Source organism: Zea mays, chromosome 5 (genome assembly GCF_902167145.1).
Source record: "Zea mays cultivar B73 chromosome 5, Zm-B73-REFERENCE-NAM-5.0, whole genome shotgun sequence".
Taxonomy (NCBI): Eukaryota; Viridiplantae; Streptophyta; class Magnoliopsida; order Poales; family Poaceae; genus Zea; species Zea mays.
In genome coordinates, this window is record NC_050100.1 from 187,219,189 (window position 1) to 187,290,766 (window position 71,578).

The following is a 71,578-nucleotide window of genomic DNA, read 5'->3' on the forward strand; positions in this document are numbered from 1 at the left end:
GGGGGTCCCTCCGAAGGCAATCATCTCGGCATACCGGAGGACGGTGATCTCCCTAGGCCGGTGCCCCGCGTTGACATCCCACGGGAGCTAGCTGTGGTCCCCGTTCAGGCGGGGGGCCATGACCCACAGCTCGAGCAAATCCGCGGGGTGCAGGCCAGGCTCGACGAGGGAGCAGGAGCGCTTGAGCCGATCCTCCGGGACGTCGGGCAGGCATGGGCGGGCCAACCCCCGGCCGGAGAAATACGTCACCTGCCCCAGGGCTTCCAGCACCGCGTCGTCGACGACGTCAGGGTCAGGCCGCCACCCGCATCTAGTGGGGTCGGCCAGAACCTGGCTGCAGCAGCGATGCTTCTCCGTGCGATGCCGGAGCCATCCACCACCGAGGGCCGACGAATCCAGGGGGAGCTTAAGAATCTCCTGGAAGGCGCCGCGGTCCGACGGGCCGAGAGCTCTGCCTCCCGAAGGCAGGGATACCCCTCGGAACCTCATGTCGCGACTTCCCGATTCATGCGGGAAGCCTCGGTCTACACCGGGCGCACGCGCAACACCGCGCCTGCGGCCCCGGGCCGCCTCGGCAACGAGCACCATCACCGCGACCGTCGGGCCCACCTCGACGAGAGGGTGCGCCGAGGCTACCGCCCTAGGCGTGGGGGACGATACGACAGCGGGGAGGATCGGAGTCCCTCGCCCGAACCGCCCGGTCCGCAGGCCTTCAGCCGGGCCATCCGACGGGCACCGTTCCCGACCCGGTTCCGACCCCCGACTACTATCACAAAGTACTCGGGGGAGACGAGACCGGAACTGTGGCTCGCGGACTACCGTCTGGCCTACCAACTGGGTGGAACGGACGACGACAACCTCATCATCCGCAACCTCCCCCTGTTCCTCTCCGACACCGCTCGCGCCTGGTTGGAGCACCTGCCTCCGGGGCAGATCTCCAACTGGGACGACCTAGTCCAAGCCTTCGCCGGCAATTTCCAGGGGACGTACGTGCGCCCCGGGAATTCCTAGGATCTCCGAAGCTGCCGGCAGCAGCCGGGAGAGTCCCTCCGGGACTACATCCGGCGATTCTCGAAGCAGCGCACCGAGCTGCCCAACATCATCGACTCGGATGTCATCGGCGCGTTCCTCGTTGGCACCACCTGCCGCGACCTGGTGAGCAAGTTGGGTCGCAAGACCCCCACCAGGGCGAGCGAGATGATGGACATCGCCACCAAGTTCGCCTCCGGCCAGGAGGCAGTCAAGGCTATCTTCCGAAAGGACAAGCAGCCCCAGGGCTGCCCACCGGAAGATGCTCCCGAGGCGTCGACTCAGCGCGGCGCCAAGAAGAAAGGCAAGAAGAAGTCGCAAGCGAAACGCGACGCCGCCGACGCGGACCTTGTCGCCGCCGCCGAGTACAAGAACCCTCGGAAACCCCCCGGAGGTGCCAACCTCTTCGACAAGATGCTCAAGGAGCCGTGCCCCTATCACCAGGGGCCCGTCACCCTTGAGGAGTGCGTCGTGCTTCGGCGCCACTTCCACAGGGCCGGGCCACCCGCGGAGGGTGGCAGGACCCGCGACGACGACAAGAAGGAAGATCACCAAGCCGGAGAGTTCCCTGAGGTCCGCGACTGCTTCATGATCTACGGTGGGCATGCGGCGAATGCCTCGGCTCGGCATCGCAAGCAAGAGCGCCGGGAGGTCTGCTCGGTGAAGGTGGCGGCGCCGGTCTACCTAGACTGGTCCGACAAGCCCATCACCTTCGACCAAGCCGACCGCCCGGATCACGTGCCGAGCCCGGGGAAATACCCGCTCGTCGTCGACCCCGTCATCGGCGACGTCAGGCTCACCAAGGTCCTTATGGATGGAGGCAGCAGCCTCAACATCATCTACGCCAAGACCCTCGGGCTCCTGCGCGTCGATCTGTCCTCCGTCCGAGCAGGCGCTGCGCCCTTCCACGGGATCATTCCCGGGAAGCGCGTCCAGCCCCTCGGACGACTCGACCTTCCCGTCTGCTTCGGAACGCCCTCCAACTTCCGAAGGGAGACCCTGACGTTTGAGGTGGTCGGGTTCCGAGGAACCTACCACGCGGTACTGGGAAGGCCATGCTACGCGAAGTTCATGGCCGTCCCCAACTACACCTACCTGAAGCTCAAGATGTCGGGCCCCAACGGGGTCATCACCGTCGGCCCCACGTACAAACACGCGTTCGAATGCGACGTGGAGTGCGTGGAGTACGCCGAGGCCCTCGCCGAGTCCGAGGCCCTCATCGCCGACTTGGAAAACCTCTCTAAAAAGGTGCCGGACGTGAAACGTCATGCCGACAACTTCGAGCCAGTGGAGACGGTTAAGGCCGTCCCCCTCGACCCAGCGGCGACGCCTCCAAGCAGGTCCGGACCGGCTCCGGGCTCGATCCCAAATAGGAAGCAGTGCTCGTCGACTTTCTCCGCGCAAACGCCGACGTCTTCGCGTGGAGTCCCTCGGACATGCCCGGCATACCGAGGGATGTCGCCGAGCACTCGCTGGATATTCGGGCCGGAGCCCGACCCGTCAAGCAGCCTCTACGCCGATTCGACGAGGAGAAGCGCAGAGCGATAGGCGAGGAGATCCACAAGCTAATGGCGGTAGGGTTCATCAAAGAGGTATTCCATCCCGAATGGCTTACCAACCCTGTGCTTGTGAGAAAGAAAGGGGGGAATTGGCGGATGTGTGTAGACTACACTGGTCTCAACAAAGCATGTCCGAAGGTTCCCTACGCTCTGCCTCGCATCGATCAAATCGTGGATTCCACCGCTGGGTGCAAAACCCTGTCTTTCCTTGATGCCTACTCAGGGTATCATCAAATCAGGATGAAAGAGTCCGACCAGCTCGCGACTTCTTTCATCACGCCCTTTGGCATGTACTGCTATGTCACCATGCCGTTCGGCTTGAGGAATGCGGGCGCGACGTACCAGCGGTGCATGAACCATGTGTTCGGCGAACAAATCGGTCGCACGGTCGAGGCCTACGTCGATGACATCGTAGTCAAGACGAGGAAAGCTTCCGACCTCCTTTCTGACCTTGAAGTGACATTTCGATGTCTCAAGGCGAAAGGCGTCAAGCTCAATCCCGAGAAGTGTGTCTTCGGGGTGCCCCGAGGCATGCTCTTGGGGTTCATTGTCTCCGAGCGGGGCATCGAAGCCAACCCGGAGAAGATCGCAGCCATCACCAGCATGGGGCCCATCAAGGACTTGAAAGGCGTACAAAGGGTCATGGGATGTCTCGCGGCTCTGAGCCGCTTCATCTCACGCCTCAGCGAAAGAGGTCTGCCTCTGTACCGCCTCTTAAGGAAGGCCGAGTGCTTCACTTGGACCCCTGAGGCCGAGGAAGCTCTCAGGAACCTGAAGGCGCTCCTCACAAAGGCGCCTATCTTGGTGCCTCCAGCTGCCGGAGAAGCCCTCTTGGTCTACGTCGTCGCGACCACTCAGGTGGTTAGCACCGCGATTGTGGTCGAGAGGCAAGAAGAGGGGCATGCATTGCCCGTCCAGAGGCCAGTTTACTTCGTCAGTGAGGTACTGTCCGAAACCAAGATCCGCTACCCACAAGTTCAGAAGCTGCTGTATGCAGTGATCCTGACGCGGCGGAAGTTGCGACACTACTTCGAGTCTCATCCGGTAACTGTGGTGTCATCCTTCCCCCTGGGGGAGATCATCCAGTGCCGAGAGGCCTCGGGCAGGATTGCAAAGTGGGCGGTGGAAATCATGGGCGAGGCAATCTCGTTCGCCCCTCGGAAGGCCATCAAGTCCCAGGTCTTGGCGGACTTCGTAGCCGAATGGGTCGACACCCAGCTACCGACGGCTCCGATCCAACCGGAGCTCTGGACCATGTTTTTCGACGGGTCGCTGATGAAGACGGGAGCCGGCGCGGGCCTACTCTTCATCTCGCCCCTCGGGAAACACCTACGCTATGTGCTACGCCTCCATTTCCCGGCGTCCAACAATGTGGCTGAGTATGAGGCTCTGGTCAACGGGTTGCGGATCGCCATCGAGCTAGGGGTCCGGCGCCTCGACGCCCGCGGTGACTCGCAGCTCGTCATCAACCAAGTCATGAAGAACTCCCACTGCCTCGACCCGAAGATGGAGGCCTACTGCGATGAAGTTCGGCGCTTGGAAGACAAGTTCTACGGGCTCGAGCTCAACCACATCGCTCGGCGCTACAACGAGACTGCGGATGAACTAGCTAAGATAGCCTCGGGGCGAACAACGGTTCCCCCGGACGTCTTCTCCCGGGATCTGCATCAACCCTCCGTCAAGATCGACGACACGCCTGAGCCTGAGGCGCCCTCGGCCCAGTCCGAGGTACCCTCGGCCCCGCCCGAGGTACCCTCGGCACAGCCCGAGGCACCCTCAGCTCGGCCCGAGGCGCCCTCGGTTCAGCCCTCGGGCCCCCGAGGGTGAGGCGCTGCGCGTCGAGGAGGAGCGAAGCGGGGCCATGCCTGATCGAAACTGGCAGACCCCGTACCTGCAATATCTCGACCAAGGAGAGCTACCCCTCGACCGAGCTGAGGCTCGGCGGGTGGCGCGGCGCGCCAAGTCGTTCGTCTTGCTGGGCGATGAGAAGGAGCTCTACCACCGCAGCCCCTCGAGCATCCTCCAGCGATGCATCTCCGTCACCGAGGGTCAGGAACTCCTGCGGGAGATACACTCGGGGGCTTGCGGCCATCACGCAGCGCCTCGAGCCCTTGTCGGGAATGCTTTCCGACAAGGCTTCTACTGGCCAACGGCGGTGGCCGACGCCACAAGAATTGTTCGCACCTGCGAAGGGTGTCAATTCTATGCGAAGCAGACCCACCTGCCCGCTCAGGCTCTGCAGACAATACCCATCACCTGGCCCTTTGCTGTGTGGGGTCTGGACCTCGTTGGCCCCTTGCAGAAGGCGCCCGGGGGCTACACGCACCTGCTGGTCGCCATCGACAAATTCTCCAAGTGGATCGAGGTCCGACCTCTGAACAGCATCAAGTCCGAGCAGGCGGTGGCGTTCTTCACCAACATCATCCATCGCTTCGGGGTCTCGAACTCCATCATCACCGACAACGGCACCCAGTTCACCGGCAGAAAGTTCTTGGACTTCTGCGAGGATCACCACATCCGGGTGGACTGGGCCGTCGTGGCTCATCCCATGTCAAATGGGCAAGTAGAGCGTGCCAATGACATGATTCTACAAGGGCTCAAGCCTCGGATTTACAACGACCTCAACAAGTTCGGCAAGCGATGGATGAAGGAACTCCCCTCGGTGTTCTGGAGCCTGAGGACAACACCGAGCCGAGCCACGAGTTTCACGCCGTTCTTCCTAGTCTACGGGGCCGAGGCTGTCTTGCCCACAGACCTGGAATACGGCTCCCCGAGGACGAGGGCCTACAGCGATCAAAGCAACCAAGCCAGCCGAGAAGACTCGCTGGACCAGCTGGAAGAGGCTCGGGACAAGGCCTTACTACACTCGGCGCGGTACCAGCAGTCCCTGCGACGCTACCACGCCCGAGGGGTCCGGCCCCGAGACCTCCAGGTGGGCGACCTGGTGCTTCGGCTGCGACAAGAAGCCCGAGGGAGGCACAAGCTCACGCCCCCCTGGGAGGGACCATTCGTCATCGCCAAGGTTCTAAAGCCCGGAACGTACAAGCTGGCCAACAGCTAAGGCGAGGTCTACGGCAACGCTTGGAACATCTAACAGCTACGTCGCTTCTACCCTTAAGATGTTTTCAAGTTGTTCATATACCTCGCACCCACGCAAAGTTTAGTCATCAAGGAAGGGTCGGCCTCGCCTCGGCAAAGCCCGACCCTCCCTCGGGGGCTAAAAGGGGGGGAACCCCCTCTGCGTTGAAATTTTCCTCGAAAAAAGATCTCTTCTGCCAGAATATCTTTCGTGCTTTTTGACTACTTCGAAAAGTGGATCCTGAAAACGACGGAGTACACGTAAGCAGCCAAGGCTGACCGAGCCGAGGGACTCCTACGCCTCCGGGATACGGATACCTCACTCATCACCTTCTGCGATAAGTAACTCACGTTCGGATAAGTGGTTCCGCGGACCGAACAAGTCTTCACGTTCGGAAGCTCTTCTGTCGAAGCGATCCTTCGAGCCTTCTCGACTGAGTCGGTGACAGAGCCTCATGGACGGGTGAAAGTGCGCGTAAGCGACAAGGCCGACCGAGCCTAGGGACTCCCACGCCTCTGGGATACGGATACCTCACTCATCACCTTCCGCGAGAAGCAACTCTCGCTCACACAAACATCCCTGTTACCGACAAAAAAGTCCAGATACTCGAAACAAGAGGAAAAGAGACGCAACTTTACAACGCAGTGAGGGTGTGTGTTCTGGCCTCGGCGGCCGCAGAAGGCACACACTACAAGACAATCTGATCCTGCAGGCTCGGGTCTTGACGCTGGAAGGGGGCAGCAGCACCCTCGGCATCGATGACACCATCGGCGAGGTCCGACCTAGCCTCGGACGGCGACGCGGTCCGAAGATCTCCACTCCGAAGGACGACGTCATCGCCACACCCGGGCAATCGCTGCCGGGGTCTTCTCCGGGAATCCGGCCCAAGCAGGCGGCTCGGCCGGTCGCCCCGGGGCCTCGGCCAGCCGCCCTCAGAGGGCGCCAGCCCGACCCGAGGCTTCGGCTGGTCAACTCCAGCGTCGGTCCCGCCAACGGACGACCCGGCTAGGCTCCGGCCAACCAGGTTTCATTTTCGAGCCAACTCTGCCCCTGTTCATGCTGATATCGCTACCCCTGGCCTCGGCTCATCGAAGAGCGGCCAAGGGGTCCCTTTAACTAAGCTAGAGAAGCCTCAGACAACAAGGTCGACCGAGCCGAGGGACTCCTACGCCTCCGGGATACAGATACCTCATTCGTCACCTTGACACGAGGCGACTCACGCTTGGTGAAGCGGTTCAGACAACCAACAGGCGAGTCTTAGTGCTCGAAAATGAGGAAAAAACACGGCTCCGTGCCAAATTTACATACATGTTCAGGCCTCGACAGCCATAATGAACAAAAACACTGGCATTCAAAGTGTCATTACAAACGGAACTCTGGTTCCCCCTCCGCATGTACGAACAACCCCACTCGATGGGGAAGGGCCTGCGGAGCAACAGAAGACTGACGGGCGGCTCGCCGCCGCCCGCTCTGACAGCGACAACAACGACCCCCGCTCCGGGTGGCCGAACTGCAGCAGCGCAGGCCTCAGGGTGGGCGCTGCTGCAATCTTGCCCTCACCCACGCCGACGCTCGAGGGGCGAGGACAAGTACAAAGAGCCGAAGGCCTGAAGCGTGGATGGTGGCGGTGACCCCGTCGGCGACGGGGACTTCTCGAGCCGCCTCCGCCTTGGCACCGGCGGCAGGGGCCGTCAGCCCTCCGGCAGATCCCCACTCAAATCCTCCCGGACGAGTGGGGCACCGACCTCCGCGCGGAGGCGCCATACCGGTGCAAAGGCAGGACCACCCCAGAACACGAACGCCGCCCTAGCAGCGCGCGGCATCTTGGGCGGTCCTCCCGTGCACACGGCGCGGCAGCCGCCTTCCGGCGGGAGGGGCCACCGGGAGCCAAGCCGACGAGCTCGACACGCTGGGACTGACGACGCCCGCCGTCGACCAGCCCCGCGTTGTCGAAGTCCGACCCGCCTGCAGGGCCAGCGAGCGCCCTCTCCCTCGAACGCCGCAGGGGAGGGTGACCCACGAACCCGCGCGGGAGGTAGAGCTCCGGCTCAGCCCGGCCTCCACCCCAGCGAGGATAATGAACATCCTTGAAGCTGAGGGTGGGACCAAGATCGCAGCCCGGCTTGCTTCTCCCCACCCAGGGGCTGGTGGTCGCCGTCTCGGGTGACCGCCGGTGAAGGGGTGCAGTCGGGCTGGCTGATGAAAATCCTTGAAGCCGAATGATGGCTGAAAGGTACCAACTCCCGCGGAGTTGCGTTCCTCCAACGATGAGGCGGAAAGACGGCGGGTATCCCCCATCCGGGGGCTTGGAAGGTGGAAAGACACGATGCATGAGGGAGCGCGAAGACATGGCCTACTTCCAAGGGGGTCACCCTCCTTTTAAAGGCGACTATCCCTACTTGCGTCCCCAGCCGTCACGGGCTGAGTCTTCTCCAACACGCTCCAAGGCCCTCCCCTGCGGCGCGGGGGCTGGGTCCCACATGTCATGCAAGCCGGCTCAGAGCAGAAGAAGCCAAACCGCCGTGCGCGGTGCGCACAACCGCCCAGCGGTTACAAGTGACCCTCCACTTTTACCCAGACCAACGGGCGAAAGGGGCGGGCAGCCATGCAGGCGGCATGCAACCACACCAAGTGGGCGCACTTCTCCGACTCCCAACACGTCCAGCATGGAGGCCCAGGCCCACGTGCCATGCAACCGGCGCGTCGAATGCTTCGGGCATGCAACTGCACCGCCACTTGCGCCACCACCGCGCCTCCTCGGTTGCGGAACCAATACCGCGACTCGAGGCGACCCAGCGCACGACCCAGCAGCTCCAGCCTGGCGCGGCGGTCAGTGCGGCCAAAAATGGGCCGACAGTAATGACGGTGGCAGGCGGGCAGGAGCAGCAGTCACGTCGTCAGCCAAGCTCACATCCCATCCAGGGGCAGCGAGAGAACCCTCTCTCACGGCGTGAAGACAACGCGCCCGTGTTCCGTTCCTCGAACGGCTCGCGCACGCGCAACGGCCGCCCCGCCAACCACTCGCCGCATCGCATTAACTCCGCGGCGGGACAGGCGGCGCCTCTGGCAGGAGAAGCGGGCGACGCTTCGCCTTCGCCATAATGACCGCGTCAGTAAAGGTACGCCGCGTCGTTCGATTTCGTATCCTTTCCCTTTTTTCCTCTTTCTCTCTCTTGCAACAGGGACCGGGAAAGGGGGATACCCCGAAAAGGATCCATCCCCGTGAAGGAACCAGGCTCCGAGCCTCCCTACTGATCAGAGGTTCGAAGGCTGGCCCCCCGAAGGGTTCGACAGCCGCCTCAGATCGCGTGGGCCCTACACCCACTACTGGTCAGAGGTTCGAAGGCCAGCCCCCCCGAAGGGTTCCACGGCCGCCTCAGGCTACTCGGGCTCCACGCCCATTACTGATCAGGGGTTCGAAGGCTGGCCCCCGAAGGGTTCACAGCCGCCTCAGACGCCGAGCGAGGGATGACCATGGGTACGTTCGATACGTAACCAAGGCTCGGGCTACGCTCCCGAGGTACCCTAGGACATTTCCGAGACCAGCGGGAGCGATCTTGTAACGGAATCCCATCAGAGGGAGGCATCGAGCCCTCGGACCCCATCGCCAGGGGATCGGGTCCGGCAGATCACCCGCAGGTACTTTTGGGCGTGCCTCTGGGCCCCTAGCCGACCCCTAACGAACGGGGCACAGACGTCCACTCGGATTACCCGATTGCAGCTCACCGGAGACACCATGTTCGGCGCCCATCGAGGGCAACATGGTGCTTTCCCCCCTCCTCCTTGCGGAAAGGCGACGCAGGGGCGTATGTAAAAAAGCCGAGTCTGTCCCTGATCGCCCTCTCGCCCTGTGCAGAGGCTCAGGGGCTGCTCTCGCAAACCCGGCTCCGGTCGAACCGTTGACAGCATCAACGTATCAGCCCGAGAACTTGGGACCCGACCGTACACCCGGGCTACGGCCAGCTCGCATGAGGGAACAACCAGACCAGCCGAAGCATTACGCAAGGCATTAAGACCTCGAAGGAGTAAAATCACTCCTCCGAGGCCTCGGGGGCTACACCCGGCGGGTGCGCTCGCGCGCACCCACCGGAACAAAATGCAACCGAGAAAGGCTGGTCCCCTTGCAAAAAAGTGCGACGAAAGCCTCCAAGCGAGTGCTAACACTCCCTTCGAGGCTCGGGGGCTACTGTCGGGGACCATAATTAGGGGTATCCTCAAGACTCCTAATTCTCAGCTGGTAACCCCCATTAGCATAAAGCTGCTAAGGCCTGATGGGTGCGATTAAGTCAGGGATCAGTCCATTCGAGCGACTCGATGACGCCTCGCCCGAGCCTAGCCTCGGACAAGGGCAGCCGACCCCGGAGGATTTCTGTCTCGCCCGAGGCCCCCCTCCGACGGCGAACATATTTCCGGCTCGCCCGAGGCCCTGCCTTCGCTAAGAAGCAACCCTGACTAAATCGCCGCACCGACCGACCAAATCGCAGGAGCATTTAACGCAAAGGTGGTCTGACACCTTTATCCTGACGCGCGCCCCCCGACAGAGCCGAAGTGACCGCCGTCACTTCGCCGCTCCACTGACCGGCCTGATAGAAGGACAGCGCCGCCTGCGCCACTCCGACTGCAGTGCCACTTGACAGAGTGAGACTGACAGTCAGTCAGGCCCTGCCAAAGGCACCATAGGAAACTCCGCTCCGCCCGACCCAGGGCTCGGACTCGGGCTAAGTCTCGGAAGACGGCGAACTCCGCTCCGTCCGACCCAGGGCTCGGACTCGGTCTAAGTCCCGGAAGACGGCGAACTCCGCTCCGCCCGACCCAGGGCTCGGACTCGGGCTAAGTCCCGGAAGACGGCGAACTCCGCTCCGCCCGACCCAGGGCTCGGACTCGGGCTAAGTCCCGGAAGACGGCGAACTCCGCTCCGCCCGACCCAGGGCTCGGACTCGGGCTAAGTCCCGGAAGACGGCGAACTCCGCTCCGCCCGACCCAGGGCTCGGACTCGGGCTCAGCCCCAGAAGACGACGAACTCCGCTTCGCCCGACCCCAGGGCTCGGACTCCGCCCTGGCCTCTGCCGACGACCTCCGCCTCGCCCGACCCAGGGGCTCGGACTCGGCCTCGGCCATGGAATACAGACTCGACCTCGGCTTCGGAGGAGCCTCCACATCGCCCAACCTAGGGCGCATGCCAGCCACGTCAACAGGAGGCGCCATCATCACCCTACCCCGAGCTGACTCGGGCCGCAGGGAACAAGACCGGTGTCCCATCTGGCTAGCTCCGCCAGATAGGCAATGATGGCGCCCCACATACTCTGTGACGACGGCGGCTCTCAGCCCCCTTACGGAAGCAAGAGGACGTCAGCAAGGACCCAACCGCTCCGACAGTTGTCCCTCCACCAGGCTCCATCGCTCCTCCGACGACCACGACATCACACCAGCTGGGTGCCAAAATCTCTCCGGCTGCCACATCGGCATGTACTTAGGGCGCTAGCTCTCCCCCGCTAGACACGTAGCACTCTGCCACACCCCCATTGTACACCTGGATCCTCTCCTTATGCCTATAAAAGGAAGGACCAGGGCCCATTAGAGAGGGTTGGCCACGCGGGGACAAGGACGAGACAGGCGCTCGCTCGGAGCCACTCGCTTCCCTCTCCCGCGTGGACGCTTGTAACCCCCTACTGCAAGCGCACCCGACCTGGGCGCGGGACGAACACGAAGGCCGCGGGATTCCCACCTCTCTCACGCCGGTCTCCGGCCGCCTCGCTCTCCCCCCTTCGCGCTCGCCCTCGCGCTCGACCCATCTGGGCTGGGGCACGCGACGACACTCACTCGTCGGCCCAGGGACCCGCCGGTCTCGAAACGCCGACAACAGGTGCCAAAGGTTCACAACAAACCAATAAAAAGACCGAAAAAGGATTAAATACAAGCGAGCAAAGCCAGCCGAAGTGTGCTCTGGTCTGGCGCACCGGACTGTCCGGTGCACCAGGGACTTCAACTCCAAACTGCTCACCTTCGGGAATTCTGGAGGCCGCTCCGCTATAATTCACCGGACTGTCCGGTGTGCCAGCGGAGCAACGGCTACTTCGTGCCAACGGTCGTCTGCAGAACGCATTGAATGCGCTACAGTGTGCGCCAGAGTCAGAGCAGAAACTGATGGCGCACCGGACAGTGAACAGTGCTCCATCGGACTGTCCGGTGCCCCAGAAGACAGAAGCTCCAACGGTCGGAATCCAATGGCCAGGTGACGTGGCAGGCACACCGGACAGTGTCCGGTGGCGCACCGGACTGTCCGGTGCGCCATGCGACAGCAGCCTTCACCAAACGACTAGTTTGGTGGTTGGGGCTATAAATACCCCCAACCACCCACCATTCATTGCATCCAAGTTTTCCAACTTCCCACACCTTACAAGAGCTATAGCATTCAATACAAGACACACCAAAGAGATCAAATCCTCTCCCAAGTCCTTAGTTCATTCCAAATCAAATAGTGACTAGTGAGAGAGTGACTTGTGTTCATTTGAGCTCTTGCGCTTGGATTGCTTCTTTTTCTCATTCTTTCTTGTGATCAACTCAATTGTAACCGAGGCAAGAGACACCAATTGTGTGGTGTTCCTTGCGAGGACTTTGTGCCCCGTTTGATTGAGAAGAGAAGCTCACTCGGTCTAAGTGACCGTTTGAGAGAGGGAAAGGGTTGAAAGAGACCCGGTCTTTGTGACCACCTCAACGAGGAGTAGGTTTGCAAGAACCGAACCTCGGTAAAACACATCCTTGTGTCTCACTCTTTATTTGCTTGCGATTTGTTTTTCGTCCTCTCTCTCTCTCTCTCGGACTCGTTTATATTTCTAACGCTAACTCGGCTTGTAGTTGTGCTTAAGTTTATAAAATTCAGATTCGCCCTATTCACCCCCCCTCTAGGCGACTTTCACAAGGTGAGCAACTGGTTAGTCTAACATTGTTATGTCTCTGTCTAACATCTCTACTCCTCTCTGGTCTCAGTCTATCTATAGAGCTAGTTGGCGAGCTTCCTCTACTGTTCTGAAGCTAAGCTCTGATGCTTTGTTGCAGGCTATTGATATTGTTCTATCACACGCTCTAGCAAGGTTGTCATCATATCTTTCATAGTGGTTGACATAGGAAGTGGAGATGTTGCACTAGATTCACCGATCTCAGAGTCATGTGGTCTAGGTGGCGGTGTTGGAGATATTAGTGGTGACGCATGACAATCTATTTATCCATCAACTCCATCGTCACTTAGAGCTAGTCGATCTTTGACCTTCTCGACTATCATTTGAAAACCAAAACTGAATTTCATCGATAGGTCACAAAATCCATATACTCTCAATCAATTATCATTATCATGACCTAACTTATGTTATCTCTGCAAATTATATGTTAATCATATAATCTAGCGCCATAATTAATCTCTAGAATCCAACCAGGACTCTAGATTCTTTCATTAGAGAAATATAGGCACTCCAACAAACCTCCAAAAACTAACCCAAGTGCCATTGTTGGAGCACCTGATAGAGTTGGACCTAGGGATGGCAACGTGGTACATACCCGTCTGGTAATACCATTCCATACCTGTACCCATCAAAAAAATTTACCCGTCGGGTTACCCATATATGCTCGCGGGTATAAAATATTACCCATACCCGTACCCGCGCGGATATTTTTTTTACCCGTCGGGTAACCCGTACCCGCTAGAAAAGTCTTAAATTTCAATATGCCAATCACTCAAAATATTAAATAAACATACAAACACAACTTCAACTTCACATATAACAAATCACATGATTACATAACTTGGTATACAGACAAATGATAGCTAGAGAAGGGTTTTATTTTAGCTAAGATGGGCTCTATTAGATGGTTATAGTGGTATTGATGTGAGTATATTTTACCCATGGGTAGAGGTTTTTACCATTAATATACTTGTGGGTAGAGAAATCATCCCGTACCTGCCTTCATATCGGGTAAAATCTGTCGGTTATTCGGGTTTCGGGTACCCATTGTCATCTCTAGTTGGACCCGCTGGTTTGTGAAAACTCAACTTGGGTATAAAGTCAACACACTCAAGTTGTGAGGTGTATGTTTCTCGAGTCATATCATTTATTTTCTGTTTAGCACCGAGACTTTTCAAATGCTTCAATGTTGCATCCCTCTTCATAGATCAACATACATATACTAAAGATAAAAACATAAAAACCATAATAACTACCTAGGCTTGAATAAATTTTCAAACTTGCCAAAACTTCATATTTCACTCCATGAGCATTGAAAACACTTTCTCTCGTTGAAGAGTCCGTGACCTGAACTATTCATTCATGTAAGAGTTCAACTCCTTATCCTCAGGTTATTTTCATATAGATTTTTTTTTAAAAATGATTGACACATAGAGTTGTGAGTTGTCACTACTCACAACTTTGGTCGATTGCTTGCTCTTCTCCATCACACAGGTCCCCCGATGTCAATCATTTCAGTTGCCTTTTCTCCATCGCATGGTCCTTAATAGCCAAGCAGTTAGCAGTCGCTAAACGTTCACCATCTTAACTAACTTGAGTTGTACACTAGCATTGCATCGCAATAGGTCTACGTTGAATTCCATTTTCTTCATATTATTTGGATTTTTGCTTCACTTGTTTATTTTTAAAAAGATTGCCATTGAAACCATTTCATGTGCATTCTTTTATTTTCTTGTTTTGGCATTTTGATCTTTGTTGTTATTTCTTCATGTGCGCATTCTTTTATATATGGGATTGCACATTGACGAGGTCCATCACTCCTCCACAATTTGCACTTGTTAATCACATTAATTAGTCCCTTCATCATGCTGCCACTTTAATCAACAAAATGGAGGTGAGGCTAAATGCGCTTCAATAGGTTAGAGGGTCTTCGTCCCCTTATCTGAGTGTGTTGATCTAGGTTGTCAGAGGTCTAGTCGGCGATACCAGTCTCTAATTTTGGCTGTTGTCTGGATGGTTGCAAACAACTATGCATTTTATTTGCCTTTCACAACGGTGGAGACAGACAGTTGCATGATGCGCTCACATACTCCTGTGCGGGCCCAAACGATTGTCTGTTGGCGGCGGCGGCGCTAGCGGCTAGTATGCCCACACCTCTTGTGCCGAGCTAATAAGCTGACGCCAGATTGCTGCCTTGTTGATTAGCATGTCCGCCTGGAGGCTGGAGCCTTCTACGACCTAGTGGTTCTAGCAACATTGATCCGAGACAAGGCAAAGGAAACCAAGAAAAAGGTCCTGCTACCTTCGATTCTTTTTTCCTTTGTGTCAAGTGGTCTATCTTTTATTTTTTTTCTCCTAGATGGATATCAGATATGTATGGTGTACTCTTTTGAGTGTCTTTATTCGAAAAAGAAAACTATATAAAGGACTGCAGCCCCCTTAGCTCAAAACAAGTCTCACAAGGACTCGCTTATGGTTGGATATGAACTCAGCTAGGCTTGTCTGAGTTTGAGTTGGCTCGTTAAGCTAACGAGCCATATAGTTAGATCGGCTCGACTTGTTTACGAGTTTAAGTTGGCTCGTTTAGCTCGTGAGCCAGAAAAAAACAATATGTATATAATAATTAATTTTAAAATAATTTAACAATATAAAATAATAATTATACTCATAGTTTCATATACCACGTCAATGTAACACTAAATTAACACAACTTATCACCCGTCAATTCACAATTCACACACATATTCATCAGTTTCACTCACAGTTATATTCACATAGATCAATTTAACACATAGACATAGTTCACCAATCATTAGTTTAACTCATAGGCCATATATACCACACATATATATAATATGTGTATAACATATTCATCAATTATTACGTAAATGATATACATTTGATTTCGTTTTGCTAAAATGTGTTAACTCGTTTAGCTCACGAGCTAACTCGTTAACAAACCAAGCTGGCTCGTCAACGAACCAAGCTAGAAGGTCACTCGTGAAAAAACTCAAACAAGCTGATTCGAGCCAAGCCGAGCTAACAACGAACCGAGTAAGACACGAGTATTTCGTCCAAGCCTAAACTCGCTGGATCCCTGGATGATTCATGGAATTTGACAATTTGTGGATGTGAATGGTTGAGGTTGCTAGCGCTCTCAAAATCCAAAAAATCATGTGGACGATGTTTCGCAACGAGCTTCAAATCAGAGTTGCGATTTGTTTTTTTAGATGACAGGAAAAAAGAGGGGGGGGGGGGCAAAATAGAATAAAAATAAATAAAATGAGATTATTTGTTCTAACTGGAGTCGGTTGGATGGTACATTATCGTTTTTTTCCCTGAGAAGCTGGAAAGTTTTGCTAATGATGACAAATCGCATATCTCATTAACATGCACGGACCCTAAACCGATCCACGCTACTTACATATAGCACATGCTCAACAGATTGTTTTTTAGCTTGCAGTTACAAACACAACTACTACAAATGACAAATTTAAATATTCCATAGTATGTCTTGTATTCAATTAAAACAGTAGCAAGCAGAACAAAGATAAAATGTATCAGTACATATGGAAGTTGTGATTATATATTATAAAAGTACCTGTCTACACTCTACAGGCGACATACTGGCTTATAATAAGTTCAAGATATATGTAATCACACGTTAAATCGAAGCAATAGACTCATCATTCCATTGCAGGTGTCATCAGCTCCTGCATATACAAACAACCAGTCAGAGACTTCTGAGTCCAATCGACATGTTACAGGCTCAATGGTTTGGGCAAAAAGGAGAGTTCTCAAAGACTTAACATTTCACATTTAAGTATGATGAAGAACTGCTCTTTAGCAGGTTCTATCATCAGAAATGGTTGGGCTACATAGAACGACCCCGTTACATGTATAATTAATGTTCAGCCCATGCGTGCTTGATAAACATACAAGTCTGGGCTCGGATTAACTCCCCCACAAAAATTGGGTGGATGCAACAGATAAGAGCTCTCCTGGCCAAGGAACGTGAAAAAATAAATCTCCAAAGATGGCCCACTATTATTGTCCAAATAAACTAGAAATAGCCGTCAGATATCCAGCTAGCTGCACAAATGCATAAGCACGCGAGCACATATTAGTAGCACAAAAACTGTAATTAACATTCTGGTTTCTAAGTAAATAATTGTCTAGCATCCGACGCCACTGTTGCCCATTATTAACATTTCCCAAGTCATGTTATTGGTTATGATAAAAGTTTGTATATAAACCGAATTTCTCCTACATTCAGTTTAAGTACCTGCCCTAAGATGCCTTTTCCTGTCTGAGCTTCCACTATCAATCCAGCAGTCAGTCCTATCATTGCCAATGGCCCATTGATAGCTTCTGCTTGACTGCGCCTCTGCAAAACAGAGCAGTGATTTGGGTCAAATTTGACGTATCCTGTGCTCATGGAGCTCTTGTGCTCATATGCACTTTAAATCTGGTGCCTTCATTTCTCATCCAAGTGTGAATAGACATTTTCTAGTGTGTGCCACTCTTGACCACCCTTGTTGCGCCGCGCCGTCTGTCTCTGTGTGCCACTGCTGCCCTCACCTTCTGGATGAGAAATGAACGCACCAGATTTAAAGTGCTCATATGAGCACAAGAGCTCCATGAACACAGGATATGTTCCCTATAATTTCCCCTGCTGGTAGAGTTTTTTTTAAATAATAATATAAATGCCCATGTGAACATTACTGCAATTTACAGCCACTAGGTAATATTAAGTTGAATATCCTTTTGCAGTTAATTAGATGCCTCAACTGAAGAACATGCAATCAAGTTTGTACCCACACAATAAATAAATAAATTAGAATTGGAGAACTCGCAGGACAACATGAACAGGTAAAAGCCTAGTTCTGTCTCCAGTTATCTGAAACAATGATTCATCACCAACTATTGGTCCAAAAAAAAAAAGATAAATGTTTTCCTCCTTTCCTTATCATGAAGTTTTCTTCCTTTAGCATATAAGATTGATTTAATCTAAGGAATGATACACTCCAATACAGCTGCAATGCACCTTCAGCTTTTCTTTGGCCCTAATTTCTTGCATTTGTTTAGCAGCTAGACGCTTAGCTTCCAGTGGATCAACCATCACAACATTCTCACCTGAGCTTCTTTTACCCTGTGATGCCTGATTCATTAAAAAAACAATATAGCTACCAAGAGAGAATGTATTATACAGAATAAGAATGCAGCAACTGGCACTAAAGAAAGTTGAATAACTTTCTCCAGGACCTGGGTTAGTATAATGCATAAAGTAAAGAGTACTAAGGAATAACGGTATCCTGGTTGGGATATAGGCCTAAGAAATTGAACTTAAACTTCTAAAAAAATTCAAAAGCACATAAAGTTATGTTCAATAAACATTATTATATGTCATAATCCTACCAACCCTAAAAAATAGATGGCCTACTCGAAATGCCTGATGCATACATCTGCACTAGCAAAGGCCAGAACGTGGCTTCTCTGATATGCATGCCCCAATTGCTTGTATCGGATTGTCCACCTATGAGAGAAAAAACATATAACTCAGACGTCAGTTAATTAAGTACTATCGATGCCATTAACCACAACCAAAATTAGCTATTATTAGTAAACTAAATAAAATCAACTGATATTAATTCAAAAGTACTGGTCTCTTGGGTCTTTCCAGCCCAAATGAAGAAGTTGAACCGTTTAGCAGTAGTACAAAAAGTCGAATAGGTTTTGAACTTGTAAACTGGTTCCAAGTTCCAACCAAATATTCTTGAATACTTATAGCAGTTAGGTAAACCACAAGTTTGCACAGAATACAAAATAACACAAAACGGTATTCGTGTTGGCTTCAGGAACAACAACGCAAAATTCTCATCTAACAAGGAAAAATAATACACCGTATATAACATCATGGAGTAACTAAATTCTGGAATTTGAGAAAGCTTTAATAAATGGTTTTTTAAGGTAGTGCCCTGGTTTTGCTGGTGTCCTCATTTTTATCCTTATTTATGTTTTTTTTTAATTTTACTCTTCTAGTGCTATAAAACATGATGGCAAAACTGAAAAAAACATAATTAATGGTAAAAATAAGAAAACCAACAAAACCGAGAGTACCAGCTTAAAAAAGCTGGCCAAGAACAATACTGCATCAATGGAGGCAGGCAGGGCAAGAAGAAACAAGAGCATACCTGGACAAGGACGGAACATAGGACACACGCTCCACCGTGAGGAAGGGGGAGGAGACAGAAGAAGAAGAAGAGGCTGGAAGAGGAGGAATCGACGCCGAGAAGCAGAGATTGGTGGAGCACGCCATTCTTGCTACTTCCACCTCCTCCCCTCCTCTTCTCTCTCTTTTGCTGGACACCGTTGTCCTCCACCCTCTAGTTTTTCGTTTTTCGTTTTTCTTTCTTTATAAAATCAACCATGTCGACTTTATCTTGTTTCCTCACCGTTAGATGGGCTTCTTCATGGTATTGGGTCGGCCCACGGGCCAAGCGGAACAATGAGATCACGGTATCACACATCACACTGCTTGCCTGCTTGGGGCGTGTGGAGGTGGAGCGGTGAACTGGTTTATGCTACCGCCATCTCTCTAGCGTTAGCTTCTGCGTGTGGCCGTGGGTGCCCGCGCGCGGCATGACGACCGCCACCGCCATCGTCGCCGGGCATGGCCTCGCGCTGCGTCGGAGCCTCCCCCTTCCCAACCCGCCAGGGCGAGCCACCACGTCGGTCTCCCTCTCCGCGCGCCCCGTCACTCCAGCCCGCCGCATGATTGTCCCGGCTAGCCCGTCGCCGCGGTCGCCGCGCCGGTGCCGGTCCATCTCCTCCGAGAGCTCCACCGAGGCATCCGCTGCGGCTGACATCGCCGACGAAGAAGTGGAGGCCGAGAACAAGGTGGACCCGCAGGCGGAGGTGTGCTACCTGGACCCTGACGTGGACCCTGAGTCGATCCGGGAGTGGGAGCTGGACTTCTGCTCGCGGCCCATCCTGGACGCGCGGGGCAAGAAGGTGTGGGAGCTCGTGGTGTGCGACGCCACGCTGTCGCTCCAGTTCACGCGCTACTTCCCCAACAACGCCATCAACAGCGTGACGCTCCGCGACGCTCTGGCCTCCGTGTCCGAGGCGCTGGGCGTGCCCATGCCCGACCGCGTCCGCTTCTTCCGGTCCCAGATGCAGACCATCATCACCCGCGCCTGCGGCGATCTGGGCGTGAAGGCCGTGCCGAGCCGGCGGTGCGTGTCGCTGCTGCTGTGGCTTGAGGAGCGGTACGAGGTGGTGTACAGCCGCCACCCGGGGTTCCAGGCCGGCACCCGGCCGCTGCTCGCGCTCGACAACCCGTTCCCCACCACGCTCCCCGAGAACCTCTTCGGCGACAAGTGGGCGTTCGTGCAGCTCCCGTTCTCCGGTCAGTAGCTCGATCTGCCACGGCGATTAGCCTTGGTTGTTAAGCCATTGACGAGGCCTTGAGCGGAGCGAGCTTCTCCTGATTGTTCGTGCTGTGCAGCTGTGAGAGAGGAGGTGGAGTCACTGGAGAGGAGGTACGCATTCGGTGCGGGGCTGGATTTGGAACTGCTGGGGTTCGAGCTTGATGACACCACGCTAGTCCCTGGTGTCGCCGTGGAATCATCTCGCGCCAAGCCTCTGGCCGGTAAGTTTGTGTCTCGGTGTACTGAAATTAACAAGCAGTGCGAAGCCACCAAGGCATTCAAAATGTTTATAACGAACTGGCAACGATTTTCTTCATGGCTAATGCTTCTTTGCAAATGCATCTATCCATATGTTCGGATTACTGGAGGGGGGGACGCATTTTTTTGTTGCTGGTAAAAACATTAATTTCCTATTAGATAGAGTACTTGCATGTAAGTTGGTCAGTTTGATCTCTATGATCAATGATCTTATTGCAACTGGCTATCGTCTTTCTCCAACAACTGAAAAAGTTTTTTGATCGTTGTGCACCTAGGCAAGTTTTGGCATGTTATATGAGATGATCTCACATGTTTATCGTTCCAGAATTCTATCACTAGTACTTTGAGAATTGAGAATGTAGGAGAAATGGCAGCCACATAAGAACCATCTAGTTGATTCTGGTTGGTATAGAAGAAATGACAACTGAATATGCATTTGATGTTGAACAAGTTACCGCGTTTGAACTGCATACTGTAAAGGAGACAATATCGAACAATCACACCTGCGTTAGCTAGTTTGCTGTGTCCCTTCTTCCATGATCATTGAGTCATGACTCGCCATCAGAAACGGTACCATCTTTGTGTTTCCTGTCACCTCCATTTCAGCGTGGATGAACGGTCTGGAGATCTGCGCGATGGAGGCGGACACGGGCAGGGCGAGCCTGATCCTGTCGGCGGGGGTGTCGACGCGGTACGTCTACTCTGGGTACCAGAAAACCGCCGCGTCGACGCAGGAGGCGGAGGCCTGGGAGGCGGCGAAGAAGGCCTGCGGCGGGCTCCACTTCCTGGCCATCCAGGAGAACCTCAACTCCGACGGCTGCGTCGGCTTCTGGCTCCTGCTGGACCTGCCCCCGCCGCCTGTATGATGGATGGTCTATTCTACCGGGACGCTACTTCTTCTCTGTCGTGCATTTCGTCTTGATAGCCACTGTAGCATCATCGACGTCTAGTGCTAGTAAATTATTTTTGGGAATCAGTATACAGGGATTCGTCAGAGAGGGAAGTGTAAAAGAATGTTTGGAGTTTGGACAACCTTGCAGTTGCAGGTTTGCAATGCTTTGTTTTTGTCTTGTTGATCGATTCCGCTGATGGGCCAACGATACCTAGGCGGCCGCCTTCCTCTGTCGCAGGCCAACCCATTCGGCCCAGCGACATGGCGGCCCAGTGGATGTCGGCACTAGATTTTTCGAGAGGGGACAGCCGAGCTGAACCGAACGTCCTAGCTGGTCCGAGGCATCGGATGTGTATGCACAAGCGACCTTTTTTTTTCGTTTCGACCTTCTTTGCATAAAAATCACATTTGGGTTGTTAGAGGAACTAATTTTATCTTTAGGTGCTAGAGTCGTTGCTAACTTGCTATAGTATGTAATGCCGAGTTTACATGTCTGGGCGATGTCACCAGGGCCGTTCCTGAGGGGTTGCCGAGGGTGCGGTCGCATCGGGCCCCCAAAAACAGAGAGCCCCTAGCCACTAGACGCTAGCATTTTTCCTGTAAAATCTATTTATTCTAGACACAAATACGCAAATAGCGATTGCGCTATTCACCAGTCTCGTTTAGATTTTAAACTAATATCTCAATTACTTATCGAATACTCTATCCGTTTTAAAATAGTTTGGCTCTCGATTTTTATGTTTATATTCAACTAGACGACGATGAATCCACTAAAGAAGCAAAACAAATTCTATTTTGATATAAAGAGAGTACTATTTACTATACATATGATGGTTGCATCGACATAGAGAAGCTTTTTAAAATTGAAATATTTTTATGAACTATTTATGACCAACAATAACTCAAGAGAGGTTAAATGGTTTGACTATTCTATATATCGAAAAAAGTTGTTGGATGAGATTGATCTCAATGATATAATCGATGACTTTGTATCACAAAATGTTAGAAGATATTATTAATAATATCAGATAACAAGTAAGTGTTTTTTACTATATTTTACATTTGTTATCTTATAAAACTTTAAAACAGTGTATAATAATTTTTATACGTCAAATATTTAATAGTATTTGTATAACTATATATATTTGTGTGTGGATGGGCCTTCATATCAGATTTCGCACTGGGCCCCTAAAAAGTCAGGAACGGCCCTAGATGTCACTGAGATATATCACAACAACCATGGGTTTGGATGGTGGTCTTGCGCACACCCGAGAGAATTCGATCTTCGACCAAAAATCAGTAACCATGGACTCACGCTCAGCTCCTGGTGACCACCGTGTAAAGGGTACGTCTCTAAACCGCACACATACCTAATAAACCACCAAACGATCCACATAGATTACTCGAGGACTTGGGGCTTCTAACCGAATTTTTTTGTATTTTAGCCCTTTATCAGGATTAAAATCACGTTTAGACCTAAAAAAATTAATCTCAATTTTGGACTCTTAGCTCGGCGCCATAGCCTATGGCGCCGAGCTAACACATCTCGGTGTCATAGGCTATAGCGTCGAGCTATGACGTGGCCATGGCGGCCAGGGGTGACGTGGATATCCGTGTGGCACCTAGCTCGGCGCCACAGATCTTGGCGCCGAGCTAGGACTTAACCGCGAGGCACGTTTTCTCTGCGTTTCTTCTCTGTTTGTTTCCAGCCTCCACGCGCCCGAGCCGACGCCGCAAGACGCCCCGCCGCCCTTCCCGACCAACCCGCGCGCGCGCCCCGGTCGCCGAGCTCGCTCGCCCCGGCCACCGCGCGCGCCAACTCCGACCACTGCGCTCGCCCGCCCCGGTCGCCGCGCGCCCGCTAGAGCATCCTCCGCCCGCCGCCAGGAGCATCCTTCGCCCGCCGTCAGGTAAATTTTTTTATTGTTGTTAGTTACTTAGTTACTAAATTGTTAGCTATTGTTAGTGTTTAGTAATTAGTTAGATATCCACTTGTTTAGTGTTTAGTAAATAGTTAGATATTTTTCTTGTTAGTGTTTAGTAAATAGTTAGCTATTTTCTTGTTTAGCATATTGTTTAGTAAGTAGTTACTATTTATTTATTATTTAGTAAGTTTTTAGGCTTAAGTACCTAGCCATTAATGAGTTAGTAATCCATTTTTGCAAGAGATGGACACCCTAGTGACACTATATCATGGAGGAAGCGTGGGGATAGATGCTTATGCGAATGTTACTTTTGATGGTATGAAGATCGTGACCATGTTGTTCGATGAAAGACCATCTTTTGACAAGATTTTCGCTCGAGCTTGTGAGGAGATTAGTTGCGACATAAACGACCCTAGAATATCAATTCAGGGTTTGTTGTCCCATATTACATATGGAACAGTTGTCCGACGGTTGATCTCCATTGCCTCAGAAGATGATTGGGTGAGATATGTAAGAATCGCGAAGACCATGCTTCCACCATGTTTGGATGTGGTTGTTCAGCCGTTATCTGTTACTCATCGTGATGCTCCAGTCGGGTTGACTCACTTCCCTTGAGGCGATCAGCAAGATTATCCAACATCTGTTTCTCGGCTTGAGCCGCTTCCCATTCCCTTGCATCCTGTGCTCTCTTCTCATTTGCCGCCTTCAACCTCCTATACTCTGCACGCTTCGGGCTATCATAAAAGGCAGATTTTGCTTCCCTACGCATGTCGCGTATGCGATCGTTAATGTACGAATCGACGAGCCGAGATCCACAACGCATCTTCTGTCCCATTAGTCTCTTGGACTCTATTGTGCGCATCACCTCTCCTTTGTCGTCGTAACTCTCCCAACTGCATTTCCTCGTCTCCTACAAAAAAATAGTAAGTGCCGCTATAACATTACAGCTGGTGCAAAAAAAATACCAACCTCATCGTAATCGACCATATGTCCACAAAAATATCCAACACCAAGCTCGGAAGGAACTAATCCATACTTAGCTTCAATACCACATTTGCAAAGTACTGGATCAAATTTCACCTCTTCTTCCGCCCACTGATTGTATCTCTTTTCCTTTACCTCTGGCTCTGGCCAATGGGACAAAGGACCATACAACCACTCTCTGAAACGACACTTACGCCACCCGTATGGCTGTAGGAGAAAAAATTAGTAATTTATTGTAAATAATAACTAGTTCATACATTTAGCGTATCGATGGGCTCACATAATCAATGTTCAGACAACAGAACTGTTTCTCATAGTCTTCATCGATGACAGCACGGTCTCCACAATCACATCGAGATGGTGAGTCCATCCGTCTTTCTGTTGCTACCTCCTTCTCCGCATCCGTCATTGGTGGAGGATTCGGGGGAGGAGGTACCCAACGCTTAAAACGCTCATGACTAGTCCTTCCACTCAACCAATTAACGAAAAGAAGATATCGAGGGTCAAATTTATCAGGACCGTCGATCCACTGGAAAAAGAAACACCTCTGATGCCCCTAAAATAATGGAAAGAAGCACTATTACACATCTACAAAATAATGAATGCGAACAAAATTAAGTGACAAGTCATAAGCTACGTACGTCCAAACCGCCACAAAGGTAGTAGCAGCGAGCAGCCATGTCTCGATGTTGTGATTGATGTACCCAAGCCAGTCTGCCACAGTCACAGTTAGGCACGGGGAGTTCAGGAGGAACAGGAGCATCCTTACTAGATACGTCCAGATATAACTCCCGAGGACGACCTCTCTTCTGCCACAACGCCTCTCGGTACATGTCTTTCATCTAATAAACGATTATAATTATCACTTGTACCTAATATGCTTTATAACAGGTTTACACAAACTATCAAATAAAATATACTCATCATCATATTAATGATACTATATATATTATGAGCAACTATGAAACTAATAATCGAAATGATTATATAATAAGTTTACACAAACTATCAAACTATGAAACTATGAACAACTATGAAACTAGCAACCAAATATACAAAACAAATCAGTTGGGCACCATACCTTGGTCTACGAAGCAAACCACCTCGAATCTTTGAATCCAAATAAATTTGACGAAGTTTTGAAATGAGAGGAATTGTGCTGCTCTCGACCAGCAGCGCGGCTGTTTTATAGGCGTCCGTAGCTCGTCGCCAAGATCTGTGGCGCCGAGCTACGAGGCCGCGTCGCCACCACATCGTTGTCGCGTCAGCCCTAGGCGCAGGTAGCCGTTGCTGCCACGTCATACCTCGACGCTGTTATAAATGAATGCGACACAAATAGGATCAATCACAGAGAAGACACGGATTTAACGTGGAAAACCCCTCCAAAGTGAAGGGGAAAAAACCACGGGCGCCGGCCGGCAACTTCTCACTATTTTTGGGTGGTTACAGATCACAGGAGATTTACAATTGAGATAGATATCTCCTGCGGCTTACAAAGATATTTATAGAGGTGAAACCCTAAAACGATCTGTACCGCTTCGCTGCGCTCCGGCCCAAGCCTCCCGGCGACGGGCCTCCGCTTCGCTCGCCAACTTGGCCGCCTTCTTCAGAATTTGGATCACAAACTCAACAGGCGCCATAAGTTGTGGCGCCGAGCTATGTTACCTCGGCGCCACAGGCTATGGCGCTGAGCATCGGGTCCAAACTTGCAAATAAAATTTCTGGGGTCCAAACGTAAATATTTTTCAAAAGTAGGGTTAAAATACAAAAAAATCGGTATATCTAACGGATACGATTACGCGCACCAAAAAATCTCAAAGCAAAAGCATCCGCACAACTTCAAGGAGTTCGCGAAGGATTGAGGCCTGCTGTCGGATACCTAGGAACATGGTACCCAAAAGTAGGCCCATAACATCCGACCTGGCTCATTTACCGAGCAAACCCGCAAGACGCAGCGACCGACCAGGTCATTTGCCGAGCAACCCTACGAGGCGGAGCGGCCAACCAGGCCCCCGCCGAGCAACCATGCTAGGCAGAGTTGCTGACCAACTCCCGACCAAGTAACCCTGTGAGGCAGAGTCCCAATCTAGCGCTATCGGCCCACGACAACAACGACGAGACGTGTCATCACCAAGCAACGTTCGGACGTACGTGCAACATATCGAATGGACGTCGGGAGGTCACCATCAACACGACTGTACGCCCCCACAAAAGATCTCATGCATATCCCCAGTACCCTGTGGGGCCAGTCCACCTCGGTCGTGGGAGGACCTTAGCACCAGAGTCTCAACAGTGATCCGTATACCGGAAAAGACGGAACAATACACCATATCGAGTGTATGTCTACGCATGCTGGCAGGTGGCGTGGGGCTCATGACGACAGGCGAAACCGCGCCACGCACGACCACCCTACGAGACTGACCCACGAGACCCGTCACGCCGACATCATCAATGGACTCGATACAAGGATCTGCATGACGGACAAGCAAGGCAACATGCCATATCGAGAGTACAACTACGCACAACCCTACGGACAACCTCAGGGTTACCACGTCAACGTGAGGTTGTAGATATCTATCCCTCTATAGTAGAAAACAAGTCTCGTCTTTAAGGTTCTTCCCTTGAACTATAAAAGGAAATGCCCTCCTCCTTCGACATAGGCACCAAATGTAACACAATTCTCAGACAATACTACGATAAGCACTACATTGGACTAGTGTACAATCCTGAACCAGTATAACTCAAAGTCTCACACCCTCTTCTAGAATCCCCGCGATTCACCATTCGGAATAAGTCCGCACTAGCATCTCCCATAGAACACAAATTATATTGTAGCCCTATTTGTAAAACCATGACATACGTCATCATTACTTTTCCTGTGCTGCACCGACCCCTAGCCTTCGTAGCCTGAGCCTCGACGTGGCTCGTCGTGTTGCGGATCCTGTAGATCACCGGGGGACTCGAGCCTAGGCTTGATAGGCCATAAGTGGGTGGTAGGCCTACGACCTCGTAGGTCATGAGTGGGGTTCTGGTCTGGGTTCGCAGGGCGTGAGTGGAAGGAGGACCCACATCCTCGTCGTGGCTCGATGCTAGTTGTATTTAATGCGACTAGTCATTTATGACCGGTCAGTTCGAGTCAGGTGCGAAATCCACTCAAGTGACTTTTCTCTCGGTTCGCTCGACCACCCTTCTGGCTCTGTCTCGCCTGACCCCAGTCTTGGTGGCTCAGGGTTACTCGGAGGCGGATCCTTTCGGGGCGGACTCTTCCTCCGTCATTAACTCATGGGCCTCAGGAACCCGAGAATCTTATCCATGATAACACACCACTTGGATTTCTCACCTAGAAGCAATCTCACAAAATAGGGGGGTGAGGAGTGTGTCACAAGGCTCTAAAATGCATATGGAAGTGCCAAGAATTAGAATCCTGGGAGGAGAGGGCTTGGAGTATCGACACACAAAACTAGCCATTTTCTAGCCCTTGGACCTATTAGGTGTCATGCTGAACCATCCAATATGATTAGCCAACTTAAGGAACAAACCCAGCTCAAAAGTGTTGACACTTATACATAATTTCCAGTTAGAAATAAAAAAAAGTGTATAATTCTGCAGTTGGCTTGGGCAAAGTTTGCAGATCGAGTCAATAGTAGCATGTGTTGCCATCCCAAAACAAAGAGACAAACATGTGATGCAAAGGCCGTGTTTGTTCGTCCATTGAGAGGGAGAGAGAGTTGATTGAAACGCGTGAGTGGAATTTAGTTCAAGTTCTACCCTAATCCACTCAGCACACATGAATTGATGTGAATCCGATCCGAATTTATCCTCAGACAAAGGACGTGTTTGTTTCGGCTTATTTGTTGATTGTGGCCGCCAGAAGCTGTTGCAGACTGCTAAATTTCTAACTTTTTGGTCTGCTATAAGGATCGATTTGGTGAAAATCATCCAAAATCAATCTGAATACATAATCAACTGAGTCATCGCGATAGTATAAATCCGTTACTTTTTAGATAATAAACTCTATGAACTTTTTTATCTTACTCCACATGTAGTCCTATTTTATATTTAGATTTTCTCTATAGCTAGATTTTGAAAAAAAAATTCATCACTTAAACAAACAAATCCATAGTATACGGTGCCAACGCATTCTATATATTTTGGCCTCGTATAAACGTGTCGTCGCAAAGAAGAGCGAGAACCTTTGGGTGTCCATCTGAGTCCTCAGCGTACGTACATACACATGGTTATCCCGTTAGTCCCAGCGACGGACCGTGCAAACGGGCAATCGACGCCCAACAAACACCTGTAGAAGTGTAGACATACACATACTCCCGTACGCACGTGCAGTAATGAGACGCAACGCAACAGCGCAGCGTAGAGAGGCCATAGCCTTGCCCTTGCACGCAGATGCAGCCCGATCGAGAGGCGCGTACGCATGTGGCGCGGGCGCCATACTGCACGTCCGATCTTTTCTCTTTTGCCATGCAGCTTGCGTTGCGCTGGATCGATCTGTTGTGACCACTCACACCTGGGCCCTGCTCTACGTACGGCATTGTTGGCCGCAGGCCACGGAGCAGGAGGACAACAGAGCTACAAGCCTACAACAACTGGCACGTACAGGAGCACGTATACAAACAAGCTAGGGCCTTTGCGTCCTGCTGCGACTGCGAGCGCAGAATCCTCCTTGGCTGCCGCGTACGTACCTAGGCGGCGTTGGCATCGATGGACGATATCCCACGACCCATATATGCATGCATGCATGCACACATGCACGAACCATCGCATCGATCGATTCCATCCATCCGTCCATGCATGCATCTGTGTAGAGTCCGACGACGGGCCCCCGTGCGTGTTGTCACCTCGTGGCCGGCGGTGTGCGGCGCGCGAAGCCTCTTCTCTGCTACTTCTGCCTCTGCCTTCACCTGCAGCACAGCATGCAAAAGAAGCCGAAAGGTGCAGTGGCCAGCCGCGCAAGCCCCGCCGTGTGTGTGGTCGAACGAAAGCGTGCGTGCAGCGGCGACGCGATGTGTGAGATCGGAAGGCGCGTGTCTTTATCTGCTCTAGGAGAAAGAAGCATCTTTGTCAGCGAGAGCGGCCGGCGCTGCGAATCGAACGAGGGAAGGGCCGGACTGTATAATACTGGTGCTGTTCGATCGGTTGCTGCTGCTGGCAGGGGGTAATCTTACGTACAGATGCATGCAGTGCAGTGCAGGGCTAGTTTAGCTTGTTAGCCCCAGCCTGGTACCCAGGGCTAGTTTAGCAGAGCCTATAGTATATTGTACATTCTACATTCATCTGAGAGCAAGGACGGACTGTAAAATATATAACATGTCAAATTTACGAAAAAGAGAAAGAAAAAAGTAGACTGCTCGGTAGTAGCCAGCTACTCACAGATTCTAAGATACTTAATTTGTGAGAGGAAAAAAAAGCTGAAACAAATATTAAATATATAATCGCTCTAAATCACATGTCTTGCGCATGTATTCTCATCTAAAAGCAAGCTTTGGATAGGTCAGGGTCGCTAATCGATTTTTTTGCTAGTACATGGCTTCCACTTTGCCCAGATCAAATAATTGCTTCCAGCATGCTTAATAATGCTCCTCTGCACTGACCTACTAGCTAGACATGCATCATTGATGCATAATGAGGCAACGGAAATATACGTACGCGCGTACCGTGAACCGTCGTCGTCCGAGCACGATCGGCTCGATCGATCACACAGTGTGTATATTATCACACGACCGTACCGGCAGCCTGCCATGGGCCCATGCGCCGTAAGGACTCGTTCATAAACGACGCGTACGGTTTTCCAACGGCGGTATGCAATCGAGCTCCTAGTCGGTTAGATATAACTGTAGCTTGTTAGATTTTCTTTATAAATATAAGCGAGTTAGTGATATAAGGGTTTAGGTATTAAATATGTCAGGCTCACCGCGCGCCGCGTGCCCATATTTCCTTAGCAGATTATCGATCTCTACCCAAAACTCGCTGTGTGACTCGTCCCGTACAAACTGAACCCATGTTTCTTGTAGAAGCGGTAGCTCCGCCCCCTCTGGCAGGACGTTATCTATAAGCGTTATCTATAAGTTCCCTTGGCGTAGTCCCGGCTTCTACTAAAGATTGCTCCTCCCCGACCCGCCTATAAATCCTTTCTATTTTCTCTGCCAAATCAGATTTAATGGATTCCGGATCAGCGCGCGGGGGGGGGGGGGGGGGGGAGGTGCGTCATCCCCTTTGTGGGAGAAGAACCTTCTGTTCTGAATATGAATAGTAGTCCTCCTAGAATCCAAGGCATTTCGTCGGAATACATCCTGTCTTTTCACCTTTGTAGTCCTATGCATAGTCATATAGTTGAATCATGATATAACGAACTAAGAGGCTTGCTTGCATGCTAGCTTACACATACGGCACAGAGCTTGCGATTGGGCATTCAACATGTGCTCTAGAAGTTGGACATGCCGACTTTCTTGGTGAAGGACAAATGGGCCTATTTTATATTCTAATAATGTTGAAGCCGATTTAGATGAGTGGGGAGCTCCTATAGTAAAGTATTTGCGTGATTCAAGTGCTAAAGTTGGAAAGAGTGTTTGGTGGAGTGCATTCGAGTTTATGTTGCACAATAATAAGTTATGTAGAAGCACTATCAAAGGCTTGCTATTAAAGTATCTAGGATTTGATCAAGCAAAAGAGTGGTTATTGCATAGAGCTAGTTTTTTCATTGACCTAGAGATAAGGACATGACACCTATGAATATGACCATGATTATAAGGTGATATTAGACTATAGATATTTTATGACTAAGACCAATCTCAAAGTACAAGCCCATCAAAGTTAAACTTCTAATTTATCTGTGACCTAACAACATTTCATTGGGAAGAAGGCCTTAACTCCTTGACCTGAAATGGGTTTAATGTCTATGAGCTCTTGATAGAAACATTATTTGATAGCCGTTTACATGGAAGAGGATAGAAGTTTCACATGTATGGGATACGTTGAAAATTTATTGCCGATATAAAAAAACACTTCTAAAAAAATAGACAGAAAATATATTTTGTTCAAAAAAGCTCACAGATCATTCGTCTATTTGAGTGGACGAATTCTAAAATTCTTTTTTTTTGGTGATAGTGTAAATTTTTTGGGCCTAGCCGGCAAACGGAATATATATATGAAAAATTTGGATTTGTGTCAGCCGATATATTTTAAATTCTGAGTATGACTAAAGGCTAGCTGGTTGGTTGGCCCAGTGGTTTTTCTTTGGCTTCGGCTGTTTTCTTTTCTTTTTTCCTTTTCTGTTCTTTTTTTTTGTTGTTTTTTGTTTCCTTTCCTTTAAGTTCCTTGGAGTTTGTATTTCTTTTTCCCTTCTAATATATATTGGAGCAGCAAACCTTTTGCCCATTCCTTTCAAAAAAAACTATCTCTACTTCCACAAGTAATAATCCTTTAAAAATTCTCAGTTTAAAACCTTTTAAAACAAATATTCCAGCAGGTCGGGTCCCCGTGGATTCTCAGTTTCCAAAGCCCAAGAGAACGCAGCAGACAACGAGAGCGACTTGGCTGCCTGGCTGCCTGCTACGACCTCTGTGCATGCATGTGTATGTGAATGTGTGTGACTGATCTCGAGAGAGGGACGACGAAAACACAGAGGGAGGCCTGGGGTTGTTCGAGCGGGCAATGGCGCGCCGGCCCTACGCATGAGAGAGGAGGATCAGTCATCAGCGGGTGCGTAAATGCAAGGCAGAAGCATGCCATGCAGAAGAGAGAAGGCAGAGAGAGAGAGGGTGCTAGCTTGCAGTTGCATACAGAGAGGAGGGCAGGAGGCCGCGCGGAGGGAGAGTAGCACTAGCACGCATTGAAGGAGGGGCTCAGTGCTCTCTGCTCTCATCATAGCTACCCAATGGCGCCCCCCTGCCCTGCCCTATCGAACGATATCGCATTTACTTTGCACGCAGGCATGCAGCTCGCTAGCTGCGTGTCTTTGCAGCTGCAGCACAGCGCGCGCGGCAGCATGGTAGTGCTTGTTGCATGCGTAAACTTTTGCAAACCCTAGCTATAGCTATGCTGCCATCCAGAAAGGTGCAAGTCAAACCGCAGGCGATCCACCACGCTCACACTTCGTGTATCTGCCCCCCTGTCCCTGTCCCCAAACTTGGGGCCTCTCTTCAATACGAGTTGCATGTCCGTGCATGCGTTCGATCCTCATCTCTCGCTCGGTCTCTCCCATCCATCTACATACACTGCAGTCACTGGCATGCATGCATGCACGAGACGACGATCACAGAGTAGCGGCCCGCTCCTCCTGCCTGCCTGCCTGCTGCTGCTCTGGTTGCTGTAGTTGCGTGAGTTTGTAGCAAATAGATGTGATGTGATGCACCAGCTAGCATGTACTGCTACTGCCTAGCCAGTGTAGCTACATGAGAGGGGCTGACGAGAGGCCGGCAGGCCGCAGCATCCCCCTCCGACTCCGATCCTGGTGGCCTGATGTGTGACCATGCAGGTAGTACCGGCCGGCCGGCCTTTACACGGGGCCCTGCAACGCCTGTTCCAACCCTGAAGAGTCACGAGTCACAGCAGCTTGCAGCTAGCAGCAAAAACGCTTCTTTGCTTCCCGACCATCCATCGCTTTGCAGAATTGCAGGTCGTCCGTTTTTCTTTCGCACAAGAACACATTACCATCTCAGCTCACACCTCTGACCTCTCGTTACAGTAGACCGATCAGGCCCGGAACACACCTTTGAATAAAATCCTTTTTTATTCAATTCTAAATACCAAATGATTGATAGGCTGTTTGGTTTGAGGAATGAGCTAGTCCATCATCTTCTCACTCCTCACTTTTTTGTTTGGTTTGTGGAATTGAATGAGTTGATTCATCATCAACTCATTCATTATAGTTAGTTAGTTAGTACTAATACGAGGAATGAGGTCATCCCACCAAATTTAAGGAATAGACTCATGATGCACCACCACATTTTGGATGGAGTGATTACTCAAACCAAACACCCCTTAATCTCCTCTAACACTCTCCTAACCGATCAGGCCCGGAATTCCTTCCATTTGTATCCACACATGCATCAAAACAAGCTGCCCACAGCCTCAACATCATCGTTCCAAACTTTCAAGGAGGGAACCACACGTCCACACCCTCTCTTCCACTTGCTTGTGTGGTGCAAATCTAATGACGTAGTTGTACTACTCATATTTTCATATTTTCTCAACTGTCATGCTTATTTTTTTGTTAAACAAATCGCTCGATTTTTTTAGATATCTTTAAAGGATCAAGATGACTAAAAGGAGGATAACTTGAGTTTCTCAAAAAAAATACACAAATTAAAATCTATAATATAGCCCAACTTCACCTTTCATGCTTAGTAGCGTGGTCAACCCTAAGTTACATACTAGCATGACATTTCTAGTAATGTAAATACTTGAAAACGTGATTAAATGTAAATGCTTACTATAAAAAATAGAAACACCTCGATGTTTTGTCAAGATATCGGAGAGAGTTGGCACCTTCCAGTAGTCCTCGTTCCGTGCAAGGATCATGTGCTTTCTACAAGAGCTGGTTCTTCGTCTCTCTGGCATGGTGAGCTGCTCACAACCATATACACACTTGAGTTAAGTCAACCATTAGCTATTGGGTGATCACTGAACTTTGGATCACCACCAAACATCTATATGATACCGATCACCAAGAGTAATAACCATAAACTCTTACTTGACCTAACCAAGACTAATGAGAACAATAGGTGCACACTAGCTACTCTTGATATGTTAACGATGTCGCTAACTAAGTGATTATCAACTGTCAAGTACCTCACTAGTCAAAGGCCTTTTTTTGACTCTCAAATGGTTCCTTCCGCCATTGACATAGTAAAGGGACGTAGAATGTACAAGTTGAGGGTGTATTTATAACCTCCAACCGACTAATTAGATGTTTTAGTAACTTTGGGCGAAACCTAGAGTCGTCGAACCAACAAACTAGCTATTACAGTAACTCTGATGCGAATTGGGCTACCAAACTGGACAATCAATGTAGCACTAGTGGTTACACTAGTATTCTTTGTTGGTATCTTATTTTTTGGAGCACTAGGAAGCACTCAAATATCTCAGCTCAATATAAGGAGGTCACTAATGCTACTACATAACTTATTTAGGCACAATATTGCTTTAGGAACTTGGTATATCAGAACCATGGCCACCGATTTTCTGGTGTGATAATATTGGGGCTACCGATCTCACGAAGAATCCATAGTTTCATGGCACCAAACATATAGAAGTTGATTACTACTTTATCCGTGAACTGATGACGTTTCACCAATCAGATGTGCCGGTCATATCCTCTAAAGATCAAGTGATCGATATTATGGCTAAGCCTTTAGGTGGTCCACCATTATCAAGATTTGTAGCATTTTGAACTTAATTTAATATCGTCAAGATTCAGGTGGGTGTTAAAAATAAAAAGTTAGATATGTTAAAGATAGACGATGCATATAGTAGGAAAAAGGCTATGCCACTAATCTTGACAGTGTTGTTACCTGCCATATAATATAAAGGTCTGGGGTTTGCGTCCTTTAATCTATTAAACGATGTTATTAGCTGCCATATATGAACGATGCTTTGGCTCTCGTCTCGTTTTCAGCTCTAAGGAATACGTAAAAGGACATTGTTTTGTGCCAATCTAACAATCTAAATTGTGCTCAATACGTACGTGTAACACTCGTACGGTCACTCGTACACTCATACGTACGTGTAACAATCTAAGTTGAGAATTCCGTTCCAGCGAGGATGGATTGCGTTGGGTGTGCGTGGGCGTCAGCCGTCCGGGCTTCGCAAATGGTACATGTACTATTACGGCTGCGGCGTGGCGGCGAACGAACGAACGAACAAAGCGGATCGATCGTCCGGGCGGTCCCCTGCATGCGGCTAGAGTTCCGTGTTGGGCATGGCCGATTTGTCAACCGCCGTTCGACGGGTTGTTTGGATGGCATGCATAGCAACCTTTTTTTTGTGGCCGGCCGCGGTCCGCGGACACGGCTAGCTAGCACTTGTCTAGCTTTTTTCCCCCAAATGGTGCTGGGCTGGGTCGCCAATTCCTTGACGCCCACCATCTCTCATCTCATCACGCCGGCCACCCCAGAGAAAACGCATGCATGCATGTGTCCGTTAGCTGGGCATGTTAGTTGGTGCAACACGAACTACGGGTGCGCAACTTGACGCAGAGTACGTACACTACGTACCCCACTCTCTCTCTCTCCCTGTGTGTGTGTACTTTCGACTTTGGAGCAAGGAGGAGAGAGGGCCGGGGACTCGAAAACAAGCATGCTGCAGATCCGGTCGTCGCGTTGCGGCATGTACGTTAATGGAGAGCAGAGGTGTGACACTGATCGCTGGCCGGCGGGGGACCGCATGAATTGAAACGCGTTGCATTGGCATCGGCGTTGGCCCTCCGACCGGCCGGCCTGACTCCGATCCGACGCACTGCAACGCAAAGCGTGGCAAACGTACAGCAGCACATGCATGCGCGCCTCGGTCACCCTCCTTGGTTCTGATTCGCCATAACTGGAACGCGCAGTGCCGGTACGGTCACGCCGCGCTGTTCCTCGGGCTGGGAACGGGCAATAGCAATGGCAATGGCAATGGCGCGCGCATGCATGCCAAGCAAGGCCGGCTCGCTGTGGTCGCCGTCCGGTCCGGCGGGCCGGGCCGGGCCTGCCCGAGAGCCGGCCGGAGGAAAGGCGTTTGTTGCCGTGCCCATAAAGAGGCACTGCACGCTGCTACTGCTAGCTATGGCTAGTAGTAGCTAGGCTCACCAGAGGCCTCTCCTGTTTCACCTTTATGCGGTCCACGTGAGGAAGGAATTAAGGGCTGTCTACACCCGAGCGATTCAGCAACTTTACCTTCTGTTCCTTCGCTTGTAGTTGAATTTATGTGGTCCATTTCTCCCAGTGTAATGCAGTTGGCTAAGAGCCTAAGATCTTGCCAAAACCTGTAATATATACGTATCTTTCATTAATTTCTGCGAGAACTGGAACAGTACACGCATCAGTTGTCTTTCCTTCCTTTTTATTTTCTATGGAAAGAAAAAGACAGAGGGAAGGTTGCACTTCTTTTAAAACCGGACGCCTGCTTCCTCCCTTTTGCCTCCGATCCCTCGCCCATAACTCCTCCTCCGGCACCGCGCTCTTGCTTCCTCCCTCTCCCCGTCTCACGCGCGCGCTATATATAAAGGGAGAGCCCCAGCAGCCCTTCTTCTCCACCGTTCTTGCCGTTGCGAACCCTCTCCTCCTCTCAGGCCAGGCCACCAAGCAACAAGATGCCAAGCGACGACCACCATCGCCGCCGGACGTTCTTGCTCCCGGTCTACTGCCCAAGCTTCTCGGCCACCGGGGCCCCCGCGTCACCGCCGGCTGCCGCAGCCTCGACGGGGCGCCTCTGCTGCTGGATGACCAGGAAGAAGAGGAAGCGGCTCAAGCACCGCCGTGCGAGCACCAGCGGCTGCTGGGAGCGCTTCCGTGCTCATGCTGTTCTGTGATACGGCGCTATCCTCGCCGAGCTTATTCCTCGACTTCCAACCTATTCACCACCGCTGTCAGAACCCTTCTTGTGACAAAAAGTTAAGCGAGCGTCTTCTTGACCTTGCAAGACTTTTTGTCCGGAGATAATCTCCTACGAATTACCCTCTTGCATCTTGCGACTACCTCTCCTCGTCTCGCGCCTGTCGATCCTTCCATCCCTCTCGTCCCCGTCTATCCCTCTTGAGCTTGGAACACTCTCGCAGCTAGTAGTAGCTATATATTATTGTTTTCCTTTCACCTACTTTCGCATGAACTACTCTGCTATTTGCTGTAATAAAGCTAAGTTTTCCGGTGCATTGTTCTTTTGCAGTAGTTGCCTTTCAGCTAGCTAGTACTTTGGCTTCAACTTTGTCCATGCAATAATGAAAGTGAAGTTTCTTTCTGGTGTATTTCAGTGTGCAAAGCGTTAATTATCGGGTTTCTGTATTGACTCTCCCCCTGCTGGCCAATTAATTCTTGATCCAACTGGGGAATAAGAATGATATTATTGAGCAGTTTGTTGTTGTTGACAGTGACACAGCGCAAGTCATAACATACCGTACACTAGCTAGTTCGCTTGTGCTGTTCGCTCTTCATTTTGCGATATCGATCGTCGAATAACATGCAAAACTGAGAAGAGAAAAAAAAAAGAACAATATAGTGGCGCAGCTAGCCTGCAGGGTGTCCAAACGTATAGCAGAAAAAAGTTTGCACCCGTTGAGCCGCTTGAGCGTTCTCTCACTCACAACTCACGCACAAACACAGGAACAGACACACACACAAAGTCACAAACGCATCTTGTGCTGCGACGTCCGTGCAGTGGCCTGTGCCCTATTGCACTGCGTGACCGATCGAGGACTGGGCGACTGGCTGAGTAGCACGCACGTACGTACGTGTCATATTCATATTCTTCAGAGCGCAGGCAGCAGTCGAACTAGCCACCCCATTTACCGTCCCCCCAGCTACCATCTTCGTCGCTGATTCCGCAGCACAATGAACGACCGTCGGTGAGAAGTGAGAACACCCGCCGGCTGCCCAAGGCCCAAGCTGTATGGCCGCAGCGCAGGCACCGCACGATTGGGCCACGGAAAACACACCGTCGTTTCTCTTGGGTTCTCATCTGACTCAACCAAGGAACCGAGTCATACTCACATTTCAAGCTCTGATAAAAAAAAAACGTAACAATTTTATGATTGTGACGACTCCTTTTTCATATATACCGCTTATGTTAAATAGAAAGAGGGCCGATACGAGGACGACCAGCATTTATTATACCTCCTATCCTAAACACGTCCACTATAGAGATCCGATCTATATGTACGCGGCACAAGTCATCCTCAAAACAATGTATGTTTGGTGGAAACTGAGAGGAGAGCAAGATAGGTGAAATCTCTACAACTATTAATAACCAATTGTAGACTGCCCCCGCCTCTACACCCGCCCGCCCGCAATCCCGCCGCGGCCGCCCGCAACCCTGCACGCCACCAATCCCGCCGCGACCAATCCCACCCGCACGCCCGCCCGCACCTCAAGCACCACGAATCCCGCGTCTCCCCCGCCGCCGAACCCGCCTCCACCCGCACCCCGCCTGCGGAGCCGCTCCCCACCTCCGCCCGCCCGCCCGCGCCCGACCTCCGGAAACCCCGCCGTGCTTCCAACCGCCTCCTCAAACCACGCCGCAAACCCCACCGCACACAGCTTCACTTCCACCGCACAGATCTACGTGTTCGGGGCCTTCTCGCCGCCGGCGACCATGGCGCACCCCGCCTGCGGAGCCGCTCCCCACCTCCGCCCACCCGCCCGCCCAACCTCCAGAAAAAAAAGAGAAACCCACTGTCTCCGCTCCGACTAGCCCAGGCCAGCAGAAACCCACTGTCTCCGCTCCGACTCCCTTTTCCTCTCTCTCTCTCGTTCTCATCCATCCAGCCAGGCGAGCCAACAAGCAAGCAAAAGTAAACGGGGCGAGGAGCTGCGGCTGAGCAGGAGGAGGGAGCCGGAGATGGTGGGTCTCGTCGGCGGCAGCACGGCGCGGGCGGAGCACGTCGTCGCCAACGCCGGAGGGGAGGCAGAGTACGTGCGCCGCATGCACCGCCACGCGCCGACCGAGCACCAGTGCACCTCCACCCTCGTCAAGCACATCAAGGCGCCCGTCCACCTCGTATGTCCCCCCCTCCACCCCGCTCTTTCCTACCCTCAACGCGGCTGGCCCCGGTGGTTCAGCGGTTGGACTGCCTCGCGTCTGGGCTGCTATTTCTCTTCGGATCTGGAGTCCTTCGTCCGATTCCCCATGCCTTGTTGGGTGTCTCTCTCCCCCCACCCCCACCGACGTGTTCTCGTGATGTTGGGTGAATCGCGGCTGGCATCAAATCGATTGGAAGCTGACGCCGTCGATCGCATCGCAGGTGTGGGAGCTGGTGCGGAGGTTCGACCAGCCGCAGCGGTACAAGCCATTCGTCAGGAACTGCGTCGTGCGCGGGGACCAGCTCGAGGTGGGCAGCCTGCGCGACGTCAACGTCAATCCCGGCCTTGATATGCCCGCGACTGTAGCTTGTGAAATCAAGGCACAGCTTGTCCGCACAGCCGAGGCGGCTAGGCAGCTCGCGCCAATGCTCGAAGTCGGGAGGCCAAGCTACCAAGGCCGCAGCTCAGTCTACCAATGTGAGCTACATCTTGTTTACTTCATGCCCAATTTGACTCGGATTGTCAGTAACTTGTGCACTTGATGCTTAATTCTTTGTTCAGCTTCCTCAAAGATGATGTCGGCTATCTCCGTGGCTCATTTGGGGTGCAAAGACATGGACGTCGTGGACGTCGGAGTGGTAGGGATGGTGGACTCGCAGAGCCTATCCTCGGCACTTGAGAAACTCTATTTCTGGGAGAGGAAGCTGTATGCTGAGGTCAAGGTATGTGAAAGGGAATTAGGCTTACACCTAGTTCCTATATAATTTTGGTGGTTGAATTGCCCAACACAAATCTTTGGACTAACTAGTTTGCCCAAGTGTATAGATTATACAGGTGTAAAAGGTTCACACTCAGCCAATAAAAAGACCAAGTTATGGATTCAACAAAGGAGCAAAAGGGCAACCGAAGGCACCCCTGGTCTGGCGCACCGGACTGTCCGGTGTGCCACCGGACATGTCCGGTGCACCAGGGAGACTCAGACTCAAACTCGCCACCTTCGGGAATTACCAGAGGCGACTCGGCTATAATTCACCGGACTGTCCGGTGTACACCGGACAGTGTCCGGTGCGCCAAGGGAGGTCGACCTCAGGAACTCGCCAGCTTCGGGAAACTCCAACGGCTCGTCCGCTATAATTCACCGGACTGTCCGGTGTGCACCGGACTGTCCGGTGCGACTCCGGAGCAACGGCTAACTCCGCGCCAACGGCTCTCTGCGGCGCATTTAATGCGCGCTCTGCGCGCGCAGATGGCAGGCTCGCCCATGCTGGCACACCGGACAGCAAACAGTACCTGTCCGGTGTGCACCGGACACCCAGGCGGGCCCACAAGTCAGAAGCTCCAACGGTCAGAATCCAACGGCAGTGATGACGTGGCAGGGGGCACCGGACTGTCCGGTGTGCACCGGACTGTCCGGTGCGCCATCGAGCAGACAGCCTCCCAACGGCCACTTTTGGTGGTTGGGGCTATAAATACCCCAACCACCCCACCATTCATTGCATCCAAGTTTTCCACTTCTCAACTACTACAAGAGCTCTAGCATTCAATTCTAGACACGCCAAAAAGATCAAATCCTCTCCAAATCCCACACAACGCCATAGTGACTAGAGAGAGTGATTTGCTTGTGTTCTTTCGAGCTCTTGCGCTTGGATTGCTTTCTTCTTTCTTGATCCTTCTTTTGCAACCAAACTCACTTGTAATTGAGGCAAGAGACACCAATCTTGTGGTGGTCCTTGTGGGAACTTTGTGTTCCAAGTGATTGAGAAGAGAAAGCTCACTCGATCCGTGGATCGTTTGAGAGAGGGAAGGGTTGAAAGAGACCCGGCCTTTGTGGCCTCCTCAACGGGGAGTAGGTTTGCAAGAACCGAACCTCGGTAAAACAAATCTCCGTGTCTCACTTGCTTATTCGCTTGGGATTTGTTTTGCGCCCTCTCTTGCGGACTCGTTTCTTATTACTAACGCTAAACCCGGTTTGTAGTTGTGTTTATATTTGTAAATTTCAGTTTTGCCCTATTCACCCCCCCTCTAGGCGACTATCAATTGGTATCAAAGCCCGGTGCTTCATTAGAGCCTAACCGCTCGAAGTGATGTCGGGAGATCACGCCAAGAAGGAGATGGAGACCGGCGAAAAGCCCACTACAAGCCACGGGAGCACTTCATCGGAAGAATCCCGCACCAAGAGGAAGGAGAAGAAGAAGGACTCCTCCAAACGGAAGGAGAAAAAGTCTTCCTCTTGTCACCACAAAGAGAAGAAGGAAAAATCTTCTTCCCACAAGCCGCATCGGAAAGGCGACAAGCACAAGAGGATGAGGAAAGTGGTCTACTACGAGACCGACACTTCATCAACATCGACCTCCGACTCCGATGCGCCCTCCGTCACTTCTAAGCGCCAAGAGCGCAAGAAGTATAGTAAGATCCCCCTACACTACCCTCGCATTTCCAAACATACACCTTTACTTTCCGTCCCATTAGGCAAACCACCAACTTTTGATGGTGAAGATTACGCTAGGTGGAGCGATTTAATGCGATTTCATCTAACCTCGCTCCACAAAAGCATATGGGATGTTGTTGAGTTTGGCGCGCAGGTACCATCCGTAGGGGATGAGAACTATGATGAGGATGAGGTGGCCCAAATCGAGCACTTCAACTCTCAAGCAACAACAATACTCCTAGCCTCTTTAAGTAGAGAGGAGTATAACAAAGTTCAAGGGTTGAAGAACGCAAAAGAGATTTGGGATTTACTCAAGACCGCGCATGAAGGTGATGAGCTCACCAAGATCACCAAGCGGGAAACAATTGAGGGGGAGCTCGGTCGGTTCCGGCTTCGCAAAGGGGAGGAGCCACAACACATGTACAATCGGCTCAAGACCTTGGTGAACCAAGCGCGCAACCTCGGGAGCGTAAAGTGGGATGACCACGAGGTGGTTAAGGTTATTCTAAGATCACTTATTTTCCTTAACCCTACTCAAGTTCAATTAATTCGTGGTAATCCTAGATATACTAAAATGACCCCCGAAGAAGTTATCGGGAATTTTGTAAGTTTTGAGTGCATGATCGAAGGCTCAAGGAAGATCAACGAGCTTGATGATGCCACCACATCCGAAGCTCAACCCGTCGCATTCAAGGCAACGGAGGAAAAGAAGGAGGAGTCTACACCAAGTCGACAACCCATAGACGCCTCCAAGCTCGACAATGAGGAAATGGCGCTCGTCATCAAGAGCTTCCGCCAAATCCTCAAGCAAAGGAGGGGAAAGGATTACAAGTCCCACTCCAAGAAGGTTTGCTACAAGTGTGGTAAGCCCGGTCATTTTATTGCTAAATGTCCTATATCTAGTGACAGTGACCGAGGCGACGACAAGAAGGGGAGAAGAAAGGAGAAGAAGAGGTACTACAAGAAGAAGGGCGGCGATGCCCATGTTTGTCGCGAGTGGGACTCCGACGAAAGCTCAAGCGACTCCTCCGACGACGAGGACGCCGCCAACATCGCCGTCACCAAGGGACTCCTCTTCCCCAACGTCGGCCACAAGTGCCTCATGGCAAAGGACGGCAAAAAGAAGGTTAAATCTAAGTCCTCCACTAAATATGAATCCTCTAGTGATGACAATGCTAGTGATGAGGAAGATAATTTGCGTTCCCTTTTTGCCAACCTTAACATAGCTCAAAAGGAAAAAATAAATGAATTGGTTAGTGCTATTCATGAAAAGGATGACCTTTTGGATTCCCAAGAGGATTGTCTAATTAAAGAAAACAAAAAACATGTTAAGGTTAAAAAGGCTTATGCTCTAGAAGTAGAAAAATGTGAAAAATTATCTAGTGAGCTAAGCACTTGCCGTGAGATGATTGACAACCTTAGAAATGAAAATGCTAGTTTAAATGCTAAGGTTGATTCTCATGTTTGTAATATTTCAATTCCCAATCCTAGAGATAATAATGATGATTTGCTTGCTAGGATTGAAGAATTAAACATTTCTCTTGCTAGCCTTAGATTAGAGAATGAAAATTTGATTGCTAAGGCTAAAGATTTTGATGTTTGCAAAGTTAAAATTGCCGATCTTAGAGATAAGAATGATATACTTCATGCTAAGATTGTTGAACTTAATTCTTGCAAACCATCTACATCTACCATTGAGCATGTCACTATTTGTACTAGATGTAGAAATGTTGATATTGATGCTATTCATGATCATATGGCTTTAATTAAACAACAAAATGATCATATAGCAAAACTAGATGCTAAAATTGCCGAGCACAACTTAGAAAATGAGAAATTTAAATTTGCTCGTAGCATGCTTTATAATGGGAGACGCCCTGGCATCAAGGATGGCATTGGCTTCCAAAGGGGAGACAATGTCAAACTTAATGCCCCTCCAAAGAACTTATCTAACTTTGTTAAGGGCAAAGCTCCCATGCCTCAGGATAACGAGGGTTACATTTTATACCCTGCCGGTTATCCCGAGGACAAAATTAGGAAAATTCATTCTAGGAAGTCTCACTCTGGTTCTAACCATGCTTTTATGTATAAGAGTGAGACATCTAGTTCTAGGCAACCAACCCGTGCCAAGTTGCCCAAGAAGAAAATTCCTAATGCATCAAATGATCATGCCATTTCTTTTAAAACTTTTGATGCTTCTTATGTGCTTACTAACAAATCCGGCAAGGTCGTTGCCAAGTTTGTTGGGGGCAAACACAAGGGCTCCAAGACTTATGTTTGGGTACCCAAAGTTCTTGTATCTAATGCCAAAGGACCCAAAACAGTTTGGGTACCTAAAGTCAAGAACTAAATTTGTTTTGTAGGTTTATGCATCCGGGGGCTCAAGTTGGATACTCGACAGCGGGTGCACAAACCACATGACCGGGGAGAAAAGGATGTTCTCCTCATATGAGAAAAACCAAGATCCCCAACGAGCTATCACATTCGGGGATGGAAATCAAGGTTTGGTCAAAGGATTGGGTAAAATTGCTATATCACCTGACCATACTATTTCCAATGTTTTTCTTGTTGATTCATTAGATTACAACTTGCTTTATGTTTCCCAATTGTGTCAAATGGGCTACAACTGTCTTTTTACTGATGTAGGTGTCACTGTCTTTAGAAGAAGTGATGATTCAATAGCATTTAAGGGTGTGTTAGAGGGTCAGCTATACTTAGTAGATTTTGATAGAGCTGAACTCGACACATGCTTAATTGCTAAGACTAACATGGGTTGGCTCTGGCACCGCCGACTAGCCCATGTTGGGATGAAGAATCTTCATAAGCTTCTAAAGGGAGAGCACATTTTAGGATTAACGAATGTTCATTTTGAGAAAGACATGATTTGTAGCGCATGCCAGGCAGGGAAGCAAGTTGGAGTTCATCATCCACACAAGAACATCATGACGACCGACAGGCCGCTTGAGCTACTCCACATGGATCTATTCGGCCCGATTGCTTACATAAGCATCGACGGGAGTAAGTATTGTCTTGTAATAGTGGATGATTATTCTCGCTTCACTTGGGTATTCTTTTTACAGGAAAAATCTCAAACCCAAGAGACCTTAAAGGGATTCTTGAGACGGGCTCAAAATGAGTTCGGCTTAAGGATCAAGAAAATAAGAAGCGACAACGGGACGGAGTTCAAGAACTCACAAATTGAAGGCTTTCTTGAGGAGGAGGGCATCAAGCATGAGTTCTCCTCTCCCTACACGCCACAACAAAATGGTGTAGTGGAAAGGAAGAATCGAACTCTATTGGACATGGCAAGAACCATGCTTGATGAGTACAAGACACCGGACCGGTTTTGGGCCGAAGCGGTCAACACCGCCTGTTACGCCATCAACCGGTTATATCTTCACCGAATCCTCAAGAAGACATCATATGAACTCCTAACCGGTAAAAAGCCCAACATTTCATACTTTAGAGTTTTTGGTAGCAAATGCTTTATTCTTGTTAAAAGAGGTAGAAAATCTAAATTTGCTCCTAAAACTGTAGAAGGCTTTTTACTTGGTTATGACTCAAACACAAGGGCATATAGGGTCTTTAACAAGTCCACTGGACTAGTTGAAGTCTCATGTGACGTTGTGTTTGATGAAACTAACGGCTCTCAAGTAGAGCAAGTTGATCTTGATGAGATAGGTGATGAACAGGCTCCATGCATAGCGCTAAGGAACATGTCCATTGGGGATGTGTGTCCTAAGGAATCCGAAGAGCCCCCATATGCACAAGATCAACCATCCTCCTCCACGCAAGCATCTCCACCAACTCAAAATGAGGATAAGGCTCAAGTTGATGAAGGGCAAAATCAAGACGATGAGCCACCTCAAGATAATGGCAATGATCAAGGGGGAGATGCAAATGATCAAGAAAAGGAGGATGAGGAAGAACCAAGACCGCCACACCCAAGAGTCCACCAAGCAATCCAACGAGATCACCCCGTCGACACCATCCTCGGCGACATTCATAAGGGGGTAACCACTCGATCTCGTGTTGCTCATTTTTGTGAACATTACTCTTTTGTTTCCTCTATTGAGCCACACAGGGTAGAGGAAGCTCTCCAAGATTCGGATTGGGTGGTGGCGATGCAAGAGGAGCTCAACAACTTCACTAGAAATAAGGTATGGCATTTGGTTCCACGTCCTAATCAAAATGTTGTAGGAACCAAATGGGTTTTCCGCAACAAGCAAGATGAGCATGGTGTGGTGACAAGGAACAAAGCACGACTTGTGGCCAAAGGATACTCCCAAGTCGAAGGTTTGGATTTTGGTGAAACCTATGCACCCGTAGCTAGGCTTGAGTCAATTCGCATATTATTGGCCTATGCTACTTACCATGGCTTTAAGCTTTATCAAATGGACGTGAAGAGTGCCTTCCTCAACGGACCAATCAAGGAAGAGGTCTATGTTGAGCAACCTCCCGGCTTTGAAGACAGTAAGTACCCTAACCATGTCTATAGGCTCTCTAAGGCGCTTTATGGGCTCAAGCAAGCCCCAAGAGCATGGTATGAATGCCTAAGAGATTTCCTTATTGCTAATGGCTTCAAAGTCGGCAAAGCCGATCCTACTTTGTTCACTAAAACTCTTGACAATGATTTGTTCGTATGCCAAATTTATGTTGATGATATTATATTTGGGTCTACTAACGAATCTACATGTGAAGAACTTAGTAGGATCATGACAAAGAAATTCGAGATGTCTATGATGGGGGAGTTGAAGTATTTCTTAGGATTTCAAGTGAAGCAACTCCAAGACGGCACCTTCCTTAGCCAAACGAAGTATACTCAAGATATTCTAAGCAAGTTTGGGATGAAGGATGCCAAGCCCATCAAGACACCCATGGGAACCAATGGGCATCTCGACCTCGGCACGGGAGGTAAGTCCGTGGATCAAAAGGTATACCGGTCGATGATTGGTTCATTGCTTTCTTTATGTGCATCTCGACTGGACATTATGCTTTCCGTATGCATGTGTGCAAGATTCCAATCCGACCCTAAGGAATCCCACCTTACGGCCGTAAAACGAATCTTGAGATATTTGGCTTATACACCTAAGTTTGGGCTTTGGTACCCTCGGGGATCCACATTTGATTTGATTGGCTATTCGGATGCCGATTGGGCGGGGTGCAAAATTAATAGGAAGAGCACATCAGGGACTTGCCAGTTCTTGGGAAGATCCTTGGTGTCTTGGGCTTCAAAGAAACAAAATTCGGTCGCTCTTTCCACCGCCGAAGCCGAGTACATTGCCGCAGGCCATTGTTGCGCGCAATTGCTTTGGATGAGGCAAACCCTGCGGGACTATGGTTACAAATTAACCAAAGTCCCTTTGCTATGTGATAATGAGAGTGCAATCAAAATGGCCGACAATCCCGTCGAGCATAGCCGCACTAAGCACATAGCCATTCGGTATCATTTTCTTAGGGATCACCAACAAAAGGGAGATATCGAGATTTCTTATATTAACACTAAAGATCAATTAGCCGATATCTTTACCAAGCCTCTTGATGAACAAACTTTTACCAAACTTAGGCATGAGCTCAATATTCTTGATTCTCGCAACTTCTTTTGCTAGATTGCACACATAGCTCATTTATATACTTTTGATTATATCTCTTTTATATGCTATGACTAATGTGTGTTCAAGTTTATTTCAAACCAAGTCATAGGTGTATAGAAAGGGAATTGGAGTCTTCGGCGAAGACAAAAGGCTTCCACTCCGTAACTCATACTTCGTCATCACTCCAAGAAAAGGACCTTGTCTTTAGGGGAGAGAGTAAAAACCCCAAGCAAGAGGACCGGACTTCATCTTTGGTATAGTCGTAACTCGTTTACTTATGACCAAAAGGGAAGATAGTACTTCGAGGGCTCTAATGATTCCGTTTTTGGCGATTCATGCCAAAGGGGGAGAGAGTATGAGCCCAAAGCAAAAGGACCGCACCACCACCAATTTCAAAAACTTAGTGCTTTCCAAAAGTATTTATCAATTGGTATTCTATGGTGTTCAAAAAGGGGAGAAAGTAGTATTTCAAAATGGTATATCAAAACCCTCTTGAACACTAAGAGGTGGATCTCCTTTAGGGGGAGTTTTGTTAAGTCAAAGGAAAAGCATTTGAAATAGGGGGAGTTTTGTTAAGTCAAAGGAAAAGCATTTGAAACAGGGGGAGAAAATTTCAAATCTTGAAAATGCTTTGCAAACTCTTATTCATTTACCTTTGACTATTTGCAAAAGATTTTTTGAAATGGATTTACAAAAGAATTTGCAAAAACAAAACATGTGGTGCAAACGTGGTCCAAAATGTTATATAAGAAAGAAACAATCAATGCATATCTTGTAAGTATTTATTTTGGCTCGATTCCAAGCAACCTTTACACTTACATTATGCAAACTAATTCAATTATGCACATATATATTTGCTTTGGTTTGTGTTGGCATCAATCACCAAAAAGGGGGAGATTGAAAGGGAATTAGGCTTACACCTAGTTCCTATATAATTTTGGTGGTTGAATTGCCCAACACAAATCTTTAGACTAACTAGTTTGCCCAAGTGTATAGATTATACAGGTGTAAAAGGTTCACACTCAGCCAATAAAAAGACCAAGTTATGGATTCAACAAAGGAGCAAAAGGGCAACCGAAGGCACCCCTGGTCTGGCGCACCGGACTGTCCGGTGTGCCACCGGACATGTCCGGTGCACCAGGGAGACTCAGACTCAAACTCGCCACCTTCGGGAATTACCAGAGGCGACTCGGCTATAATTCACCGGACTGTCCGGTGTACACCGGACAGTGTCCGGTGCGCCAAGGGAGGTCGGCCTCAGGAACTCGCCAGCTTCGGGAAACTCCAACGGCTCGTCCGCTATAATTCATCGGACTGTCCGGTGTGCACCGGACTGTCCGGTGCGACTCCGGAGCAACGGCTAACTCCGCGCCAACGGCTCTCTGCGGCGCATTTAATGCGCGCTCTGCGCGCGCAGATGGCAGGCTCGCCTATGCTGGCACACCGGACAGCAAACAGTACCTGTCCGGTGTGCACCGGACACCCAGGCGGGCCCACAAGTCAGAAGCTCCAACGGTCAGAATCCAACGGCAGTGATGACGTGGCAGGGGGCACCGGACTGTCCGGTGTGCACCGGACTGTCCGGTGCGCCATCGAGCAGACAGCCTCCCAACGGCCACTTTTGGTGGTTGGGGCTATAAATACCCCAACCACCCCACCATTCATTGCATCCAAGTTTTCCACTTCTCAACTACTACAAGAGCTCTAGCATTCAATTCTAGACACACCAAAGAGATCAAATCCTCTCCAAATCCCACACAACGCCATAGTGACTAGAGAGAGTGATTTGCTTGTGTTCTTTCGAGCTCTTGCGCTTGGATTGCTTTCTTCTTTCTTGATCCTTCTTTTGCAACCAAACTCACTTGTAATTGAGGCAAGAGACACCAATCTTGTGGTGGTCCTTGTGGGAACTTTGTGTTCCAAGTGATTGAGAAGAGAAAGCTCACTCGATCCGTGGATCGTTTGAGAGAGGGAAGGGTTGAAAGAGACCCGGCCTTTGTGGCCTCCTCAACGGGGAGTAGGTTTGCAAGAACCGAACCTCGGTAAAACAAATCTCCGTGTCTCACTTGCTTATTCGCTTGGGATTTGTTTTGCGCCCTCTCTTGCGGACTCGTTTCTTATTACTAACGCTAAACCCGGTTTGTAGTTGTGTTTATATTTGTAAATTTCAGTTTCGCCCTATTCACCCCCCCTCTAGGCGACTATCAGTATGGTCACCATCTTCTGATAAAGAGCTGTCCTTGTTTTTAAACTTATATTACAGTAGAACTGATCTATGAACTGGAGTCTGGAGCTATGATATTGTTGGTTTATGGAAATGTTCAAAGGAAATTAAATGATAATGTTGTATGGTATACTGCAATCATGTCACTCCAATGTGTGTTGTTAGTTTTATGTTAGTCTGAATCCACATTAAACTATGCCTTAGTCTTAAACCATGATTAACCTCTACTAAATTAATTAATGGCGCTGGCCACCAACAGTACTTTGCTAAGCGAAGGTTAATGCTATTTTGACTTTTGCATATATGCAGCAAAATTCTTAACTTCATGCTTTTAAGAAAGGCAGACTGCTAAGTCTATGATTTGCAACCTAATATGTTTCTAAACAGATTGTAGGCTGTGGAGTACGGAGTTCACAAAATCTAGGAGATGAACAACCTCAGGGTAACCCTCTCATTGTCTCATGCCAGCAGCCGCACCCACGTCCTGTTCTGTCTCGCACGCTCTCGCCAACTTGTGGTTGTCCATCCGCCGCCAAGCACCCGACCCCAGCAGTCGCAATGTCAGTGTTTTTCTTTCACAGCAAGCTTCTGTTCTGAAATTATATTGTCTATGATTTGTAACTTGCTTGGTGGTATCAACAAGCTTTTGTCTGGTCCTTGATCGGGTAGGCGATTGCGTTGTGCATGGCGGACTTGAGACAGTTGATGGTTTGTCCGAAGCATTGGAAATCTGAGAGTGAGCTCCCTTGCATGATTGCTTTGGCTAATTTGGTTTTGATAATGCCCGCGACTGTAGGTGTTGTTATGCTCTTGTTTATTTATTGTGTTTTCTGTTATAGTTATAGAGTTTGATACTAGAGCATTTAGTTCAGTGTATTCCCTGATGAGCTAAGGGCGCCTTCCTTCCATATTTACTTCTTATTTCAACCAAACCAAGATGTTAGGTTTTAGGCCCAGAACCATGCATATGACTGATTGTAAGCTGTAGGCACAGATGCCAATGTGTTTTTTTTTTCTGTTTTCAACTTTTAATGACTACATCTCTGCTGAGGGTGGCGGGTGATGAGCAACCTGTCTCTTTATTTATAACAAACTCATACCAAGAATGACAGGTGCTTTTGCTTCTATATTTGTTGATCTACTATATTTGCTTCTATATTGGGAGTTCAATATAATGATTAAGTAATATAAGTCTCGGGATATATTTTAGTTGATCTACTATATTTGTTGTCTGATTGGAATCCTAATACTTTTGTTAAATTATTTTTGTTGACCTAATACTTTCAAGTAACTGCAGATTACTTCTGTGAAAATTATACGGAACAAGCAGACTGGGCACTCAGAAGGCTATGGTTTTATTGAGTTTTCCTCTCGAGCTACTGCAGAACATACTCTGATAAACTTCAATCGGCAGATGATGTCGAATGTTGAGATGACTTTTAAGCTGAACTGGGCTTCTGCTAGCACTGGTGATAAGCGTGGAGATAGTGGTTCTGATCACACAATATTTGTTGGTGATTTGGCTCATGGTGTTACTGACTCCATGTTGGAAGATGTGTTCAGAGCTAAGTACCCTTCAGTTAGAGGAGCTAATGTTGTTGTTGATACTTGATAGGATGACTGGATGGCCCAAAGGATATGGTTTCGTGCGTTTTGGAGATCTGAATAATGCATTGTGAAGATGTACATTTGTGCTTGTTTGATCTGAAAAGGGGACAACTTTTAGATATAGCATAATAGGATATGAAGATGAAAGATCTGTACTTAGAAATTTGTTCATGAATGCTTTGTTTGACATTTAACTTCGTATGCTGGCATCTCAGTGTATTAAGTGTTAATGTTACAATTATTCTTGGATCAACACCATTCGAGTATTTGACTATTGTTTGTCACGTGCACTTATTATTCTTGCATCGCTATTTTGAACCAATTTTTAAGTTACCGTAGCAACGCAAAACTTGATCTGAGTGACTGATCGTGAGCTAATGTAACAGTATGAATTATATGGCTTGAACATGGTAGGTGTAAAATGTTTTGTTCATCGGTAGAGTATTCCAGATGTGATCGGCTTAACAGTATGAAATATATAGAACTATGTGAGCCAATGTAACAGTATGAATTATATAAGTTATCAAGATATTATATGCCCTCGTTGCAACGCACGGGCACTGACTTATTATGATAATATTTGTTGTTCTGTATCTATGTTTCGTACTAATTTTTTACTCCCGTGGCAACGCACGGGCACGAACCTAGTAGAAAGTGATAGGAGCAAAATGGAAAGCGAGGAGTGTAAATGAACTCAGATTCTAGGATTTTTTAATCGATTGAATTTTTTTATTTCAAATAATTAAAAATACATTTGTCTGACGTGATGCTGTGCATATGGATCAATCAGAACATGTGACATCGTAAAAGCAGTCGGGCTAAGGTTCAAAATCGGTACTGACACGTCACGTCAGCTGTATCGAGCGAAGGATAATATCCGACATCAGTTCTAACATGATTGGTACTACCAACTAGACTGATCGATCGACGGACCTACCGATCGGTGTTGGAGTCGAAACGATCGGTACCGACCATTGACTCGCCTAGTCATAGCCCATTGTTAGAACAAGACTTAGACAAATACACGGTAGATCATCTCTCCAATTTTTTTCAAGAAGAAAAAAAAATAGAATTTGAGATAACTAGTCCCGACCTCCCAAGGGAACATTTTTAACAGGACGCCTGCTTCCTCCCTTTTGCCCTCGGCAGCCATAACTCATCCGGGACCGTCCTCTCCCTCCCTCCGTCTCGCCCTATATAAAGGCAGACTAGCTAGCTCTTTCTTCTCCACCGTCGTTCTTGCCACACACCTGACCGACCTTGCCTCCTCTCCCTCCTATGCCACCAAAATGCCTAGCCCCAATCACCACTACTGCCGCTTCCTCCCGGTCTGCTGCCTAAGCCTCTCGTCTGCCAGCGATCCGTCGTCGTCCCCGCCGGCTGCCGCAGACTCCACGGGGTGCCTCTACTGGACGACCTGCTGGAAGAAGAGGAAGCGGTTAAAGCCTCGTCCCGGCTGCGAGCGCTGCTGCCGTGCGGCTGCTATGTGACGGCGCTATCCTTACCGAGCTTTCATGCATGTACCACGCCCTCTTTCCTCTTCGCAGTCTTTGTTTCATCACTCAGCAGAATTCACGATGTATGTCTTCTTGACCTTGCAAGACTTTTCGCTAGAGGATGAATCCCAACTTCTTGTGCCTTTCCATCTCGCACCTATCAATCCTCCCATCTTCTTCGTCTCCGTCTATCCCTCTTGAGCTTGTACCGCTTTGCAGTTATAGCTAGCTAGCTAGCTACGCCTACTTCCGCGTGGACTCCGCTCTCTGGAAGTAAGTGTCTCCTCGTCGCGTGCTGCCGTGCATTGTGTTGCCGGCCGGCAGCTACTTCCGCACGAACTCTACTAGTACGCTATTATTCTGTGTAATGGAAGGTTTGTGATGTACTCCCTGTTTATTTGCTAGTTGTCCATCGCCTTTCAGCGGAGGCAGCAATAGCTTGAGCTTTGCTACTCGTGTAATTATACGTCTCGGAAATGCAGTTATTAGTTGTTCCCGATGTGTTGTGTTGTGTTGTGTCTCATTCAGGCACTCTGTGCCATGCAGTTGCTTGATCTGTGTGTGTATGCCTGTTCTCGCTAGTCATGTCTTCTTGTCCCAGGTGAGGCCTGGCCTGAGGAAGAAGGGGGGTAGTATTCAACCGGTTGAAACACAAGTCAGCCCAGCGCCACTGAAGTACTGAACTGAGGCTAACTTATTTCTGTGATAATAACATGCAAGCAAAACTTTAGTAGGAAAAAATTGCAACCGAGTTCACGTCCGGACACATCTACCTCTCGCGCGCGTGTGCTGAGTGAGTCCAATGGGACTAGTGGCTGACTGGCACGCACGTACACGATCACGTACGTGTCAGTACTCAGACATCAGCAGAGCGCAGGCAGCGGTGCAGGTGCAGCACTCGATCGAGCTGGCTATATATGCACATCTCATTGACCGTCCCAGCTACCGTCCGTCGCTGATTCTGATCATTCAGCAACAAGCACCGAATCAATCTCAGCACTGCACCAGTGAGAAACCGCGGCACCGCTGGCGGCGTACGCGCGCGAGCTAGTCTCACCTTGCTCGCCATGGCATCATCGGCACGCAACAGCTCGATCGCTCGCGATATCGGTTGCGATGGTACGTAGCTAGGTGGCGCCGCTGCACCGGCGGCACGACCAACCGCCGGCCGTGCAGTGCGTTCCGACCTGCGCGCACGCTCGGTCGCCGTCCCCTTCGTCCCCTCCTACCTCCTTGCTGTGCCGAGAGTTAGGGGTAGCAGGCGCAGCGTGACCGCCCTATTAATACCAGCTCTGAATGCGTGGTGCGCATGCCGCAGGAGGGTGGGTAGTGATAGTGAGCGTTTGAACGACGAACACGCCAAGAGGTCGCTCGTGCTGCCATGCATGCCCGCAGCAGCGACGGCCCATGCATGCATGCATGCATGCGAGATGGTGACAGGGACAGGCCGGGGCGGTGCATGGCCGTGGCGCCCTGTGCGCTGCTCGTGCTCGCTGCAGGCTCCGATGTCCGATCCATCGGCGTGGAGCCTACCTACCCGAATTGAATGGCCCGCTGCGTGCCGTGCCTCCCAGTCCCAGCGGCGGCAGGAAGGAAGGATGCATGCACGCTCGCTGGCGGACCGAGCATTTTGTGTGTCACTGTACCTGTACGCGCGCTTTGCTGAGATTGAACCCCGGCAGGCGGCAGCGCCACAAGTGAGACTTGACGTCGAGTCGTCGAGGACGGGACGGCAGTCAGACGTAAATGCAGCCGCAGCTCGCCAAACGTTCCTACTTTCGTGACACCCTCCACTGTGTGCCTGTGCGCGCCTTCAAGTTCAAGGTGGCGACAAAAGGACGAATTCGTAACAGTTCCACTGCGCCATCTTCAAGACACGGCGACAAGTAAAATGGACGGGTTTTAATTATCGACGCTGTGTGTGCGTGAACACAAGCAAATAGATCTGAAAGGAACAAAAGGCGAGGCTGTTCACCTACAGGCTACAGCTCCTCCATTGCTAGCTGACCAGTCTCGGTGGTTCGGGCAGCGGCCACTAGCTTAGTGTCAGCAATCATCTACCCGCAAAAGAAAAATGGACGGCCGGGCTGACTGCAGATCGTCGCGTGGGATTTCAAACCACGGGGCATCTACGGCCAGTAAATCCGGCTCCAGCGCACGGCAGCGAGTGGAGACGAAACAGGACGTTCGCATCGCCTGGCGTTCTCATCGCATGGTCAAATTGGGCTTTCCTGTGCGTGCCTGCAGGTTGCAGGGCAGGCACAGCAAACAATTACCACGGCAACAACCTCTCTCCGGAAGTCCCAAACGGTGCAGCACGGCGGCACCAGCTGAACGATCAGGACGAACAAAGAAACCCAAACCCAAATTCCTGCAGATAGTTGTTCACAAATACGACTTGGACTTGAGCAGGTAAAAAACACTTTGCTTCAGAATTTTACCCCGTGGATTCATAGGCAGTATGTAATCATTGTCCTACCCTGATTCCCAGCCATTACTACCAATTCCAGCATATTGAAGGCACAAAACAAGATGAGGTCCACACACACAAAACAAGGCTGCATGTGAGGCGACTGTGTAGCCAATTATTAGAACTGCGTAAGGAGAGCATCACCAACAGTTTTGTGGCGACTGGTTGAATAGCAAGGGACAAACGGGCATTGACGATCCTGAAGGCAGGAATGCAGACAATGGAACAGTACCACTGCCCGACCTGTTGACTAGTCAGTCCAAGGGGAACGGGAACCACGTCTCAGGCAGTAGTAGATTCAGAAAACCTGTATATCAAGCAGCAAGCAAGCTTATGATGATTTTAATGGAAGGAGAACACAATACAATAATTAAGCAAATAATCAAGACCATTATGGCTTCCACTACAGGGCTCCAACGTAGACGGAACCATTAGAAAACAAATAAGCAAAATAATGTAGAAGGATAGGGACCCTCAGAATGTATCATCCAAGAGCTGCACATATCATAAGGCCTTGCATGCATCTCTAACTGGTGGTGATGACCAGAAGAGAAGAGGTCAAGGCAATATGAAGAGGGTCAAGGAACCATTGGCTGGGTCATATGACACTGAATAAAGACAACTTAAGACCGTCACAGGCATAACTTGGTGCTGACATCCAAGTTCAATAAAGTTTTATGAAGCAAAAAAGATTATTAGTCAAGGACTTTGAAATAACAAACTCTAAACAATATAATCCAAACTCTAAACAATACAAGTCCACGTTCATACATGACATAACAATATAAATACATGATATAGGCTTGTTGAGTGTTCGAGTTTTATTTCACGTGGATCTATACACATTTTATGTGTAATGTGTGTAGGCTTTTATAATGGGCATGCATGGACTTCATATCATTTTTTTTGGAGTTTAAACTTCTATTTTCATACCGACTTACATGTATTTAGTGTGCAATTTATGTGATGGACATATAAGTTTATGAAAAAAAAATGCATGGATAGTTCAATTTTACATTTTTTACACGATCAAAACAATCTTTAATAAATTGTCTCCAGTAGAGTGTGGAAAATAAGGGACGTCAAACTGTAAATGACACTATTTGCAGAGAGAAGTTTGAAACAGAGGATGAGATAGAGGATAAGATTGGGAATCTGTTGTGAGATAGCTTTATGGACTACTTGTTTTCAATTTTTCATATTATCTAGCTAGTGTTATTTTATAACTTTGTACAGGGTTTTGAATACGAAATTAGCTCCTACCCTGAAGGTTCAAGCATGCCTACTATGACTCAGGTTGACTATATAGCCCATACATAATTTGTATTAAGAATTGTGTTATGGAAAACTTTATACGTACTTGTATCATTGCATGCATGATATGATTGTAACATTCTATTGCTTTGCATTGCACTCAAATTATGGGTTTCTATTTGCGTAAGTATGGTTTATGTGATTTTTTGGGATCAAATTATTTCTGAATATATTGTTTCATCGTGCAACATGATTTAAATAAAATACAGACAAACCCTACCATTTTTTATTTTTTCTAACTAAAATTTGTTTCACGGTAAAATTCGGTCGAAAAATGCGAAATTTATTTTTTTAATTTGAAAATGTAAATTGACAAATGTGAAATTTTGGGGTTTCGAAAGCGAACGGAATTTGGTTTTAAAAACAGGATGGACAACCATGGTTGAGAGCTAGACAAAAAACGTGGCTACTACTAATTCCTTCTATATTTTTCTCATACAACATTTTAAAGAAATAAAGAAGTGTTTTGCTAAACGAATTGCAAAACGATTTTGACTCTTGTAGAGAAGTCAAAGAACCAGAGAAACTAGAGCGCCATTATTGCCATCAGTTAAGAATTTCGTCCTCCTGGAGCCGAGCCGAAACTCCGTTAGTTCAATTCTTATGGCAACATGTTCATCCTACCATTATTGCCATCCGCTAAGAATTTGTTTTGTCTCATCCCATCCAGGCGTAAATCTTGAACTCCGTAAATATTGAATATTTCTTTTTTATATTATCTAACTTATTCCTCAATTGTTTTTGTCTATCGCCAAATTTGTCTATGAAATTGGGTACAACAATCGTCCAAACGGCACTAGTGAAAAATTACATTGATCTCTTCCCAACTTCAACACCTCATCCTTTTTAGACGCATCAATCAAATCTCTACACCTATAAAGCACAAATTTCTATCGTTTCCGCTATCGTGCATCACGAACCAAGCACGTACTTCATTTTCTCTCCTCGGATACTCGGCTAACAACTAGATAAGTTTCGATGTGTTCGGATAAAGACAACAAAAATAAGATAGTGTCCCTAAGTACATGTACTACAACAGGCGCTCCTAACAAATATTTTTCTAAACACGTTATTATTAGCACACTCACTGCTAAGCGATAAGAAATCGCAACCACCCGCGCGTGGCTGATAGTTCTTACACACGACTCGACCACGCTCTCCATCGAAGACAAGATCCCAGCGCAACAATAGCGACCAACGGTGGGTGCTCCACATTGTCGCGTCGCAACATGATTATCCGTGCGCACGCCATGGTTAACAATCTCGCTTGAAAACCCAAAGGTTTTCGTTAATTTTCCCGTTCCCGGTCCAATTTTCGGTAAAATCCGTTTGATTTTTTTAAAATTAAGAACCGGAAACCGGTGTTTTCCCGTCTGAAACCATGAAAATTTGGAAAAAAAATAAGAATGTTATTTATATAGTTTTAAAAGAAATATAAAAAATCCTTCTTTTTAATGACATGAGCATTTCCCGATTATTTGTCACCGGTTTTCAACAGGGAAACGACGGTTTTTGCCGAGAAATGAGCGGTTTCGTTTTTGAATTTGAGTTCATGCCTCATCCGGTTTTGAGTGAATTTCGACGGTTTTCACTCGAATTCCGTTTCCAGTGGTCGGTCATTGACGGGCTTCTGCTCCTGCGGACAGGGGATCTATAGTGCTGTTTTGTTTGTGGTATCCCGTGACACCAATGGTTTATTTCTATCGTGTGTACATCATTTAATTTGATTATTAGGGACACCATCAACAAGAAAACTATGAGACCATTAACCACACCTATCAGCCCATTATTTTATTATTTTCTAACAAGGCTCATCAGAAGACAGTAGTAGGAGGCCACAAGTAGCCCATCTGATAGCCTCAAATAGCCCATTATTTAATTATCTTTCTATCACGTCTGCTTGCTCTCACGAAATCTCACAACCATTGATGCCGCACGCCACCACAGCAGTTGGCCAAGCGAATAACCAAGTAACCATCGAAAATAGTAGTAAGCAATAGCGATCCGCGACCAACGTTCAGCGAAAATCCCCTTTTCCTAAACCTCATGGGAATCGCCAAATCAATTTGCGATGGAGCGATTCTTCACGAAGTTTTTGTTCTGCCAGTGTGACAGACATTAAATAGAATGACTCTATGCCCGATGACATTGATGTAGTAGTCTCAATCATCTGAGACGACATGCAGAGGTTATCTGAGCGGTGATAGTTTTGTGCACATGCTCATACTAGAAGAGTGTTAGTTTTGTGCACATGCTCGCTTGACAAACGTACGTTGTTAACTGATGCATATATTAATTGTTACTAATTCTTGTCCCTCATTCCCTTCTTCTATACTAGGTGTATGCCCGTGCGTTGCTACGGAGTCAACATGTGCAGGCAAGATGCAATGAGATATAGAAGCGCTATGATAAAATACATGATGTACAAAACAATTATTGTTATTCTATACTTTTGTTAGTTACATACCTAAAAAATATAGTACAATGACTGTGTGTTGCAATTACACACAAATTCGATAAAATGTTAATGTACAACAACTGTACAAAAATCGAATAGCATACATTATTATAGATCTCTATTTTTCACATCCTAGTTTTATATCAGACTCCCATCTTATTATTATTTTGTTAGACGAGAAACAAACATGTTAAGAAAACTTGGTCCAAAACCTCTATAAAAGCTCATCCAGCCATCTTCATCAAGCAACAGCCTAGTAGTTTTCATGACTGAAGGCCTATCCTTACCATAGTTGTCCATAACCTGAAACCACAGAAATTGTTTCCGCAAAGATACATAATCACACCTTCAGAAGAACAATTAAATTTACCTAAAGCCGAGTCTTGATGGTATCTATTGGAACCTTATACCACATAAACTATATACCAAGTGAGAATGCGAGACAGTAGGCAGTAGACTTCCGGTTCGGCCAGCTAGCTGATTATTTGGAAGCGCACATGTGAACCGTTGATAAATACTCCTCCTCGGGCAATACAAAGGGTTGGCCAGCTAGCTTCAAAGTCCAGTGTTTTTTGTCAGCGGCCGCGCATGCCACTCTGAAACTGAGTGGTGATAATCGACCAGCAAGCACCAACAATTGTTTGGTAAATCAATTGGTGTTTCCCTACTAATAGATAATTTTATTATTAAAGAGTTGTAGGATATTACAGATCTACCAGTGAACTTCTGAATGTTGTTTGGATGATGTATCCCAATAAATTTGGTAATATAATAATGGCTTCATAGTGGAGAACAGAAGATAAAAATGGGGAAAAAGGTATGTAAACATAGTATACGAAACGAAACCATACTGTGTGCACGAAACCATACTGTGTGCACAGGTGTCCATCGCTCACTTGCGAGCTCATAACCGTTTGGATGCACAGGTGTCCATCGCTCACTTGCGAGCTCATAACCGTTTGGATCTTCACCAGGTGGATGAAGAGTAGAGATACAAACTCACCCATCAGGATAGACCGGCGTTTCCCCAAAATATTATGCATGATGTCAGCGTGAATGAATTTTATTATCGCATAGTCTGTAATCCATTTATGCAGCGTGAATGAATTTCACCCGTTTGAATAATCAGTGTAATCTATCTATAAACAAAAGAAATCACTACACGTGGGATTTTCTGGCAGATCAAACAACAATGTAAAAGACAACGTTTATCCACTCTATCTATAAACAATGAACACGAGTAGCCCATGAGGGTGTGACTCGACCAAACAAAGAACTCATTACGTTTTAGCGACGGAAGAGAACGATGATCGTCACGAGCAGCGTGATGATCGTGGATGGGTGTCAGCTTTACTCCTTGGGGGTGTTTATTTAAAAAGAGTTGTTCTACAATATGAAAAAGAACAAAAACAAGTATTAAATACAAAAACATTTATTTAAAGATACTATTTATGTAAGAACCAAAACAACAAAGCATCTTTCCATACGGCAATCCAATACAAATAATGCAAGGAAGTTACTAACATGGAACTATATAAGAAGGTTTGATGAATGATCTTTGCATAAACTTTAACTAAATAAAGATGCTTTGTCAACAGGAAGCTAAATGAATTAAGTTTAGCTTCAGGCCAGTGAACCAAGAGGTGCTCCTGGTGCAAGCTCTAGCACTCACTACATCTTTTGTATTGCAACACAACAAGCAGATGCCCCTTCTAATCTTGAACAGAGGCACTGCTGTGGGTCAGATAGCATCCCAACAGCTAGCAGTCTAGCACGAAAGTGGACAACACATGCACTTGATTGTTTAATATGGTTGGCTTGTTTGACAGCATTGTGCCATAGCTATTTTAATAGTCTATAACCAAAGAACATGCTCACATGGTTCATTGAGAATTGAAGCAGTCTACCAGAATACATTGTAAAACAAATCTAGCATCTCTCACATCTGGGTTGATCGTTTATTGATGGCACTGTTGCCTTGTCAAACAAAAAGTTCATGCCTTATTTAGATACAAAAACAAGCGTACTATGGAAGCACTTAGTTTGGACAGTTTTCTCTGCTAGCCCATTTGGACAGTTTGGGCTAATTATTAAGGGCCCATTTGGACAGTATTCTCTGCTAGCCCAATCCTCATCTTTGACTGTGACAAGTAACAATTCAGGCAAGCATGAATAGACAGGACACGAAGGAAATGCACTTAGTGAACATTCCATGATTTACCTGAAGAAGGCGCGTGATGTACTGGGGTTCACAGTCAGTTGCAGCAACAAGAAGTCCCTTCATATGGTTTCTTTTTTATCTTGACTGTCTTTGCCTGATTCCTGATTCCTGAATAAAAGAATAATGTTAAACAATTTCTCAAGTGAACTGTGCAATAGTGCACTATGGAAGCACATTATCCACTCTGGGTCGAATCCCAGGCTCACTACATACTGTGAATTTACTTCTGTTAATGCATATTTCAGTATCACTCATTGTCCCAATGAAAGCAGTTCAATTCTATGTTGATGTATCAAGTCAGAATAAAGGTTTATGGCAAAATATTCAGCATCAGAAATGCGAGAAAGGAAATAGAACCTTTGCGATTGTCCGGATAGTGCTAAGCACACGAGCTATTGTTAGTGGTTTTAGCTTAAACATCATCTTCTGTGATGACCTGCTTGCTTTTGCCAGAAGCCCCAAATCACCCAATTCCTACAATCACCAAGACAACAGCAACTCAATTTATGCCTCCAATTCCATAGCAGTGGAACTGAGAACAAACATGTAAATAACTTAACAACCTTAAGGTCCTTCTTAACATGCTCCTCTTTGCGTCCATATGCCTCTGCAAGTGCACAGATGACTGATGCATCCCCAATCCCAAGCTCAATCCCCTCATGAGGTGGCACAATCCGGTTGGCTGAGAGGTATACAGTTGCAGAAGGGTTGCAGAATTTTCAGAAACTACGAGCCAATTCTCATGTCACATTATCAGGGGCATCATATAGTGCTATAATGTTCAAACGAGAATACCTGAAGACAGCCAGCCATCAGTATATTTGTCAGTCAAACTGTACTGATCACTGCAGACTTTGACCATGTGTCCGTCCAGAACCTTTTCCAAACCCTGGAAGCACAAAAATAACCCAATTTAGCAATCACGGGCATCCCATTGATATAAAAGTATTGTCACAAAAGCAATGGAATCACATAAGAACAATACAAAAGCAACAGAAAGGTTCTCATCTGATGATAATGTTGCTCCAAAAATATTTTCAGTACAGAATTTTTCTGATCCGATTACTTACCATTACACACCGTGCTTATATAGTAGTAGGGATATATATTATATGGTCAAACCTGAAATGGTTTCAGCAGCAAAAATCCTAAAGCATGTTATGGTAAGAAAAATAAAAACAGAATAGTTCCTGAAGCAAGAACTGACAACCTACCTAATGTGCAACTTTCTGCCCTAGAGAACATACATTACATTCATATGGCCAGATTTGATAATATCGAAGAAGCCAAGTAAGTTACCCTGGACAAAACACATATGTGCAAGGTGAGAGCATATATGCAAGTATTTGTGCATATGTATCCTCAAAACAAATGCAATTTAAAAACCTCTTATAATACCACCAAGAGTAATCATGGAAGAATATGATGCTTCTCCTCAGAGCACACAATAGCATCCTTGTTAGCCCAAGATCTTGACCTTATTCAGTCTTGCTTCTCCTCAGAGCCATATGCTTCAGTTCCAATAGTTGGAAGCGAGGGGAGGGGAAATGGTTGTTAGAGCCGAGAAAGGAAGTAGAAGAAGTGTGCTTCAGTTCTGAGTTGGGAAAAATTAGATCTATACCATTAGAAAAATAGCATCGAAGATCCAATTTTAGAAAAAATGGCATGGAAATGTCACCCGGATACAGATTTCTACCATATGTTAAATGGAACTGGCTGATCACAAAAAAAACACTATAAAAATAGGGTTCATACTCAAGAAACGACAGCTTAGATTTCTACCAGATGTTAAATGGTACTGAATCCTAACTGATCATGAAACAGCGTTATACAAATATATAGGGTTATGCTCAAGAAACGATAGCTCAAGAAAAAAAGAGAAGGGGTGGAAGAGGCGTGCACCATCGATCAAAGGCTCAAAGAGCTACGGACGCGGACGCGGGAGGAGGCGGAACATGGCGCACACTGTGAACGCCTACGGTAGTGTCTTAAGTAGTATAGATTAAAACAGTGCAAATCAGGGAAATAAAGTCAATATCATGGTTCATCAGATTACCAAATTTTTAAACATGTACATACAAAAAAATCAAGAATAAAGAGTAAGATAAGGACTTTTTACCAGGAAAAGGTCAAAAAGAATCTGGCTACTACTGGCAAACTTCGTGAAAAGAAAACCTCCAGGATGTTCCTGCAAGTAGCACTTCACCCATCTTAGCAAACTTTAGCTAGAATTGGAGGTAACATGAGAACCCCAGGTGTGAGAAATGGAAAATAACAGCAATGCAAGGAAAAAATAAATAACTCAGCCTTGTTCATATTTATAAAATGCATGCAGGAACCAATATGCCACAATACCATGGGACTTGAAATCATACAGTCCAAATTTGTCTAGTTTATCAAGAATAATGCATGTACCTTCTGTTTGCGGCTGTCCATCTGGGTGTGGGATCCTATAATAAAAACACCAGATGGAAGCGATTCAAGTTTGCTCCTCAAAGATGACAGTGACTAAAACCATAGATGCAGAATTGCAGACACATTAGAGAAGAAACAAATGAATGCATTTGGTTTATTGTTCAGGGTTGATTTGGTGACAAGGGAATCCCGGGAGGATTGGAGGGTATTGAGGGGGAAATAAACTAATTTCCCCCTCAATCCCCTCCAATCCTCCCGGGATCCCGGGTCACCAAATCAGCCCTCAGTGTCGCAATAAAAAACCCAGATGCAGACACAAAAGGCACCTAACAAGGATGAGACTATAGTACATACTAACAAAACTTAAATAACTAATATCATTCGAACCTGAGGGGCTCTCGTCATCTTGCACGCCATAGTCAAAGAGAACCTTGTGCCAATCCATGTCAAAGAAATCGGTCGTTTCGTGGAGGGGATCCCACTTCAAGAGCTCTAGTCTCACATAAGGGTTGAACACAGATGGTGCACTCAGGGCTACATGGGCATCTCGGTATGCAGAAGGGTACTGAGCTTTCCAACCTTCAAACTTGTCCTTGACAATCCTAAGGCTCGAGTATTCCTCTTTAGCATCAATGAAGGTTGAGCTAAATGGACAGACCAAAATAGTTTAAGCTCTAACTTCAGCTGACTATTAATTAAAACATAATTTGTATAGTGCTAACAAAGGAAGACAAGATCATTGTCTTATATATATATATATAAAGATATATGTTGCCTCATTACAGAAAATGTAATTGGGTTGATTAGGACAACAGCCAACAAAATGCAGCAAATCATTCCCTGAAAGGAATTTCATCTAGCATCAGCAGGGTGAATATAAGTAAGACATTAAAATTAACAACATATTAGGGAGGCACACTGAAATAAACATGTAATAAACAAAGGAAACTTGAAATCAATGGAACAAGATTGTCACAACACCACAACTATAGATGTATGTAGCAAACAGAGTGGTTAGAGACATCCACTTTATGTGAGAATCATCAGCACCCTTAATATATATGAAAGGGGACATGTTGGAACATATCATAATCTTCTTTTATCACTTTGTTAAGGATAATAAACTGACCATATAATGCAAATAGTATTGCACATAATTGATGCTGAAATATATGAGAGGAGAAACTTCACAACACTTTTGTGAAAGAAGCACTAACTGAGCTAAAGCTAAAATCGAGTTGGTCTTTCAAGGCTGACAAAGTGGTTAGAAGTAAAATATGCTTGCACCAGTCTGTCCAGCAAGTCGAACTTGCAGTCTGATTCCCTCCAACAAAATATTTAGAATGACAGGCGCACATTTTATTAGAGCATACACTCTATGCATCGTCAAATAAAAAGACAGGTCATTAAGTTAGATCAGGTCTAAAACATACCACAAGAATAAGGGATTATCCAAAATGATGTTCATATTGCCAAGTGCCCAAGTCAATTAAAAATCTGCACATCAAGCATTATATGGTATAAGGCTGAGAAAATATTAGCTTCCCTAGGCTGTCCAAATAACATGCATGGTGGTGGCTTGCATTTCACACCTTATTAAGAAGAAAACAAGAAACATAGTACTTGAAGCATGCACAACATACCTATACAACAATATGACTACAATTTTTGGATACTAAAGTAACAGCAGAAAAAGCACGAAATACACTCATTCCCTGGTGAATGGGTTGTCGGTACCTGAAGAAAGCAAGATCCAAGATTGGCTTTATGCATGTTCTTTCCAAACCGATAGCATGGACAGATGCAAAAAGTTGCAAGCAAACAAGAACAAAACATCAGTGTATAACAACAACATCGTTAACATTGAAACATCTGGTGTCCTTTGGACGCCCTCCAATGGTTTGAAGGAACTGGCTGTTCAACGCCTAATATTCAAAGTTTAAAGGCTGAGAAGCATGAACGATGAACCTAGTAAAGCAGCCCACTACCATGGCATCTAGGGTGATTGTTGAGGGCAAAGCTTGCAACCGCGCATCGTAATCCAATCTAGTGCTGAAGACTCTTAATTCGGGAAGGAGAACAGCTAGATGCAGTACCAACTTAAACATGCCTCTAGGATAAAATGTAAAAGCCAGAGGCTACTTAAACAACCACTAATTGAACAAACACTTACAAGCGCAATCTCGATGAAAAGCTTAGCTTTGCTCAATCTCAGATCTGCAAAACAGCAAAAAAACATTGACATCAAACACGAACAGGTGAACAACAGAAATCAAGAAAATCACACTTGTAATTAGAGAAAACACATACTCCATCCATTATATTCTCATTAGGTATTAGAGATACAACTTTGACCACTTTCATGTCATATTTAATTATAAAGATAATATTTATGGGATTATGAACTTACTTTTCAACCCCACATGGCTCTTCTATTTGCAAACTAAACAATATCTTATAAACTGATGGGTGGAGTTTCAAAAGTTCAACTGCATCTTGTTCAGAATGTCTAGTGTTTGAGAACACAGGGACTATTAATGTACAAAACATCAACTTTATCGAGCTGTATAGCTGGTTAAGCATGTCTTCATTTGCTTTCTCCACTTGGCAAAGCATAGTAGCCTAACAAGTACAGATGAATGGTGATAAATTGACACAAATAAAAGGCCATTTAAACTAATTCACAGAACAATATGAACCTTTGGAACATTTGCTGCCAGACTATTCAAAACAACCTCAACATAACCACGAACTGTTATAATACACATTTTCAGAACTGTTCTAGGACATAGAATAGATGATTGTGCAGTGGTGTATGTCTATCTGTTGTTTCCTGCTACTTACCACCCTCCAAGTAGATCTCCAGCTCATCGTCGATGTTTCACTGAAGAATGTCACAGAATGATCCCTCCAGTATGGGGAGGAAGACGGTGTACACGAAGGGCTGCTCGCCGGTGAGCCGCGACCCTTTGACGACGAGGTATTGCGTCTCTGAGGGGATGTCATGGCCTGAGGAGCCCATCCTTTGTGTCATCCACCATAACTATCTGGAAAATCAGCTCTATATTGCTTAGATGCTTCAATTGCAAGGTACCTGATAGCAAGGAACTGGGACGTAAAGAAGGCTACTAAAATGCTGAAGAAAACCTTAAAATGGCGTTAGAATATAAGCTAAAATCATTACCATTTGCACAAACGTTCAAAGTTGACAGAGGTGTTAGTCAAAAAACCACTACACACTAAACCAGTTGAATCACTATGGATGAAAGGTGCTCATGAAAAAAAACATCCACATGGAAGACATGTATCAAAGAAGGGAGCACTACACTTTGCTGCAGTGGAAATCATGGAATGCCATCGAAAAATAAACACCACCTCACGAAGGGAGCACTACACTTTAGCAGATATTTGATATGATTATATGACATCATTATTTAGCAAGAATAACATTACGGTTAGCAAATGTATGGACTTAAAATATTTTTTCTGTGTAGTGTGTACCCTTAACTGAAGCATGCACCTGATGAAACAATCAAAAGATACCTGCTGTTTCTTACCATTTAATATAACATACTGAAGCATAGTATACTAAATCAGTTCGGTTTAGTCTGAATAACATTACGGTTTAATCTAATATAATACAATCAAAAGAAGTACTTGAAGAAGCACAAGGTAAATCATTATATTTTTCCCTTAAATAAATGCACATGAGAGCTGAGAATCATTGCATTAAGAACATAATAAATACAACAAACCTGCAACATAAATCATTATATTTGCACCAGAAACATAAAGACAACGATCTCGATCACACCACTATACAACCTCAAGAGACAGCTTAGGATTTGGAATGGAGGGAGTAGTTTCTAGTGGTTGTAAAGATAAGAATAAAAAAAGTCTCACAACAAATTTGTAATTTTTTCAGTAAATGGCACTGGTGTTGTTTTCTTCATCAAAAGGGTTCAGAGGTGTTTTAGCACCTCTGCATGACCCTTTCATGCACTTCAGATGCATTGAAATCAGTAAAAACGAAGTCAGCACCAAGTATTGCTCCATATGTTATTATGTTCTACCATCTAGTCGAACCCTAGATGGATTAACCATCAATAGAAACATCTGACTTTTCTTTACAGGAAATGAGAAACATTAAGGACATGACTCATGAGCAAATTATTCTTCAGTTCTTTCAAAAGATATTATAGAGGACGTGAGCAATTGGTTTTACAGTTGTTCCAACAGATGGATACAATATCACCTTTTTTCATGCATCATCTTTATGGTGAACAGACAAATTACCCAGGCAGATCACTGAAAAGAGACAGTCAAAAGTTGAACCTGCTTGTTCCCTCGTGAACCAAGGTGAGGCGTTGCTACAATAATAAAGTTTATTCCTACCAAGCCACAGATGGTTCCTTTAGTATTTCCATCAGACGCGCTCTATGGATGTCTATAAAGTCTTGCAATTGCATATCTTGATGCTAATCCTCCAACAGATTGTGCAAGGAAAGAAATTTTGGAGATTTCTAGCCTTCGACTAATTACATCAAGCACCTGAGTAAGAGGAGAATGCAAGTTAGCATCTAGACTGATTGTTCAGACAATAGGAACTGTGCCAGAGAACAGTTTGATAAAGAATAAAATTTTATTACAAATTACTATGGACCAACAGCTAGTTCTTGAATTAGCTGTCTGCATTCCCCATGACGTCAACTCCATCTAAGTCAACATTGATGCATTTTTTTCACTGCCCGGAAAAATGCATCAAATAAGTCTGTACACTACAGGCTAGATAAACAGGCTATTCACTTCAAATTACAAAATTCAAGAAGGGAGACTTGCATTACACTATGGTAATTATATAGCAGAACTCAAAGTTTGCAGATGAACTATTCAGAATTGAGAGCATCAATGAGTAGAGGGAGAAGATGTAGAAAATAATACTACCTCCGTTCTCGAATATTTGTCGCACGCTAGTTCATTTTTGAACTAAACCGCAACAAAAAAAGAAGTACAGAGGGAGTAGTTAGTATAATGAGTTGAAACAATATACAAGCTCAGAGTATTGAAATTCAGTAACAGTCAACTACATCTCCAATCATATACCTCTTTTCTCAACAAATGGAATTGCTTTATGAGAGAAAAGAAAGGGCTCCAAACCAAGACTGCATCTAGTTGCAAGGATGCTGCATGTGTATCTGACCCAACTAACATAACATCACACCATTCTAGGTGCTACTCAATAAAACGCTACCCACACTCCCACAGGTCAGAATGTAATAAAGTTGGTGTGTAGCCTGCTCGCCAGGGTGAGCAGGGACAATGGGCTTCAACGTCGGCGCTGGAGACAGTGGCAGAGGGGCCGAGTCCAACGCAGACGCGAGGTCGAGCACAAGGAATGGCCGACAACACCAGCGCAAGCCTGGAGCGTATAGAAGACGGTGGAGGAAGAGAAGGAGGCGACATACCTGACCTCATCCACGCTCACCTCCACATAAATTTAGATCTAACCGAAAAAGTGGTAGGGCATGGCCCTCACCTTCGGCTCGAGGGAGTGCCTAGCAGGTTGGCGGTGCTAGCAGCTGGGACTGGTGGAGCTAGGCGAGCGGCTTTCTAGCAGGTGAGCAAGGACGAGATCCACTTTCTAGCAGGAGGGGGGCTAGGAGAGGGGTGAGCAGCGGTGGTGAGCAGGTCAGGGTCTCAGGGAGGAAGGACGCGAGCAGGGGGGACGGAGATCAACAAACACGGAAATCTCGCACTCGCGAGCAGGGGGACGGAGATCAACAAACACGCCAGCAGGGGGACGGAGATCAACAAACACGGAGATCAACAAACACGGAGAACTCGCGGCGGCTAACTTGGAGGAGAAGAACGCGAGCAGGGGGCGGTGGCTGTCGCGGTGGTGGGTGTGCCCGCGAGTGGGGTGGCTGTCTCAGGGGGAGGGGAAGGCGCGGGCGTGCAGGGCGCGAGCTCGGTGGCGAGAATGGTGGCGCTCGGAGGCATGAATGGCGGGTCTTCCCCCAAGCACGGAGATCTCAAACATGGAGATCTCGCACTCGCTTTCCCTCGACACAGAGATACCTCAAGCATGGAGATCTCGCACGGATAGGTCGAAAGGATGGTGGGCTCGTACCTTCTACAAGAGAACCTGGTCGAAGGAGCATTGGAGCAGCGATTGGGGTTGGACGAGAGGCCGATGGCACTGGAGACGGATCTTGGCGTAGGCGATCTTCTGTTCTCCTTAACCTCGATGACGGCGCCATCGCCGGGCTTCTTGAGGGGGATGGGGGGTTGTCTCGGCGAGCGCAGATCTGGGGGTGGCATTGGGCAAGGGTGTGGCCTTGACTGGTGTGGTCATGCGGATGTCCTCCTTCCACTCGTAATGGGGTGAGAACGATGGCGGGACACAACGTGTGGGTGATACCATCGATGGAAGGGGATTGCGGGCTCAGGGGCGAGGATGGCGGGGCGCGGCCTTCGAAGCTCAACGAGGTGGGCACGCCTTCCATTATTCGAGCACGGACGTGGGGGCGAGGATTGCGGTGCGTCGCGGGGGAGGATGGCGGTCGCCGGCGGGGATCACGGTCGGGGGGCGAGGAAAGGGGATCACGGAGGCAGGGGTGGGCGTGAAGGGCAGAACCGTGCGCCGTGGTGGAGGTTGCGCGGCCAAGGAGAGGCGCTGGCAATAGATACTGGGCCGCACGTTGAAGAGGAGGGGCGCTGGGCTGCTGGGCCGCACGTCGAATTGCTGGGCTGCACAAACGCTACACATAGGCGCTGGTATGGGATTTGTTTGATTAGTACCATACCGGCCACTGAAAGAGACGAAACGTGGCTTATAAGCGTTGTTGTGGATCATCTGTTGCTCATTCTAACTCCTCCAGCTCTAGTGCCACACTGAGGTATGTCTTTTTGCGCGGCTGCTCGGTTCAGAGGCAGAACGGCCGTTGGCAGAACATGTCAGAGGCAGAACGGCAGACTACTATTGCTTACTTAATAAGTAGTAGAGATTTGAGGCTCACATTATTCTCTCATTTCTATCTTGATTTTGTATGTTGTGTCGAAAGATTATATGTTTTATTGCAATTTCCTCCCTGTTTTCATAATTGTGCTGTCACAATGCACCACTATTATACTAGTTTATCAATAAACAAAACCACACTATTTTTTTTATTTTTAACATTTTTAATAAGACGAGTGGTCAAAATTCCGAAAGAGTCAAATAAATTATAATTAAGGTTGGAGGGAGTATTTTTTAAGTCAGGTAATGCTAGCATCATCATCTTTTTCTTTCATCTATATTGGTTTACAGTCTCATCTAAAAAATTCCCTCTCTATTATCTTTCTCTTTAACAACATTCTCTACGTCCCATCTTTTATATATAAATACATGAATTATGTAAAGATATATTTTACTTTTATTTTTTGTAACTAAGCTTTTATACTCTTGAATGTTTTATATTAAATTTATTGTTTAGAATATTAAAATGGATGAAGAATAGAGATAACCTTTATATATAGATGATAGAGGAACACTATTTATAATTGAATTAGCGTTTTTAGAAAACCTTGGACGAATAGATCAGGAGAATCATATCTAAATATAGGGTAGAGAGCTCTTTAAGGGTTACTAGTTGGGTGCCCGTGCTTTGCTACGGAATTTTGAACGTGTTCTCGTCGTTAGCCACTTGCTATAGATTCTGGAACAAAAACAAGACGAGGAGACAAAAGGTAAAATCAGTAATATAATATTTATCTTAAAAGGAAACAATAGTATGCTTGGTATTAACAAGATAACTACATTTCAGCAAAGGAAACAAGACAAAAACATTCTGGACGACTGTCCACTGGGACACATAGGACCTTGGATCACCTCTATTTTCAGATTTTCAGATTTAGAAAAAAAAATCAGGTCAATTTTGTCTATCTTGACACTCATCTAGATCTACATAACCAATACCACGCTATGTAGGGACCAATCAATAGCACTCCATTACCTAAGAATCGAATAATATCTAATCTTTCCTTAAATAGGCATTTTATCAAACAACTAAACTACGAGGAGTGGTAAGCTAGTAGCTCATCGCTATTGATAAGCACTTCTCACCTACAAAAAACAATAAACACATCCTCAATCTCATTTTCACCTCTTCCCCATCCCAAATCAGCAAACACCTTATCATAGAACCTACTGGTTTTCACACTCTTCATGCATATAAACAATTTAAACAATAGACAAGTCGATTTTCCCAAATGAGTAGCCTATGCATATAAACTTGAACAGTTTCAAAAATGTGATATTGTGGGCGATGAGTTTTTTTTGGATTTTAGTGGAAACTTCCACCAGTGTACAAAGGATGATATTAAGTGCCCGTTTAGGAGGGCTTCTGAGTGGCTCCGGCTCTGGCTTCTTGCCTGAGCCCTCCCAAACCGCGTCTAAAAAACAGCTCTGCATAGAGAGCCGGAGCTAATTTGGATGGCTAGAGCCTCCAAAACCAGCTCCGCACAACTC

The 71,578-nt window shown here is 47.6% G+C and overlaps 3 protein-coding genes across 10 annotated transcripts; 2 read left to right on the forward strand and 1 right to left on the reverse strand.

Annotated features, from left to right (window-relative positions):
* Positions 1–16,102: 16,102 nt before the first annotated feature.
* On the reverse strand, positions 16,103–19,043 carry LOC100278609 (uncharacterized). Of its 4 annotated transcripts, none has more exons than XM_008645198.4 (5): positions 18,818–19,042; positions 18,087–18,159; positions 17,671–17,784; positions 16,909–17,010; positions 16,103–16,336 (listed from the first exon to the last, which is right to left on the reverse strand). In XM_008645198.4, exons 1-5 carry the CDS (start codon positions 18,940–18,942, stop codon positions 16,310–16,312), a joined length of 441 nt encoding a protein of 146 aa, XP_008643420.1. In that variant the 5' UTR covers positions 18,943–19,042; the 3' UTR covers positions 16,103–16,309. The 4 variants fall into 4 exon arrangements, with proteins under 4 accessions (XP_008643420.1, NP_001359391.1, XP_008643419.1 ...); NM_001372462.1 differs by having other exon boundaries at positions 16,130–16,336; positions 17,671–17,775; positions 18,818–19,032; XM_008645197.4 differs by lacking the exon at positions 16,103–16,336 and adding an exon at positions 16,415–16,715 and having other exon boundaries at positions 17,671–17,775; positions 18,818–19,043.
* Positions 19,044–19,192: 149 nt separating this feature from the next.
* LOC100284484 (tab2 protein) lies at positions 19,193–21,385 on the forward strand. The gene is made up of 3 exons (NM_001157379.2): positions 19,193–20,034; positions 20,134–20,277; positions 20,921–21,385. The coding sequence occupies exons 1-3, from the start codon at positions 19,266–19,268 to the stop codon at positions 21,178–21,180; spliced, it is 1,173 nt and encodes a 390-aa protein (NP_001150851.1). The 5' UTR covers positions 19,193–19,265; the 3' UTR covers positions 21,181–21,385.
* Positions 21,386–38,103: 16,718 nt separating this feature from the next.
* On the forward strand, positions 38,104–50,961 carry LOC103627402 (abscisic acid receptor PYL5). Of its 5 annotated transcripts, XM_008647693.4 has the most exons (6): positions 38,104–38,818; positions 39,063–39,318; positions 39,403–39,563; positions 49,475–49,647; positions 49,757–49,823; positions 50,385–50,896. In XM_008647693.4, the coding sequence occupies exons 1-5, from the start codon at positions 38,660–38,662 to the stop codon at positions 49,782–49,784; spliced, it is 777 nt and encodes a 258-aa protein (XP_008645915.1). In that variant the 5' UTR covers positions 38,104–38,659; the 3' UTR covers positions 49,785–49,823; positions 50,385–50,896. The 5 variants fall into 5 exon arrangements, 4 of the variants coding, with proteins under 4 accessions (XP_008645915.1, XP_008645916.1, XP_008645914.1 ...); XR_004849619.1 differs by having other exon boundaries at positions 49,475–49,823; positions 50,385–50,961; XM_008647694.4 differs by lacking the exon at positions 49,757–49,823 and having other exon boundaries at positions 50,385–50,961.
* Positions 50,962–71,578: the final 20,617 nt, after the last annotated feature.

Coding starts and splice junctions, on each gene's coding strand:
- LOC100278609 (NM_001372461.1), bottom strand. CDS start 18,942: ATGGCGTGCTCCACCAATCTCTGCTTCTCGGCGTCGATTCCTCCTCTT. Junction 17,785..18,086: donor TGGCCTTTGCTAGTGCAGAT/GTATGCATCAGG, acceptor TTAATGAATCAG/GCATCACAGGGTAAAAGAAG. Junction 17,011..17,670: donor GGGCCAAAGAAAAGCTGAAG/GTGCATTGCAGC, acceptor TCTGTTTTGCAG/AGGCGCAGTCAAGCAGAAGC.
- LOC100284484 (NM_001157379.2), top strand. CDS start 19,266: ATGACGACCGCCACCGCCATCGTCGCCGGGCATGGCCTCGCGCTGCGT. Junction 20,035..20,133: donor CGTGCAGCTCCCGTTCTCCG/GTCAGTAGCTCG, acceptor CGTGCTGTGCAG/CTGTGAGAGAGGAGGTGGAG. Junction 20,278..20,920: donor TCGCGCCAAGCCTCTGGCCG/GTAAGTTTGTGT, acceptor CCTCCATTTCAG/CGTGGATGAACGGTCTGGAG.
- LOC103627402 (XM_008647692.4), top strand. CDS start 38,660: ATGGTGGGTCTCGTCGGCGGCAGCACGGCGCGGGCGGAGCACGTCGTC. Junction 39,319..39,402: donor CCGCAGCTCAGTCTACCAAT/GTGAGCTACATC, acceptor TTCTTTGTTCAG/CTTCCTCAAAGATGATGTCG. Junction 39,564..50,384: donor AGCTGTATGCTGAGGTCAAG/GTATGTGAAAGG, acceptor AAGTAACTGCAG/ATTACTTCTGTGAAAATTAT.